General features: G+C 40.9%; 3 protein-coding genes across 3 annotated transcripts; 2 read left to right on the top strand and 1 right to left on the bottom strand.

Moving 5' to 3' along the window:
* Positions 1–682: 682 nt before the first annotated feature.
* Positions 683–5,646, top strand: tbl2 (transducin beta like 2). The gene is made up of 7 exons (XM_085364040.1): positions 683–856; positions 2,932–3,053; positions 3,306–3,490; positions 3,772–3,923; positions 4,339–4,465; positions 4,806–4,958; positions 5,097–5,646. The coding sequence occupies exons 1-7, from the start codon at positions 730–732 to the stop codon at positions 5,554–5,556; spliced, it is 1,326 nt and encodes a 441-aa protein (XP_085220166.1). The 5' UTR covers positions 683–729; the 3' UTR covers positions 5,557–5,646.
* A 1,813-nt stretch (positions 5,647–7,459) lies between these two features.
* Positions 7,460–34,404, top strand: mybbp1a (MYB binding protein (P160) 1a). Its single transcript, XM_085364039.1, has 27 exons — positions 7,460–7,663; positions 8,248–8,343; positions 11,619–11,702; positions 11,785–11,859; positions 12,119–12,226; positions 12,322–12,512; positions 12,693–12,860; positions 13,358–13,475; positions 13,913–14,202; positions 14,314–14,424; positions 14,509–14,634; positions 14,764–14,970; positions 15,058–15,166; positions 15,265–15,358; positions 15,971–16,128; positions 17,013–17,135; positions 17,328–17,501; positions 18,260–18,433; positions 18,552–18,709; positions 20,418–20,552; positions 20,668–20,737; positions 23,896–24,027; positions 24,108–24,176; positions 27,084–27,197; positions 30,806–30,907; positions 30,989–31,113; positions 33,586–34,404. The coding sequence occupies exons 1-27, from the start codon at positions 7,487–7,489 to the stop codon at positions 33,926–33,928; spliced, it is 3,831 nt and encodes a 1,276-aa protein (XP_085220165.1). The 5' UTR covers positions 7,460–7,486; the 3' UTR covers positions 33,929–34,404.
* Positions 34,405–42,930: 8,526 nt separating this feature from the next.
* Positions 42,931–43,362, bottom strand: LOC146624604 (uncharacterized protein C11orf87 homolog). The gene has a single exon (XM_085364038.1). It carries the CDS (start codon positions 43,360–43,362, stop codon positions 42,931–42,933), a length of 432 nt encoding a protein of 143 aa, XP_085220164.1.
* Positions 43,363–55,984: the final 12,622 nt, after the last annotated feature.

The raw sequence follows: 55,984 nt of genomic DNA, 5'->3' as shown, positions 1-55,984 counted from the left end.
TACTTATTACAAACACAGGAATGCAGAGGAGCATCTCTGAATGCACAGCATGTTAAACCTTGAAGTAGGTGAGCTAAAGCAGCAGACACCCCACAATCAGTGCCACTCCTGTCAGCTCAGAAAAGGACACAGAGGATACTCTTCACGCGGGATCGCAGAAAACGGACAGTAAAAAACTGGAAAAAAATTTGCCTGGTCTGGTGAGTCTTGATTTTTACAGAAATACTCAGATGGTAGGATATAAATTTTGGTGTAAACATCGTGGAAGCATGGCTCCAACCTTTTTCCTGAAAAGTTTTCAAACATTCCACACACGCCAGTCCGCTAGGTGGCATTAGAGACGATTTGATACCCGGATTGTGCTGCATTCATGACTACACGCAGAACAGGAAATGTGAAAATTGTGGCAGTTACGATAGGTAACGCCATTAAAACTAAGAAAAAAACGAAAACGAATAATCTAAGAGATTAAGTTGTCTTTTAACGTCATGTTAAAATCATGCAAGCCAAACTGAATGGAAACGGAATGTTTATACATTTAAAATAAACTGTATATGTTTCACGGAAATGTTTGGGGACGGGGGATTCTCGTATTTACTATTTGCAGTCGTAAACTGAACGCAGCCTTAGATGAAGCGTGCTATTAGGACGCATGCGCGGTGCCCCAGTCGTGCGGGGTTAGTTTAGGAGACGTTAGCGTTGCAAAATACGTGGCAGAAGGGTGTCAACATGGAGATAGCTGCTCTGGCTGCGTTAACTTTGTTACTGGGTGCACTGGTTATTCTGGTTGCGTTAGCGGTGGGCAGACGGAAAGAAGAAATAAGAGAGGAAACGGAGCAGGCAGCGGAGTTTGCCGGTAAGAGCCACTCAGGCTAACGTAACTCTAGCTAGCTGGAGAAGGGGGAGACTGTGGAGAAGGCGGCAAGTCAGTCATACTGCATTCATTCATTCATTCATTCATTCACTCACTCACTCACTTACTCAGTAATCGATTCATTCAACAAAAGAGCTCCGTGCCAACGATATTAACACGAACTCAGAGCTAGAAGTACAAGCTACGGTAACTTTTGAGTGGCTGTCACTGTCACATTAACAGACCAATGGGTGCACTGCTTTCTGTCGAGTCACTGCCTGTTTTTTAACGCTTCATTGATGACAAAGGTTCAAATCGGTATCTGTAGCACGTAACATTAGTTAATGACAACACTCCTGTACATGTAAATGGTAAATGGCTTGTATTTGTATAGCGCTTTACTTAGTCCCTAAGGACCCCAAAGCGCTTTACAGCGTAAAGTAGAATAGCTCACTGTATAAAGATAGTACTTAAAAGTTATAAAACAGAGGAAGGTTAGCACATTCATCTGATGTTGAGTCTGTTTAACTATGTTTGAAGAAGAATTTACATTAAATTAAATTTTGGACTAATAAAGACGTAGTTAGACTATTATTTTTTCTCCAGGTAATAGGATTTATAATTGAATAATAATACAGTAATAATCCTGGGCATAATTTTTATAACCTTGGAGTTAATCACTTTAATAGTAACTTATTATAGTTTTGTGTTGTCTAAATAGGTTTTGTTTGTGTTTCATTTTGAATTTTGTTTTTCTTTTGAGGATAGTTTGAGTTATTTTGGATGTTTTAGTTTAGATTTTTATCCATCACATCCATCCATTTTCTTCCACTTATCCCAGACAGGTTGCCACTCTGTTGCTGGGTTAATTTAGAGACCGACAACTGCCCATACTCACATTTACACCTATGGCCAATTAAGAGTCACCAGTTAACCTAATGTGTATGTCTTTATACTAAAGGAGGAAGTTAAGTAATTCGTTTTTAAAAAAAAATTATTTTGGTTACTTTTTCATTTTCTTAGTTTTCAATCGTATAGCTTATTTCCACAATTTTCTTGGCTTTTAATTTAATTTTAGTTCACTATAATAATCATGCTGAGAGTGTTTTTCCACATTCTGTTAACATTGCATGCAGTGAATAGAAAACCTCCCAGAGCTAATTCCCTGATTTCCAGAGTTTTGTTTTTTTTTTTTTTTTGGGGGGGGGGGGTTGTCATGATACCAAGGATTGGAAAATTACACATCAATTATCTTTTAGCTGTTTGTTAATGCTTCATAACACCCAGATCATGTTCAGAAATAGCATAACCAATGGTTTATTCTAAAATGAAATGTGTGGAAATAAAACTTTTTTTTATGTTCTTAGCCTTTTCCTTATGACTGGGCTTTGACATACATGCTAATGTGCAGGCTTGTTGAAGAAGATCCATAAACAAGAGCTTTCCATCAATGATTTTTCCCCAGAGATAACGGATTCATAGCAGCTCACAAGAGTACATTGTTATTGTTAGACTGCTTATAAAAGTTAGATACACTCATATTGTTAGTAAAATTACAGAAGACCAACCACACAAACCACACAACTTAATTAAATAATGATAATAGAAAAACTTATAATAAAAAGTAAAGAAATAAAATGGAAACCTAAAAAACAAAATGAGTACGTGTATTTTGTTTATATTTATGTTAGAAATTGTGCAAAATTACAAATTCTATATGATATGTTATTATCTATATAATGCTAAACATATAGCATTATAAATGGACTGGTTCTGTTTTGTAAGTGCTTTGTACTACAAGAGTTATTAACACAAGCACTTTTTTCCTGTGCCTAACTACTTACTACCTAATATTTATGCTCTATGAGCCCATTGGAGAGCAACTTGGGGTTCACTATCTTCCCCAAGGATACTTTGGCATGCAGACTGAGGCAGCCAGTGATCAAAGCAGCAAAGCTCCAATTAGTAGAACTGCTTATTCTCCTGATATACAGCCATCTGAGTAATAGTTTGTATATATCCTTTTAAAATAGTCTTAGTGGGCATCAATGGTCATGTTTTTCCTGTGTGTCTTCCAGCTGAAGCCAGTGCTGTGAAGGGTTCCCAATCCAAGAAGCAGAAGCAGGAGAAGCAGCGTGGCCGCAAGGATAAACCTACACAACACACTTTCAGCCATCCGCTGCTGGCAGCCTCTCTGAAGGTAAACTGAAACAATCATCAAACACACACATTGTAAAAGCCTCAGAGGACAAGGAAGAGTTTTCATAAGAGACCGGAGTTTGGTTTGTTTTAAGTCACTGTAGGTTATGCGAGTTAAAAGCCTTGCTTTTGTTTTGGTCTAGATGCCGCTCAGCTCAGTGAGCTGTTCTGAAATAATTTAACAAGGTTTCACTTGCACCCTCTCCATAGCCATTTTTCAGCATGTGTGTACTTGTTTCCATGTGCCTTTTAGGGCCACAGTGGAAATGTGACGTGCCTCGATTTTAGCAGTAACGGGAAGTACCTGGCGTCCTGTGCTGACGACCGCACTGTTCGGATCTGGAGCACCAAGGACTTCCTGGACCGCGAGCACAAGTGTCTGAGAGCCAATGTGGAGCTGGATCACGCTACGCTGGTCCGGTTTAGCCCTGACTCCAGGTCTTTAACTACACTTACTGACATAAAGCATTTCTTCTCTTTCCTAAGGAAAGTGAATTGTACACAAGAGCTAGTGTAAGTTTAACATAAACCAGGTCAAAGAGGTTTAGAAAAGACTTGTGAAGTAACTTGTTTGATGATCTGAAACATGTAAGCATGTAAAATATGAAGAAAAGTAATCAGTAAGTGGACCAATACCTTTTCAAAGTATTATACACAACCAGAGTTATGGTGAGGTAATCTTCAGAAAATCTTCACTGATTTTCTCCTTTTCTCTACAGGGCGTTTATCACCTGGTTGGCCAACGGAGACTGCATACGAATCTTCAAAATGACAAAGAAGGATGACGGCTCCATGAGCTTCAAAGCTGCTCCCGAGGACTTCCCACAGAAGCACAAGGCCACCATCCTCAACATTGGCATCGCAGAGACAGGTACAGAATGCCGAAATAACTTAAAAGTTTTTACTTATAGTATCGGCTAGTAACGCAGTTAACACAGCTGGGTTTGTTTTTATCACCAGCTGGGTTTTTGAAAGTGTGTGAAACCATTTGTGGTTTAGTATTTAACAATCAGTAAATTCATTTCAATGTTTCTTTTATTCATCTGCTCCATCTCTCTGATTATTTGTCCAGTCTTTGGGTTAGTCAGCCTCTTGACAGCCTAACTGTTTTAAGAAAAAAATCGACCCACCAACAAGCAACAAAAGTTGACTCTAGTTTCACATGAGAAGAAAGCTGTCAAAAAAGGGAATATCTGTTAAAACCTTATTTATTGATTTATTGATTTATTGATTTTTCAGTATTTGTCACCAGTTTATGGGGCTGATATTGTGTTTCTCACCCACAGGCAAGTTTATCATGAGTGCCTCCACCGACACCTGTATCAACATCTGGGACCTGAAAGGAGAGGTGCTGGCCTCTATCAACACGAACCAGATAACCAATTCTTATGCTGCCATCTCCCCGTGTGGCAGGTCAGTCCCACTCCTTATTTACTGCACAGCTTACACTTGAAAGCTTAGAAATGATATACATCTACTCTGTAAATTTATTGTTTTACTGTTTCATGACATTAAAACAGAAAAAGTGTCTATAAGCGATGTTTTACAGTAAGAGCTGTAGGTTCTTCTGCTTTAAACTGTTGTTGAGAAAAGTAAAGGTCTGAAAAGTAATTTTCCCACATGTAAGATGATTTCTTCATATTGTTTTTACTTTTAAATTCCATTCAGTAAAATAAAAATCGAAATAAAAATAAGTGTTTGAATTGCGTGTCACTCTTTGGGAGCTCTGATCCTGCTTCATCTATTCGCTCAGGTTTGTCGCGTCCTGCGGCTTCACTCCTGATGTGAAGGTGTGGGAGGTTTGCTTCGGCAAAGGAGGAGACTTCAGAGAGGTGGTGCGAGCCTTTGACCTGAAGGGCCACTCTGCTGGAGTCCACGCATTTGCCTTTTCCAACGACTCTCGCAGGTAATACGCTGCAATATTTGAGATGGAAAATAAATGGTTGTTTATAAGCTGAGACAACATAAAATGGCATATAAACGTTAAGGTGAGAGTAAAGAAGCCTGCTGTGTTAAGCAGTAATACTTTCTTTTCATTTTTCAGGATGGTGAGCGTCTCCAAAGACGGCACGTGGAAGCTATGGAACACGGACGTGGAGTACAAAAAGCAGCAGGATCCCTACCTCCTGAAAACCGTTCCCTGCAGCTCGTCTGAAGGCAGCCGGGTGGCCTTGTCTCCAGACGGCCGGGTGGTGGCCGTCAGCGATGGCTGCAACGTGGCCATGTACGATGCTGCCAGCGGAAAGCTGGAGGAGGAGATGCACGGCGTCCACAGCATGGAGATCACGGACCTTAGGTTTGACATTAACGGACGCTTCTTGGTGTGCAGTGGCGACAAGGCTATCCGAGTGTTTCACAATGCTCCGGGCTACCGGGCTGCCATCAAAGACATGCAGGACATGCTGAGGAAGGCTCAGAACGAGGCCATGAAGCAGAGACTGCAGCAGCAGATCAAAGAGGCTCAGAGTGCCCTGGACGCTGTGCTCGCTGCCCCCTCCAACTAAACAGAAATAACAGGAAATCACACTCTGAATGTGACAGTGTCAGACTCTGCTAATCATTTGTTTGCATAGTCACCTCTGCCTCTTAATGATCTGGACTGTGAAGATGAGATTTGCATGCAGTTTAATAAAAGGTATCTTTTTATGGAAGTGCTTCGTTTGATTTGAGACATTTGGACTTCTGAGTGTGATGTGCTGTGATTGTGTTTGATTTGTCATAGTTTGTGAAATTGGTCTCATAGTTCTTCAGAGTCACTATGTGGAAAAAGGAACAGATTAACAGTCCCTTTAACATCTAATGGCCACTGTCGGTTTGGGTGCTTCATTTCCAAGTCCAGGTGTTGTCTGTGCTGACTCACTGTGAAACTTTGAACACAAACTAATGTTAATGTCCACCTTTGCTTTTCCTACTGTGGTAGGTCAAAATTTCTGCTGTGAAAAAAGTTAAAAGTGTAATATTTTCCCAGAGGGTGGCGCTGCAGTAAAATTCCTTTTCTGCTTATTACAGCCAAAGTAAATCTTTGGAAATCTCCTCTTTGAAATCCTTAAAGCTTTATCTAATGGCATTGCTATTGAGAGTTAAAAATTAGGCCTCAGTTGACACCTGTGCACTCTCACATGGGTGTACAATTCAGTGCAAATACCATAAGAGGATTTGACTTCAGAGCAGAACGTAAATTGTGAGGTGCCTTTTAAGTACAACTAACTGAAAGAAGTGTGAGCAAGATGTCCGGCATCTTGAAAACACAGGTGAAACCACCTCTTCGGATCTGTCAGAGTGATAAAAATAACCTTCAAAGTCACTGAAACTGGGGAAGAAAAACTAGCTTATTCCTCAGTCCATCCTAGCAGCCCACTGAAGGTGTATTTGATCCTCACAAACAGAGTTGTAGCGGGGAAGTCTGGAGCGTCCTATAATCCCCAGAAAGTTAAAGCATATCAAAATAATCCTCAGGATTTGCAGAATTTGTAACTTGTTTTGAATAAAGGCATATATTTGATTACAGTGTGCTTGTGTATGAGGATTTGGGTATAAAATAAGGCCTTAAGTATCTTAATTCAATTGTGCAGTCTGGATTAATTTTTGTAGCTTTAATAGAAGACATTCTGAATCTCTGTGCCCTTTTTGGTATTTTTTTAAGACTGTCAGAATGAATATTTTGTAAAACAACACCAAAAAAATAAATAATATTCCCTTAAACAACATTAATCAGTTATTTTCCAGTCTTTCAGACCAAGACATGGGCCTGTTATATTAATCAGAAAAACGGGGTGATCCAGTGTAATGCGTGGCTTGAGTAGTTTATATAAAAAATTATAAGTCATTTATAGGGTGGAGAACAGATTCAGAATACTTTATTGATCCCAGAGGGAAATTGTTTTGTTACTCACACTGAAAATATAAATATGAAAGATTGAAAATATAAAGTGAATTTTTTATATTCAAACAAAGGCACACAAAGTGCAATGTTAAATTAAAATAAAATGTTCCAATTCTAGTGAAAATGTAATGGATGGACAAATCAAGGAAAATCAAATGAAAAAAGTCACCATTTATTTTAACCATTTGGATGAAATAAATCTTAAAACAAGGCTCATGGTAACAAAAACATGTTTTATGATATTAATTAAATGTAATTCAATAAATAAATGCATTGATACATTTTTATTATTTATTATTATTATTATTTGAATATGTGGCTATATATGCTCATTTTCTAACAACTCTTTTAACTATATTATATTATATTATATTATATTATATTATATTATATTATATTATATATTCCCTTCTGTGACTCGCTCAATAAAGTTTTTTCTTCTTAAAAAAAAAAACATGGCTGGTGAGTTGACCCGGATGTAGTTTCCGTGAGTGAGGCACGTGTTCCCCCTGCAGCAGCATGAGTTGAGGTGGTGGTGGCATTTGGAACAGATGTCTGTAGAGATGGTGGAGCTCTCAGTGAAGGCGGCGGAACCGCTCCGGCCCGCCGGTAACCTGCAGCAGAACCGGGTCTTCCTCGACTTCTTCTGGGACCTGGCCAAACCGGATCAAGAGGTCCGACTGAAGGCGGTGGAAAACCTGATACAGTACCTAAAAACCAACAACAAGGTGAGGCAGACTGCGATCGGTGTCACTGAGAGACGGAGCGTGGTCCCGCTGCACATGTACTCCTCAGAAGTTTTCCACTAGTAGTTTTAGAAGTAGTAGTTGTACACATAGTGTCGTATGGAGAGGTGGAGATGTTTTCATATGTAACTGATTATATGACTGGATATCATACAGGATGTCATTGGCACACTGAAGTATTTCAAGTATCAAGAATTTAAATACTCATATAACAGTTTCAGGCCTATATTATTAACATAAGGCACTATTACCGTAACTACCTACTTTATCAAAACTTGTTAAAATACCTTGTATACAGTATAAGAATCAAAACATTAAATAAAATTACTTAAAAATATAGTAAACCTTTTCTTACCGTACTGCAAGCAGAAATACTGTAAAGCACAGTAAAGTATTTTACTGTCAAGGGTCAAGGATGAAGCATAAAGAGTGCACTTATAAAAATGTCTGAGGTTTAGTATGTAGTATTTCTTGTATAAGTATATTCCAGCATATATATGATTCCACACAGTGTTAAAGTGTCTGTAGTTTCAAAGTTTTAAATCATCTTTCTTCATGTTTTGCAGGAGGATGAGTTGGAATACACCTTTAAAAGGCTGGTGGATGGACTGGCTCACACACGGGAGACTGCGAGACCTGGGTTCAGCCTCGCTCTGGGGCAGGTGAGTGGAGTTTATCCCCATCTATCTTTGTCTGCAGCCCTGCCTCTGCGCACACATCCACAGCTTCAGCCACATCTCTTTGTTTCAGGGTTGGGGGTAATAAACACAGTGCAGGAGTTCAACACTACTTTTAATAACAAAAATCCTCTTTATTTATCTTCATAAGTGATAAAAATTCCTGGATGTGGCTTTTATGTGCTAAGAGATGGTTGTGAGACCTGCTATGATGTATAGTTTGGAGACTTTGACTGACAAAACAATAGGAAGCTGAGTTGGAGGTGGCAGAACCAAAGATCAGAATCAGAATCGTGTTTATTGGCCAAGTATATGTGCAGACACATACAGGGAATTTGGTTTCGGTAGATGGTGGCTCTCAAGCACAGCAATGTAAATCTCACACACACACCCACACACACACACACACAAGTGTCTATATATACACATTACACATACATACACAAAGCTGTGTAAACCAACTATAAATAACGAATCTAAACTTATATACATAAAATACAGAAATGAATGAGGTGGAATGAATACTACAAAATGTACATAAGGTGCAGCTGCAGTGGGAGCAGTGTGACAGGTCAACTGTTAAGAAGGGAGATGGCGAGGGGAAAGAAACTGTTCCTGTGTCGGGTGGTCCTGGTCTGCAGGCTTCTGTACCGTCTGCCAGAGGGCAGCAGATCAGAAAGTCTGTGTGCAGGGTGTGATGGGTCTGCGATGATTTTCCCTGCCCGTTTCCTGGTTCTTGAGAGGTACAGATCCTGGATGGAGGGCAGGGGGGTGCCGATGATCCTTTCTGCTGCCCGTACAGTCCGCTGCAGTCTGCTCCTGTCCTGTTTAGTGGCTGCTCCATACCAGACTGTGATGGAGGAGCACAGGACAGACTCAATGACCGCAGTGTAGAACTGGATCAGCAGCTCCTGTGGAAGACTGTACTTCCCCAGTTGTCTCAGGAAGTACATCCTCTGCTGGGTCTTTTTGAGGATGGAGTTGATGTTGGTCTCCCACTTCAGGTCCTGGGAGATGGTTGTACCCAGGAACTTGAAGGTCTTCACAGTTGACACAGGGCTGTCTGATATGGTGAGGGGGAGCAGAGTTGAGGGATGTCTCCTGAAGTCCACTGTCATCTCTACAGTCTTAAGAGTGTTCAGCTCCAGATTGTGCTGACTGCACCAGAGTACCAGCCGCTCAACTTCCTGCCGGTATGCAGACTCATCACCATCTTGAATGAGGCCAATGACAGTGGTGTCATCTGCAAACTTTAGGAGTTTGACAGCCGAGTTCTTGGAGGTGCAGTCGTTAGTGTAGAGGGAGAACAGTAGTGGTGAGAGGACACATCCTTGAGGGGCACCAATACTGAGGGACCGGGTTTCAGAGGTGATCTCCCCCAGCCTCACTTGTTGCTTTCTGTCTGTCAGGAAGCTGGTGATCCACTGACAGGTAGCTGGTGACACGCTGAGCTGGGAGAGTTTGGAGGAAAGAAGTTCAGGCACAATGGTGTTAAAAGCCGAACTAAAGTCCACAAACAGGACCCTGGCATAAGTTCCCGGGCGGTCAAGGTGTTGCAGGATGTAATGCAGCCCCATGTTCACTGCATCATCCACCGACCTGTTTGCCCGGTAGGCAAACTGCAGAGGGTCCAGCTGGTGGCCTGTAATGTCTTTCAGATGGGCTAACACCAGTCGTTCGAAGGATTTCATGACCACAGACGTCAAGGCGACAGGTCTGTAGTCATTCAGTCCTGTGATGGTGGGTTTCTTGGGAACAGGGATGATGGTGGAGCGTTTGAAGCAGGAGGGAACTTCACACAGCTCCAGGGATCTGTTGAAGATGCGAGTAAAGATGGGAGCCAGCTGTTCAGCACAGGTTTTGAGGCAGGAGGGAGAGACGCCGTCTGGTCCGGGGGCTTTCCTGGGCTTCTGTTTCTGGAATAGTCGGCTCACATCCTGAGTGTGTATTCTGAGTTTCCTGGAGGAGGAAAGGGGGGTGAAAGGTGTGGTGGAGGTCGTTGAGTCTGGATTGGAGAGGGTGGTGGTGGTCGTTGAGTCTGGATTGGGGAGGGTGGGGGTGGTAGTTGAGTCTTGATTGGGGAGGGGCAGGGTGAAGGGGGGAGAGGTGGAAGGTGTGTTGGGGGTCAATGTCTGAAGCAATGTCCCTGGGGAGGGGAGGGTGGGGGGTGGGAGTCTGTCCGTCTCAAACCTGCAATAGAAAGTGTTTAACTCGTTGGCCAGGTCTTTGTTTGCTTCAATAGTGGGTGGGGGGCGTCTGTAGCTGGTGATTTCCTGCAGGCCCCTCCACACTGACGCAGGGTCGTTGGCTGAGAGCCGTTCTTCCAGCTTCTGGGAGTAGATGCTTTTAGCTGCTTTGATCTCAAAGATGTTAAAGAGTTAGAGGGGTGACGCTGAGGTTGGTTTAGAGATGTAGAGAGGAAGGATAACAGATGTTTAATACGGAGCTGCCAGCCAGGAGGAAAAGAGGAAGACCAGAGAGCAGGTTTATGATGATGTGTAGATAAGGAAGACATTGCAGAGCGTTGGCACGACAGAGGAAGATGCTGGGGGGATGTTCAGATGATCTGCCGTGATGACCTTTAGATGTCAAAGATGAAGATGAGGAGAAAGAGGCAAATGTCACAGAAGTCACAGAAGCAGATGAAGAAGACAAAGAAGATAGAGACAAAGAGAGAGAAGCGATGATTTGTGTGTAAAAGACTTATACACACCTTTTTTTTGGCACATTTTTGTACGTACAAAAGTGTCACTATAAGCTTTGTATAGCAATAGGTTATGACATCAGCATGTACACATATACCTAATAAAGTGGTCAAGATGTGTTGCTGTTACTCTTCATTAAAGAGCAAATTCAAAAGTCTAAGGAGTAGATGTGATCATGTTAAAAGCTAACCAGTCAGCTGTAAAGCCCCGCTTTATATTCATCTTAAATTAGGGTGGTAGCCAGAAGTTTCCAGGGTGTCATTACGTACACTGGAATTTGTTTTTCCCCCTTGTCAAACATGGACATACCTCCTGAATGAATCATCCTTTGCTTTCTGTCTAGCATGGACAGTCTCCCTTTATTTGTGTATCACCTTCTGTACAGCGTCATGCAATTTAAAGTGCTAGTTTTGCCTTATTTTAAGATGAGTATTGAACTGAATATATTGGTCCTAATGTGGGTTTTGAAGTGTGTACAAATGCTGTTTTGCTGCTAGTGTTAGGAAAGTGCTCTATAATAACTGAGCTAAGCAGTAAAGTTTCCCTTATTTTTAGGTTTTGAGTGCCTTTGAAGATGTCTCCCTGCAGAGTATACTCAACAGAATCAAAGAAAAGCACAACTTGCAAGGAGCTAAAAAGGTGAGTTTTGGGTGTTTGGTCTCTTTTAGCACCAAAATCGATGAATGCAATCTTTGAACTTGTTTCATCTTTTGTCTTTCAGAAATTTTCCAGAAATGCTATGTTTGGAAACGTGTTTGGTGTTCTTGCCCTTCATCAGTCCAACCGCCTCTCTAAGGTAAGTTTTCTCACATTTTTAGCATACTTGGAAAAAATTTTGCTGCATTAAAGAGGAGAATGTGCCTGAGACAATATACTGAGGATGCCTGCAAATATTTAAGGGATACCAATCGTGTCATCATCATCACTTTCAGATCTTTGTGCGGTTGTAAATTTCACGAGAGATTTAAGATCCAGGTGACAGAGGAGATCCAGGACAGCTGATGCTCTGTCAAATACGTTGTGGTCTCTGAGCTCTCTGTCTTGTTTCTGTGCAGGAGCCGCAGGTGGTGTTGGGATGTGTGCAGCTCCTGCAGAGCCTCAGTCAGCACAAACAACACCTGAAGGACCTACCCACCAAGACCATGATGGACATCCTCGCTGAGGTGACAGCTGCAGCCTAGTTACTGCTACAAAAATAGTGTTTTTCAACTATTTTCAGGGGTTTTCTGACTCTAGTGTATGTCATCCTGTCCATCAGGTCCCTGAGGAGGTGTTTGAGGAGGTCCTCATGGGAGCCCTGCAGACTGACCTGGAATCTGCTTTCAGGACTCCGGAGCAGCTGCAGCTGCTGCTGGTAGCTCTGCAGCGCTTCCCACAAACCCTCAAACCCAAGAAACTGAAGAAGTTGCTGGGCTCCTCCACCATCATCAACGCTGACAACATACCCAAGTAAGAAGCTTTCACAAACACGCACATCTTCTGCTGCTGATCTGAATGTTCATTTTAGCTTGCACTGCTCTGTGCTGGCTACACTACTGTAAGTGCATCCTATAATTATGCACCACTTTCCCCTTCTGGGTCTGCTAATCAGCAGCTTCTGACTGAACTGTCTAATCTGATGTCTGGCAGAATAACAGAAGTGTTGAAGACGGCAGCCCACGCTGTGAAGAAGGAGCGCATCCTCCCAGCAGTGGTCCTGGACCTCCTGAAGCTCTCTCTGAAGGAAGACAGCTTTGAGCTCTTCTGGAATAAAGCCATCACCGATGGCATGTTAAAGGAACAGCCGGGGCCAACTCAGTGAGTCCTGTCAGCTTTAGAGGGAGCCTGCAGCCCGTTGAACAGTTAGCCCTTTAAAATGAAGTAATTAAATATTGTTATGCTCACTGGAAATGGTTTTATCAGATGTGAACTAACTGTGGTAGACAACTGAGTGCTGCACTAGATGAAACAGCACTTTTTTAATACCACTGACTTCGTTATCCTGTATCAGACGTAAGTGCAGACATCTTCATGTCAGGAATTTAGCATGAAAATTAATAACTCAGCAGTTTGTGTTGATTTTAAAGTCAAACTTGGAGCAGGAGGGTGTAGGATTTAATCTGCAACAGCAAATCTGACACTATATTGTCGCTGTGTTTAGTGCTCACTTTGCTGCTTTGCTTTAGTAACACTTGACAGAGGTGGAGAGAGAGCACACCTGTTTCTGCAGGATTTACTCTTCTTTTTTCTTTGATTTGTCCTGTTTATTATGTCATTGTGCTCAGCCCTTCTGCTGCTTTCCCATCTGTGTCCAGTTACATGAGCTTCCGTCTGCTGGGCAGCACCCTCCCTCTGCTGTCCACAGCCCAGCTGAAGGACGTCTTGTCTGGAGAGGTGATGATGAACTATGGGGAACACGTAGTGTCTGCTCAGGTCAGTGCCACCGTCTAGACTTGACTATAAAGAACAGCTTCCACTCTTCAATGTCATCTAATGGGACGAGCTAATAAAATCTGCACACTAGAGGAGATTGCTTGCAATGCTTTCTGCTACAAGACCTGCTAAAATGAGCCTAGTGTTACTGTACTTGTAGTAATTTGTGTAGTAAAATGTGCCATGCCTATAATTCATAAAGTGAAAATTTCCCAGCAAATGACCTACAGTCTTTCACCAAACACAGAGGTCATGTGATCATTTTACTTTAGTTGACACCAAGCAGCAATATCACTGGTTTGTAAAGCACTGTATCACTTCCAGCTTGTTGATGAGGGTTTCTTTCCTGCAGAATCAGTGCCAAGTCACCATGTTAAAGCCGTGCTCACACATATTAAAGCTAATGTAGGTCCGCTTCCATCTTTTCTCACTCTTAGAAACCGGACCGCTTCAAGCTGGCCCCTGAGATGGACGTCTTTGTGTCGGACTTCTTGGAAGGCTGTCGGGACTCAGACAAACAGCTGGCAGTGATGGTGGGTTTCTCCTCCCTCACTAACAGAGGCTACCCCGTGGTGCCGTCGGTGTGGAAGGTGGTGCAGCACCTTCAGCCTGCAGCTCTGCAGGGCTATGTGGAATGGCTTAAGGACATATTCCTGCAGCCTCAGCTGGACAAGCTGCTGGACATCAGTACTCACAAGAAGAAGGACAGCAAGGGAGGACAAGATCAGTGAGTGCATCTGCTGTTGTTTTTGCTAGATCGTGCAGAGAATGTGTGCTGAACAGGGCAAAAGAGGCACGGAAAGTGGATGAATGCAACTTGTTGATTATCTTTCCTCAGGAAGGAGGAATCTGTATTCCGCCTGAGGAAGTGGATTGTTTCCCGGCTCGCCTCCATCATTGACAACCACCAGGTGAAGAAGCAAGAGGATCTCATCATGGATGTGGCCAGGTAAGACTTGTTTGAGCGCTGTGAAGTTCTTTGTTTGATGAAGAGGAGGTTATTCACTAGTGTTTCTTTGTTTTTTTTCCCCAGGTTTGTCTTTTTCCATGCTTTCTTCAGCGCCAAGAAAGCCTCGGCCGACATCTCGGAGACAAAGACGAAGCTTTCTGTCCCAATCGACGATAAAACCAGAGCCGTGCTCATTAATTCTTTCTTCGGGTGAGAATTGACATTTTCTCTGCAGCTTTTAAATATCACCCGCTGATGGCTGTACTTTATTTCTCTGATCTTTTTCTTCAAGAAAAATTGAGCTGTCATTCAGCTGTCTTCTGTTTTTCCGCTACCCAGACTTCTCCTGTCCATGCACCACATGCCGCTCACTGAGGACGCAACCGAAGGTGCAGCTGTCAGCCAAAAGCGGGTTCTGGGTGTGACGGCTGACGGCACCATGTGGATCTACCACCTGGTTCAGTACGCGCAAGCCCTGCTTAACCAGCCAAAACACGTCCAGAGCAGCCAGCCCTTCAGCCCTGAGCAGAGACAAGCCTGGGACAGGTAGGGAAGCTGGAATATGATGTAATCTTTACATTTAAAGGAGTTTTGCTTATTCACCTGTGCCATTTTTGATTTGTTTTCTTCCAGCATGCTGGAGTCTGTGGCAAACCTGAAGAAGAAGGCAAAGAAAAGCCAAACAGCAGAGAGCAGCGCGTTCCAGCAGCTCTTCCTATTGGTTGGCATGCACCTCTTCAAGGTACAGCATCCATCAGCTTGTTTACAGTTGGTTATTTGTACACATTAAACCTAAATTAGCTGAATAAGAGCAGCGTAGTAACACTTTTCTTCCCAAAGGCCCCTGAGGAGCTGCTGGACATCATGAAAGACCTGCAGAGCTGTATGGAGAAGGCTCAGGAGAAGAAGGCCAAAAAGAAAAAGAAAAAAGAAGGTCAGGCCTTGTGATAAAAAGCAGCAGCATCACGAAGCACATCTCTTTTCATATATATAAAGAAATGCTTGAGCATTTTTGGCAATGCCAGGAGTTATGAGAAGGTCAACATTGTTTTCATGTCTGTGCTTACCTTCCCACTGCTTCCTACACTCGAAGCAGCAGGACACAGACAACCTCGCTATGCCCAAACTTTTGAAATATGCCTCACAGAAAATGAAAGTGAGCAGAACAACCTAGAAATCCAAACATATTTTAGCGTCATATTTGACGGTCTGTAAGCTGTACCTTTTTTTTAAGGTAAGACTGAACTTCCGTATTTAAGTATCAGTAATTACTCCCGTTTTTGATCAAATTAATCAACTAAATTAATTCATACTCCCTGTAGAAATGTCCATGCAGTTGGTGGAGACCAAAAGCGAAGCTAAAAGCAGATTATTCTGCATAATTTTGTTCACCTTCTGCAGAATTTCTTAATAATCGGCTTATTCCAATTAAAATTAAAAGAATTTTGTGTTCTTAGCTTATTGTGCTTTCTCTTAGGAAGCCAGAGAATGAATAAGCGAGTGCTGCTTTTAAGTGTATGAATGTGTTGGATGTTTTGAAATGCAGCCACAGAACAGGAGGAGCCCGAGTGGGTGGAGGTGATGGTGGACATCTTGTTGTCGCTGCTCTCCCAGCAGAGCAGACATATCAGACAGGTGTGCAAGACGGTCTTCTCCTCCATCTGCCCCCACGTTACTGCAGCCGCCCTCACCGCCATCTTAGATGTAAGTAACACATACGGGGTCATTATCGGGATTCCCTGTAGACACTCATGAAATTAACATAAGTCAGGTTATCAGTGTAATGTAACTTTAACCAGAGCCTTTTATTAGTTAAGTTTTTTTTCTGTTCTTCTTTCATCACATGACCTAAATATGGCCACTTCTTTGTCATGTGACAAAGATACACCAAGAGTGCTGTGGGGTTTCTGCGTTTTTCAGGGTTTCCTGATGACACTTTTGGTTCATTCCACATTAACTGAGCAAATGCTTCCAATCTGACCATCTCCAATTCCCCTGAAAAAAAATTTCCAGGGTGGTGATACACATCTTAATAGGAAAACTGCCAGATTGCAGCTTTCTACTGTTATTAGTTTGCTCATAAAACCCCCAAATCAAAACATGTGTTTGCGATGAAGTTAGTGTGTTTTCACGCCTTTTCTGTGGAACCATTTTCAAACAGCTATTTAACTGTAGCTATTTATTTATGTAATAGCTACGTAGAGAACTAGATAAGCAATGTTATTCTAATTTTAGGCCAGATATCTATTTTCGGCTTTGATTACACAGACCTGAAGAAGTAAAGCCATGGAGCAAATTTATTTTATGCCTTTATCTATAAACACAACAGATTTCTGGTATTGGACGCTTTTTGTTTACGATTGTTTTGCACCTGTGCTATTGACCTGTGGAGGCTTTGGTTGCAGGTAAACAGCCTGTGTGAAGAGTAATGTGTTGGTTAGCCACGGCAATTTTTTATTTTTATTTTTTGTAAAATCTGCCTAAAATAATGAGTTTCCTGCTTAATTTTGCCAAACAGCCAAAAAAGGAATGCATCAGCGATTTCCGCACAAAGTCGGTGTTATTTGTAACAACAACATTTTGTGTAGGTTTTAGACCCAGAGAAGGATGACGAAGAGGACGCCGCTGTGGTTGTCGAAGATGACTCAAACGCAACACAAAAGAAGAAAACAAACGAGGAGGATGACGAGGAAGATGATGAGGAGATGGAGGTCAGTTGTTGTCAAACGCATTTTCTGTTATCAACCTTTTTCTGTCTTATGCACTGAATTCTACTCAAACATAAATTATTTATCTTTCACATGCCGATTGTTTCTATCTTTACGGTTACAGTTTATTCTTTTAGACACAAAACGTTGTTTATTTTAGTTATTCAGTTGGTTTTTTTTTGTTTTTTTTTTCAGGATGACAAATCTGATGAATCTGATGATGATAATGATGACGACGACGAGGATGACGACTCTGAAGATGAAGCAATGGAGGAGGAGGAAGGGGAAGATGAGAAGATGGACGAGGAACCAGTGGACCAGAACTTCCGCATGGAGCTCATGAAGGTCCTCCAGCAGAAGAATGCTCTGGTGGGTGGTCAGGCTTTTCAGCTTGTCCGCTCCGATTTCAAATGAACTTTTAATACAAAGAGCCCACTAAGGCCGAGCAGAGGCTCATCACAGCAGCAGTGTTCATTAGGATTCACCAAAGTGTTCTGTGTAAAGACACCGTGGTCATTAAGTGCATTAATCTTTGTCATCCTGGGAGCAAATTTTATGTGCGTAAATAGAAAACGTGACCAAAATTAAAATTTCACAGCCGTTAAGTCAGCATCGTCCACAGTGCCGGCATGAAATCTACAAAAAAGCAAAATCCTGCAAATTAATATTCATCATACATCTTGTCATTAGTCCACCTCTCTCTTCATTAGAGATTAGGATGACGAGATTGTATTCCTCAGCACCACATTTTGGGCTGTATTTTGTAATGCCATTGTCATCCTTTAGCCTAAAGCAGGAAGATAAAATTGCAACAGAACGTCACCAGTAACTTGTTTAACAGCTAATTTTTAGAAAGATGCAATAAAAACTGAGCAAGTATTCTGTATTTTGTCTGCTGTTTAAGCTCTTTTAGCCCGACTTCAGTTGCAGCATAACTGCAAGCCTCTTTGCAACCCACCTCCCTCCCAGTTCCATTTATTAATTTTACTACATGTGTTTGAAGCTCAGCTAGAATAATTTAAGTTTAGGTGGAGCCTAACAGAAGATGTTTCACCTCAGAGACCTCAGGCTAGAGCTATAATTCAGTGCTTCAATGTCAAAGTAACACAGTTGTACTTCATATTCAGGCCACAGTGGAGGATGCCAGCAGTGATGAAGATCTGGATGATGAAGCCATGATGGAGCTGGATAAGAGTCTGTCAGCGCTGTTCTCAGAGCAGAAGAAAAAGCTCCAGGCCAAGAAGGATGAAAAGACAAAACTACAAAAGGAGAAGACGCTGGTCAGAGAGTTTAAGATCAAGGTAGCTTAAGCTCAGTCCTGTCAAACACATCTTTAACCCAGCACAGCATGACACTAAGAGGAGAGACGGCGAGAAGTAAAATACAGACCTTTCTCATCCCATTGTTTTGCTCTTGTAGGTGTTGGACCTGATTGAAGTGTTTGTGGCACGGCAGGCTGGCAGCCCTCTCGTCCTCGGCTTGGTTGAGCCTCTGCTCGCCATTATCGAGCGAGGAATGAGCTCCGGCAGTGACCAGCAGGAGCAGGACTTCCTGCGCCGGACAGCAGACATATTCAGGTAAACACATGTGAGCTGTGGACTGAGCTGACTGTTAGTGTCATAATTAATTTTAAATCTTTGGTGTTGCGATTTATGTCTCATGTTTAATTTGAAATGTTCACGTCAGCGTTTTTATCCACTGGAGATCAACTACAAAACACTTTTGCTTGTATTACTTCATTTTATTTATTGCAATTTGTAAAATTTCAAGTTCAAAGCTGGTGATTTGAGTGTATTTGGAGAAACTGAGACAATTTATAAATTCATAGATGGCAGGAATTTCAGAGGATAATGGCTTATGTTCTTTCAACAGTGGCTATTGCTGCTTTTGAACGTTTAGTTTCTCTAACTGTATTAGATCTCTGACGTGGGCAGAGCAAATCAGTTTGGAGGAACAATTTTACAATAACAGACTTTATGAACATCAGTGGGGTAAATTTCAATTTAATCTGCTGAATTAGACAAAACAGATTTTCTCAAATTAATAAAATTTACTTTATTGCTCTGGGGTTTCAGATGGCTTCCAAACCCACCACCACACACAGAATTAATAGGGTGTGCATACATCCACTTCTTACCCTACCCTGCTAAGCAGTAGGTTGAAGGTTTCAGGTACCCAGCTTGTATCTAAAAGACAAGGTGATAGATTTTAACATGGCCCAAGCTCATGTCTTTGAATCTAAGTACTAAGTTCAGATCAGTCAGGGTTTCAGCCCTCTGTGTGTTTGTCTTTGAACCCTGTTCTGAACTGACATGGCTGCTCGAGCCCTCCTGCAAAACTGCAGTTACAGCACTCATTGGATTGACCAATACTCAGATGGGAAAGTGATCTAAGGAGATATGTGGATTTACAGAAGTTGGGTAGGTCTTCTGGAGCCTTTTTTTTAAACTGTAGATTAAGTACAAGTTATTCTTATGTTTCACCAATTTGCCAACGTATGGAAGAAGATCCAAACTGCATCATCCTCAGATGAGAGGAAATTGGTTAGGATGTTCAGGAACGACCCAGGAAATGTTTTATGGTCAGATGAGATAAAGATCGAGCTGTTTGGCCAAAATGACAAGAGATATCTTTGGAGGAGTAAAGGTGAGGCTTTAGAAATCTACCACTGTACCAAGCATGGTGTAGGTCTGCTCTGTGGCTGTTTTGCTGCCAGTGTTACTGGAATGTTGGAGTAATGAAGGAGGACTAGCGGTACCTTAAAATTCAGTTTCACCTCAAATGAACAGCTGGGTTGAAACTCGAACACATTTGTGTGTTCCAACAAGGCAGTGCACCCAAAAACACATTAAAACTGGTTTTGGAATAAATAAAGCAGGCCAACATTAAGTTTCTCGAACAGCCTTCACTGGTTTTGTCAACTCGGCCACAAAGCCAGGAAACCGACAAAGGTGCATCTGGTTGATGCGCACCTCTCATCAAAGGGACATTGAACCACATATTTCTGGGTGTATGTATAAGTTTGACCAAATTAATCATATTAAATTCAAATTCCCTGTTGTTTTCGAAGTCATTAAAGATGTAGGCTGCACAATCATCTGAATAAAAAATAAAAACAGTTCAAAGGGGAAAAAATTGCCATGACGTTCATGCCCATGACGAGTACGTGTAAACTTCTGACCACAACTGTAAGTCAGATAAGCTGTTAAGAAAGTGGATGAATGGATGAGTAATGACAGCTTCCCCTGAGGTCCTCCTGAGTGTTTGATGTCTCTGTTTTTATAGGAACCACCTGTGCAGGTCCAAGGTTTACTGCAGGACTGCCGGTGACAGACAGGGGGAGCTCCATGACCTGCTGGAGAAGCTGGTCACCAAATCCCAGAAGCTGTCTGACTCCTCAGTCTCCCTTTACTACTTCAGGTACAGCAGTGATGTTTTTTTACGGAGCTGAAGAGAAGATGATGTGACACTACCGTATTTCTAAATGTGTGAGAAGAGTTATTTTTGCCTTAAGTGTGTTGTTTTCTCCCTGCAGTGCTTCTCTGTATGTGGTGAAAGTGCTGCGAGGAGCCCCTCCTGCTGAGACCACAGAGGAGCAGGCCGACGTATGTTCACACACAAGTACACAGACACACACACTAATTTCAGCCATCATGTTTACCTGCTTGCAGGGGGTTGCCTGTCTAGATCAGAATGTGTACGTTTTGTTTTTTTGTGTTTTTTCTTCCAGTTTTACCCAAAACAAGTCACATAAAGGACAGGACAGGCTTTTTTTTTTTTTTTTTTTTTTTTTTGCTTGTAGGTCACACAGTTGGTCAGTAGACAGATGGTAATTAAACATTTACACAACAGGCAGGTACTGTTCTTATGTTTTCTCTCATGTTGTGCTCAGCTGTGCACCAGATTCCAGGTCTGTTTCTGGACTTTACTGGGTTAGAGGAGTGTCCTGGATAACTCGGCCCCCTTTTGACCAGATTATTCTCTCGTCCTTGAACGAACTTTTGTCCTTACTCACTTCTGAGTATTTTCTGTTTTTCTCAACTTTTAAGATAAGAAGATAAGAATAAACTTTATTTTCCCACGTGGGAAAATTTTTTTTGGACAAACAGTGCTAAACATAGCAGCATTCCCACAATAAATCCCATAATATGACACCAGCAAACATTCGATTACACGATGATGTGGCTCCAGAGCTTTTAAATTGGGCTAAGTCCTATTTAAAAGTGCAATAGATGCTGGGAGGAAAGAGAGCTTATAGCGGTTTGTTTTATAGCTGCTTGCTTTGTACTGTTTCCCTGAGGGTAATAGCTCGTGCCGTGAAAAAGGATACAGGAGGGATCATTAACCATTTTATGCGCCTGATGAATGACAATTTTTGTTCCTATGTTGTCTGGAAACATTTGTTTCCTGTGATTTTCATGGCAGTTTTTACCAGTTCAGTTTTAATTTTACTGTAAATAAGCCATACCAGCCATTACTATTTAGGATGTACTAAAGTTAGCATTAATGTAGAAAGTTTTCTTCTTCTACTTGTTTGCCCGTCTGTGGTCCAGTTTTGAGTTACTTTCAGTTTCCTCGATTCTCCATTTTTTACTTGCTTTCTCGGCCAGTGGGGCACTCTTTCCTCTTGCCACTTCCACAGTTACTGCTTTTATTCTACCATCCATTATTTCAGCTACCTTAGGGAATCTACTGATAGCTACAGAGAAGACGAAAGCACTTTTCTTCTTCCTGTTTTGGTTGTGCAGTCAAGCCTTAATTATCCCAAGAGAGCTAATACCCAGCAGGAGAAAAGCACGAACATGAGCCCTACAGAAAGCCAATATTAATGCCAGCGCTGTCTGTGCTAACTGTAGCGATGACATCATGAAATCAGTGACTGCTTGATAACAATAAGTTAAATCCAAACAACTTGTCTATATTGATTTTAATTAAGAAAATGATCTGTTAATAATGAAATGAGTCCTGTGAATCCTCAGTTTAATGACAGGCTGATTGGTGGTGGTGTGGTGGTGGGGGGCATTCACCAGATGTTCCATGCACGTCGCCAGCGTTGCGTGATGCTGCTGCTGTCAGATGTTTTCATAAGACTTGTTATTAAAAGTGTATTGACAAAGATTCCTTAAATAAGCTTCTGTTCCAGCAGACAGTTTGGGATTTGTTTGTCCCAGTTTTGACATATCTGTCTCTTCACGCCTCCACACCAGTGAGTGGATGTTCTTTTTCCACAAATAGTGTTACCGTTAATCTGTTTGGGGTTTTTTTGCCTTTTATTTTAAATAATGGCTCTTCTCTCTTCAAATATTCAAGCAGACACGACAGTAGTCAAGTTTCAATCTAAATGATGTGCAAATATCTGTTAAAACATGCAAATGAAAGTGTGTTTCTGTTTGTTTGTGCCTGTACACTGAAATACTGCTGGTCCTAATTCTAACATCCTCAGCGCTCAGAACTCGGGGGGCACCTCTGTTCTCTGTTCTCTGTGTTTTGATTTTTTTTTTTTTCTGACATCATTTTATACACCACATTTTTCACCTCACAACTTTTTCCTCACATTTATACCCAAAGTGAAAATTATAGTTGTTCTTAGCAACTAATTAAGAAAAGAAATTAATTACCTACTAACTAACTAACTACTAACTAATCACCTTTTCTAAAGCACTCAGAAAATAGTCTTAATTGAAGCCATTAATCACATTTTTTATTAAACAAATATTATTTTGCTGAGTGTGGCTAATGTTAGCCGCGGTAGCACTGGCAGATTTCTTTTCTTGCAGATTTCCCTCCACAGACCTGTGCACAATGTAGTTACTCATATTCAAGTAGGCAGCCTACGCACAGCTGCTCATAATCAAGATCAAAGTACTGCAAAGCTGCTTCAGTTAGTTGTGCTGTCATGTCTTTAAGTCTTGCTTGCATACAAATTCCTGTAATGAAGAGAGGTGTCTGGCGGCAAGTGGCTACATGAAACAGTTGACTGCTTTTCATTAGATGCACCTGGACAACTGCTAGGATCAGAGTGGGGGGGGAGAAAGGCAGTTTAAGTGACTTTGAATGTGGCATCATTGTGGGTATGAGTATTCCACAAACTGCTGATCTGCTGGGATTTTCCCACATACCCATCTTATTGATTGCCTTATTTATGTCAATAGATCAGGGGGAAATGGCCAGAGTACTTCAAGCTGATAGTAAGGCAGCTGTAACTCAAATAACCACTCGTTACAACCTAGATATGCAGAAGAGCATCTCTGATACTGCAGCAGAAGACCACACCAGGAGCTTCTCTCTTCAGCTGCTAACTGAGGCTAATATTCGCACTGCCTTACCTAAATTAGGCAATCAAAGATTAGAAAAAAGTTGCCTGGTCTGATGAGTCTGGATTTCTGATGCAGCATTAATTTCAAACTTGTTTCTTGAACTCAGTGAGTTCACTGTACTCGGCTGACAAATATTGAACAACTGTGTGATGCTCTCATATCAAAACGACTAAAATGTAATGTTTCCAGCACCTTGTTTGATCTACGCCATGAAGAATTAAAGCAGTGCTCAAAGCAAAAGGAGCTCCAACCCTGTACTAGAAAGTGTTTGTAGTAGCAAGAGTAGCAGCGATCGTCTACTTGAATAATCGCATGCTTTCCCAGTAAAAACACAAATGGCTAACTGGAATCCAGCCATGACTAATTTTATTATTTAGGCTTGTTCTTTTTGCTTTAAATTAGCATCTGAACCCCAATGTCTGCTGTTTGCTATTTGATGTGTGCAGCTGAAGTTCATGGGTAATGTCGACGTGGATCGGGTCTCCACTATCTTCAGAGATGCTCTGTGCTCCTTCATGAGCCGGAGGAAGAGCCCACTCACTGCTCAGATGTTCATCGACTTATTCGTCAGATTCCCCGTGAGTAAAAACGCACACCTCCGTCCGAGTGCAGCCGCTCGCCTCTGAAGCAGTAACTGACACCTGTGTGTTATTTGCAGGTTTTATGCGTGAAACTGTTGGACACAGCAGTGCAGAACATCACATCTGGAGTCAGAGAACATCAGCAGGTAAAAAGTTTTAAACCCCCCCAATTTTGTTTGTTTTGTTTTTTGTTTTTGTTGTTTACTATAGGAACAGTTAAGCAGCCTAATCCTAAATGACAAACATGAAAGAGTTCTCTTCTCCCATCATGCCATGGGAATAAAACTGAAAGATGATATCATTTACTAACTGATTGAGAACTTAAGATCATCTTCACTTTGGGAAAACTCCCACATGAGCAAGTTAAACAATTAGAGCACATATGGCTCATATGGTGCTGTCTGCTAGAGTAAAGTTTCAAATAAAGCTGTGATGCCCAGTCCTCGGTTGGTGTGTCACTCTGAATAAGTAGACCTGTTCATGAGTTTGGATCCTTGACTTATTGTACCATATGGTGTTTCAATATTAAAACATAGCACTGGTGATATTCTGTATTTATTATATTGTCAACAGATTCCATAAAAGCAATAAAGTCAACTGTTTTTAGTAGCTCCCTGCTTTTCCTCCTTTAATGAGATATAAAACTAAAAAATAGCTCACAAATATTTATAATAAATAAAGACTGAAACAGCTGGGAGCAAACTGCACTTTTTTGGCAAGCATTAATTTACATTTATCGCTCTACTAAGTATTTACAGCAGCAGGACAGCATGTCCATGCACATTAACAAGCATGTGACATCACAAATCATTTTAATACACCGACAGACTCTATACCATATAGGGTTTACTTGCTTTATAATAAATGTATTGCTGGTTTTGCTCCTAGAGTATCACCAGAGTTATCCTTTAAAGAGTTTCCTTTAAGGATAAGAGAAGTATAGTGACAATGTAGCTGTAAAACAGTGATTTAACTAGAAAATGACATAAGCGTAACCTTACTTTTATATAGGAATATATCCAGAATACAATCAGCTGGCAACCAGTTGAGTCAGGCCCCTATTGCAAACGGACTCACTGCAGACAAGTTGCACTCATCAGTGGAGACTGCCAACATGCTGCCATCAATCAGTCAATCTGTCTGCATTTATATGAGACGCCAGCAGTTATGTGAGAAATTAGCTGCATGTTTTTTTGTTTTTTTTGTCCCGTGTTCTGTCTTTTACCCCCAACCGATCACGGCAGATGGCCGCCCGTCCCTGAGCCCGCTTCTGACGGAGGTTTCTTCCTGTTAAAAGGGACTTTTTCCTTCCCACTGTCGACAAGTTGTTGCTCCAAGGGGGGTCTCTCAGTATGATTTTTAGGGTCTCTACCTTGCAATATAAAGCCCCTTGAGGCAACTGTTGATCTGATTTGGCACTATTTAAAAACAGTTGAACTGAATTGAAAGTTATTTTGTTAAACTTCACCAGTCTGTCTGCATCAGACTGCAATTGTTTGGAGACAGATTATCTCCCACCAAGCAACCAGCGCAGTCGCCCTGCAATCCAAATTTGTCCCCCAGAAGTTGACGGTGTTGCACGCTTGACCTTTGATGACCAGTTGGTTGCCGCAAAGTACTTGCAGTCATTTTCCAACAGGAAAAAAATTCAAGCAACTGAGCCATCATCCAAATTTATGCATTTTACTTATTTGTCATGTCAAAATGTTTTTTTTTTCCATTAACACATTTTTTTTAGAACAACAATAACAAAGTAATCGAAAGAGAAACACAACAGCAATCTGCTTTTGTTCATCAACTTACTGTCTGCATCCTAAGAGATTAAAAAAACAAACAAACCAAAAAACAACAACCTCAGACTTAATGTTATTTGCTGGCAATTTTTCCCATTTACACACCTTTGTCCACTCCTGTTTTCATTTCATTCATTCGTTTATTTGTTCATTTTCAGGCACAACAAATACCTATATTGAACATAAAATACAAAAAACAAAAATTGCCTGAAAAAGGAGTGGGACGAAGAAAACTTATTAAATCCCACCCCTATACTCACTCATCAACAAAAAAAACAATAAACTTCCCGCAGCTACGCCCATCATTGCATACAGACCCATCAACAGCCCCGGGCACATACAAGCATCTAAGCGGCAGCTCGCAAACAACAATTAGAGCCTTCATAACTGAATACAGAATATATAAATTATAAATTGCATTACCACAGGTAACAGGCAATAATAACTACAAGTAACAAACACACATACATATACATACATATATATCTACACACACAAGTACATATATGTACATACATACGCACACTTTTTTATTTTTTATTTTATTTTGGAATCCATACCAGCAATGGTAAGAGGACAGACATTATAGAGCACACTAAAAACCATCATTGAGTATACTGTGACCAGACCAACTGTTTGTAGAGAAATTTAAATCTATGAATATTTTTGCATTGTTTCAGTTGTAAACTCAGACTGTTCCAGATTTTCACACCACATACAGACACACAAAAGCCTTTACGGGTTGTTTGAGTTCTGGGTAATTTGAATTCTCCAAAGCCTCTCACATTATAAACCTTTTTTCGAATTTCAAATCTAGTTTGTAAATTTGCCGGTAAAAGTTTAGTAAAAGCTTTATACAAAATTATGGATGTATTGTAATTAACCAGATCCTGGAATTTAAGTAACTTTGCCCGAAGAAAGAGTTTGTGAGTATGATCTAGATAACCAGCCTTGTGAATAATACATTTCTCAGAAATGTGTTTCTGTGGCGTCTGACACATTTAAAATAAACTAAAAAACATTTCAGCATGTTTATTCTTATCTCGAAATGAGATGAGGTGAGATTTTTCTGTTAGCATTGTGTCTGAGCTGCCTTTTATTCCATGGACACATTATAAAAAATCATAAATGCTAATTTTTGATTAAAGTGCTCAATTTAACTTTAAATTCTTTGTCTTACTTGCTTCATTGTGTGTGTGTGTGTGTGTGTGTGTGTGTGTGTGTGTGTGTGTGTGTGTGTGTGTGTGTGTGTGTGTTCAGGGTCAAGCGTGTGTGTTGGTGTTGCGGGCGATGCAAAGCAGGGAGGTTCAGCAGCAGCTGAGCGGCCCTCAGTGGACCGAGCTCTGCGAGAAGGTCAAAGGTCAGCTGGCAGCGGTGAGTCAACACACCTCTGCATTATAGCCAGTGCTCAGGTGGTAGAGCGAGTTATCCACTAATCACACAGATAGCGATTTGATCTTCTGCCCCTCACATGACAAAGCCTCCCCAGGCAAGACACTGAACCCGATGGCAGGCCTTTTCCCTCATTTAAATTCTGTAAACCTCTGCTTGTGGAACTGATTGAAAGTCATTTTTCCTTGAGTATAGCAGCATGAGGCCATGGCTGCACATCATGTCCTCACTGTAAGTAGAGGCATTCATACACCAGCATGCTTCAGGCTTGTTCGCATTTTTATTATATTATTCCAGAAGGTTTATGAGATTGCATCGTCCTGTGATAAATGATGATTAGAGCCGCTGCTCTTCTCGCTGTCCTCTGTGTGTCCTCCAGAGAGTGGAGGGTGAAGACATGCCTAATTGCATGCTTCTGCAGGTCTTCTGCAAATAACCCCACCTCCTGTCTTTTTCCTCCCAGACCAAACGACACGACCAGCTGTACTACTTTAGAAACTTAGTCGTGAAAAAAAGTGTTTTCAAAGAAATTGCACATAAATCCTAGCTTTTCTCTTCCATCAAGAATTATTTATCATATAATAACAATATTTCAAAAATGCAGGTGTAGGCTTTCATTTATCCAACTCAGCTGTTCCTCTGTTTTAATATTTATAAGTAATGTTTAAACATTTATGGTAATATGTAATGGAACATGATATAGTTGTACTCAAATATAAGTGTCTATTAAATTAAAAACCTCTGCAATCTGTTCTTGGAGGCTTTTATTTTGATAGATAGTAAAGTACTGGAGCAAACATTAAAATGTCCTTTTAGCTGTTTACATTTACATTATAATGTGTTTTAAATAGGGGTGGGCGGTATAAACGGTATACGGTAGAAACGATATAAATTTGGCCAACGGTAGAGATTTTGACTATACCGCTCTACCGCGATAGAGCATGTTGATGGTGTCATCATCAAGCTGCGCCTGTTTTGGTCGAAAGCATTGCAGCGGCTACAAACAACATCGTCTGCAAATTATGCCGGGCGGCAGTAATAGCAAAGAGACGAAGCACTTTTGGAATATGGGGAAAGCCGAAACCTGAGCTTCCTCCACTTCCCTACCATTGATTCATTAATGCTGAATTCTCTCGCAGCTGCTCTATTCCTGTGTTGGTGCAGTATATTAATGACTAACCTCGTATTGTGGATGGATTATCTCAGTTGTTTTCCTAACTGAAGTTTGGTCCGTTTGTAGCATCCTGACATGTGATTGCATTTGTCCCTAACCACCAGAAACTCTCACGTTAACTTTCATCGAGTGGAAAAATATTAGCGCTCATCCTCCAGCTTCACTGTGCTAATGTTATGCTAACATAGCTGTGTCGCTAGCGATCACGTAGCACATCATTATAAACCAGCTAGCCCAACTTCACTAACCTTACAAACGTCACTGCTGTTTAGTTTCCTGTCTTCATTTATGTTGGAAGTGATAGCAGAGCTGTATGTTTGAATTTTTTCAGAAATCTCTCAGTCAGAACATGCTATATCATACTTAGGTAACTAGCGAAATTAGCGAGCTAACTTCCTGCTAGCTTCTAACTCCTTTAAGTGTAATAAATTCTGTTTTTATGGATGCCTGGATGTTAAACTTCATAGTTACACCTGGTAAAGCAGCAATGCTGATCGTTTTATTAAAGATGAAAGAATTTAGACAATTTTTTTTAACTGTCAGTGATGCTGCAGTGTTCGTTTGACTTTGGGAGTTTAGGACCCAGATTACTCCGAGATTTATGAGCGCCTTAGTCCGACAAATACGGCAATAATGACGGCCCCCTTGCATGTTCTACAAAAAAATGTGTCTGACGGACAAATTCCAATTTCACATCACTGAAGTGGCACCATTTTTACAAACTAATTCTGGTTCATCAGTTTCACTCAATGATCCGCTTTCTCCCTTCTCATTCTCCGTTGCCGTCATGCTTTTTCGGCCGTGTGCGTATGAAAACGAAGGCACTGGCACTCGCCTTTTACCCACATTCTATCGCGATATTCCATTTTCTTATCGTTGCCTAACATTGTACCGGTATTACCATGTTATAATATGTGTTAATATACCCTAACTGGTAGCATGAGAAGGTCCCCGCTCACCTTCCAGTTCCACCTCCATCTGTATGAAGGGATAGGCAGTGACATGTAGCCAGACTGAGTGTAGCAGAAGTGTTCAGTGCCACAGAAAGCAGCTGTCCAGATGAAGTCAGGTCAAAATGTTTTCGAGTTGTTTCATCTAATTCAGATTGATTCCCTTTATGTCCTCAGATGTCAGTTATAGATCTGATTTTTAAAGGCCAGATGGACTCAAAGAAAATCTTGAGCAGAATGTATCGTTTATTCAATGCACAGCTCACCAGTGTAGTATCTTTAAATTAAATAGGAAACTGGGGAAAACATCCCAGATTCAATTTGGCAAAAAAAAAAAAAAGTCATAAAGAGGATATATACGTCTTCAGCATGCCTTTGACACGCAGTAATGGAGTTTAAGGTTGCACATGGTCTTTATTGGTCAGGTTATCAGAAATGCAGATAGACCTGGATGCTACGTGTGATGAATGCAGATGGGCCAGAGCTGCACTGTTACATATGTTGGCTATGTACAAAGCTACATAGATCCCATTAGATATCTCTCTTACTGTGAGCGTGTTATGAATGTGATGTCTTCTCTGTTTTCTTTCTAGATGAAAAGGACTCTTTGTCTCTAACATTTGGCCATTAGAGACGTTATGTGTCATATTCATTTAGAAAAGATCAGATTCACCATTAGACGATCTGCTGGAAAATTATATCCTACCATTTATATCCTTTGTTGGAGGTATTGCAGCGGCTATTATTAACACGCAACCATAATGTCGTTATTGTACGTGAGGTTTGCAACAAAATGACCACTTATTTTTATATATTACTCGATGACGTCTGATTATGTTTATATCCTTCATCTGGTACTCTAAGGGGGAGGTGGGGGGAGGTTTGAGATGCAGTTGGTTTCTATAGTCTGTACTGTGTTTTGTTGTGGCAGAAATGGAATAAAAAGACAGTTTAGAGTTGAGAAACTAAAGAGAGAACTTAAAGTGGAGCTATTATGTTTTCCCCTCTATTTCTGCCCTATATAATGGTAGATACTCCTATTAATCATGGCTGGAGTTCAAATACTGAAGCCATGTGCAAGTGAGCCAAATACTCACTTTCAGACTGGGGTTTTTTTTCCCACTATTGGATCCAAGAGAGTGGATCTAATATAAAATGGTCCTCTCAGGTACACCGCTCTGATTGTGAGCAGCCCCTTCATTCATCATTATCTGAAAGGAAAAAGGTCCCAGAGTATAGTGTATATATGTGATTAGCTCATGTTTTAAATAAACACAGGAGACATGGTTAAGATAATGCTGACTGATTAGGTTCATCTTCACCTACCAAGAGGTTTAAATCAGCGGCCATAAACAGTAGTTACATAATGGGCCAAGCTGTCAAATCAGAAGCAAATGAAAACAGCAGGATCAGGCGTTAAGGCCAACATGGACATGAGTCTAATCCCATTATCATCATCTTTCTAGAGTCTTCGACAAGTTGGTCATGCTGAGAGCAAGGTGGTGAAGGAGAAGGCGGTGAAAACTCTGGAGCTCTGCCAGTTTATAGTCAAGCACGTTCACCAGCAGGTAGGTTTGCATGGAGTGTTGAGATGAGAAGAAGCAGGTAAAGTGTTTCCAGTTTCTGACTCTGTTGCATGCTATGTGTAGAAGCTGTCTGTGGATTTGGAGCCCCTCCAGCAGGTCCTGCAGTCCCTGACCAGCGTGATTGCTTTCAAGAAGACCGGCAAGCTGGAAGACACCTACTGGGCTGTGATGAAACACTTTGGAGTAACGTGAGTTATTTCGGCATCTCTGAAATGAAGAGCTATAGAGGTGATTCTTGTGCAGAAATCAGATTAAAGGAAGAAATCAGGTTTGTGCAAAGTCCTTGTGTCCGTGCAGCAAGTGAGTAATCAGATTTCCTCGCCCACACACACCAGTTTGGTGCCAGGGGTCGCTTATTTTAACTCGTATTAATGAAGCTCAATGTAAGGGTATGTTCTCGATCCTCGTTTCTTCTGTTAAATGCTACGCATGGGTGCCAGGAGCTCACAAGTATAAATCACACCATGCTTGGGTGCATATTGTAATCCTCAGGCTTTTACTTAATAGCTGCCAACGCCCAAGAAGGACTCAGTGGGAAAGATCGGTGCACTAAGTCGTATTTCTGGAGTTTTTTAATGTTTGCAGACTTTCTCAACCTGTAATACTGACACGTATTAAACAGCACAGATTCATTCAGTGGCAGAGATTTTTTTTTTAATGATGGACATCCTTGCGATGATTTTGCTTCTGCACTGATTATAGGAGTTCTGATTTATGGGTCGTCTTGTTGATAAATGGCAAAAATCTTCCCTTGTTTAAGATGAACTGATAACATTTTGGTGTTTGAAGGTCTAGCTGACTGTAACCTCACAAAACCTTTCTGCAAACCATCGTTTCCTTTCATATGCTGATTACTTTAAAGTTTCGGGGATCCAACTTTTTCAATTTGGATCCTCATATTGATAGCTCAGCTTATCTACCGATGACCGAGTACTGATCTGGTATCAAATAAAGGCTCAAATAACAGTTGCTTTCCTGACTTTAAAACAAAAGTCAAAGCGGCTTTCAGCTACTCCATTATTCACAAATGGTCGTCACAGCGGGTAGCTCTGCATGTTTGATTTGACACTGAATTTGCACCAGATGCTCTTCCTGATGTGACCCCCCCACCTACTATCTCTGTTGGGAGATAAATGCATGAAAGTGTAAAAATAATGCATGCATGCATGTATGCATTATTATTCACCAAATGTATCTTGACTCCTGAGTATCTCCTGCATTCTGCTCTTAATCATGGTTGCAGTAGTTCTCTTCCTTATTGTGTGGAGTGGAGCAGACATGAAACAAGTCGCTTTACACTTAAGACAGCAGGATAAGGAAAGCAGTGTGGTATGCTTCCTCCAAGCTATGTTAGCTCTCCTTCTATCAGCCAGCAGCCACTGCTGCTGAATAGTAAGCACAGCAAATAACACTGAAATAAATGGATCATGTTGCTAGCCATCCACAATCTAAATTTCTGAGTCTGTATAAGATTGATATTCAGTTCAAATGCCCAGATTGGAAAAGATGGTAAAGTAAAAACTCATATTCATTTATTAATATACCCCAGTATCGTTTGATGTGATTTAAAGCTCTATTTTCAAATGTCTTTAAAGGCATTTGAAGGTACAAATGTTTTATTTGATAGCATACAAAATGAGAATGACCAGCATTATTGGAAAAAAAAGGAAAGAACAAAACACTTTTACACAGAGACGGGGAGAGAGAAATCACTTTTCCACTTTCAGATGATGAGCATACGCATTTCTCTCTGCCATTATGAAACCCTTTGACTGAGTAATAGAAACACTATTTCCTGTCTGAGCGATAAGACACTATTCTTTTCTACACCTTGAGCCAAGTATCCACTTTTTTTCTTTTTTTTCTTTTTGCTCAAAGGGAATATCCAGTATTGATTAAATAAACCTCCATCTGTTCTATATCTCCTCGGGTTTTTCTGGATGTAAAAAAGCCAGCCTGTGATGGTATTTAATATCCAAAGATCCAATCTAGGACAAAGAAGTTGAGCCTTTCTTTTGTGTGCTGCAGGTATAAATGACTTGCTGTAATTTCTGCTAGAATAAAATGTAAAAATAAATGGGAAGTCATAACTAGGAAGGATTTTGAAGTGTTAGTAGTAGCAGCATTTTATCAAGGACGAATGTTAAGTGTCTTCTCGTTCTTTGGATTAGATTGTTCTGAATTTTGTTCATGTCCATTAGAAGTTCCTGCCTCAGTTCCATAATCCTCACATACTGAGTAAAGGACATTTAAAGGACAAACTGTTCTGAAGTTTTAGGTTTGGGGTAGTTAATCTGTGTTTTAATAGAGTTTCAAATTGATTGATGATTCAGTTTTCGGTGCTTTGATTACGATGCTCAGGAGGTAGAGCAGTTTGACTGCAAATCGGAGGATCAGTGGTTCGATCCCTGGGTACTCCAGCCCACACCTCAAGGTGTCTTAAAGAAAGATGCCGAATGTTGCACTCCATAAATTCATTAGCATACTTAATGTGTGTTTATGTAGTGCTTTTCTAGTCCTGCTGACGACAGTTTAAACAACGAGTCACATTTAACCGTAGATTCATACAGCACTTTATTTACATAAACAAATTATTTCTTGACCACAGCAGTTGTTTTTTAAAAATAAAATCTGTCATGTTGACCTTGTGTGTGTTGCAGGAAACCTAAAGCTGAAAAAACGAAGCCTGAGAAGGAGACAGAACAAGAGTCGGGCCCCGCAAAGAAGAAGGGTTTTCTGCCAGAAACCAAAAAACGTAAGAAGCGCAATAAGCCTGTTTTGGAGCCGGCAGCAGGCAACACGGCCTCCACAGATAAACCAGGGACGGAGAAAGGACAAGGCAAAAAGAAGCAAGACAAGAAAAATAAACAGAAACGACCCAATGGTGGCGCGACAGCATCACAGCCCAACCCAGCCAAAAAGAGTAAAACGGAGTCTGAGAGCAAAGCAGCCAAGAAGAAGAAGAAGCCCAAACAGAAGAAAGAGGGAGGAGGGCAGATGTAATGTGGAGACTCCTATTTAAATGGACACAGAAACGTTTTTGTAATTTCCTTTGAAGACGCTTTGTTTTCGTCTTTCTCTGGTTCTCACATCTTTCTATGTCAAATTACGAGGCTTTTAATGTGTGGGAAGTGAATTAAGAAAGACTATATTTTTCCCAGTATATGACTGCTGTTATGAGAAAAATAAATGTGATGTTTCCTCCTGGAAGTTAATCAACTTGGCCTCCACTTCAGAACAGTTATGTAGTTTTGTTATTCAGGTATGTAAAATGTTAAAAAGAAACAGCAAGGACTTGTGTGAAAAACATGAAAGCATGGATCCATCATGCATTGGATCAAAAGTTCAGGCTTGAGGTGTTGGTGTAATGTTTTTGGAGCTCCTGATTACTGGCTGAGCTACAAACCAATTGTATACTGGAAAGTCATGGGCTTATGAAATAATCTTAAACCTGTAAAATTTTTATAAAAGTATGTTGAGAATGCAATTTTGACATCTCATTGCCTTTTTTTCATTAATATGATGAGGTTGTTGGCAAATGGTTAACTCATCCTACTCTTATGGACCCCCACTGTCATTACTTTGGACACACTTTTGTGGCCAGCTCGTCTCTTTTAGCTCTGTTTTGGGTTTGCTGTTCCACAAAGTTGGGCTCTTTTGCTGCATTTCTGTTTGGTGCAGAGCAGGTAGTGTGCAGCAGATTTTCAGGCTTAAACAAAAAAAAAAAAAAAGACTTTGAGAACAAAAACTAAACAGCAGGATACTAATAAATCTTGAGGCTTATCACTACAATTTAGCCCTTTCACAGAGTAATGTAATGTAGAGATAAAGAATCAGCATTATGGTAATGTTCTGATTTTCTTCTGGCATCAAAATATGTTCGTTTCTTTCTTGGTGCACTGAGATTTCCCCATTATGTCTGTACTCCAGGCTTATTAGGTTCAATAATTTTCCTAAAACAGCTGCGCTCTGGAGTTTTGGAAAACATTACTCCAGCAGGACTAAATGGTGCATTTGTTGGGGACTGTTTGTAGCTGGGGGATTAATACAGCAGTGTGATTCAATAAGACAGTATGCTGTTTTTGTATTCATGGCAATATAAGACCTTACTTTAAAAAAAAAAACAACGTTTAAATCTTTAAAGAATTTACTGCTTTTGTAGTGAAGAAAGTGTGTTGAGGGTTAAAGTGACAGACCAGGAGAAAGGGGGGGGGGGAAAGGAGGCAGTTAGTTGACCTCATTTTGGGACACATAGAGTTCCAGATAATTTATTTATTCATTTATTTATTTATTTATTGGTCAGGTAGTGTAGTTCCCTGCTGCTGCTTGTACAGCTGGAAAAAATGGGTCTTTGTGGCTCAAAATGGGCCTTTGTGGTAGTAGCTTTGCACTTAAGCTTGATTGGGTTGCATAGAGTTAAGTTTGGGACTCAACAGAGATTTGTGAATTTTTTGGGGGGTGAACAAAATATATTTTTAAGCTTAAGTAAATGATATCCATTTATAAAAACCAAACAAACAAAACAATGACAACAACAAAAAAATCCCTTAAGGTTATAAATCACAGCCCTGGGGATTTTCTTTCAGGGGAAGACCAAAGCCTCTTTTGTAGGAGCCAAATTATATTTGGGAGAAAAAAAAGTAGCTGTAGGCTCATTCTCAGAAGCTAGAACCAGATCCAGATGTGCAGTGTGCCAGTGGAGAAGAGGTATTTGTGTCTGACAGCACAGAGTGCACATATTTATAAATGAACATTTTTAACATTATTTAATGCCCTAATTAAAAAAACAAAACAAAAAACAGCACATCCATTTTGACTTAAGAAAACCATCAAAATGTTCAGCATAATGTTAGCGTTGGAACCAGTTCACTGCTGGTTGTAGTCCAGTCATGAAAATCATCAAAGACTCCTGCTTTGAGCGATAATCTGTGTTTTCTTTAAGGATAGTTTAATTTCGTCTGTGAAATGGAGAACCTCTGACAATTCACTTCACCGTGTGTAGACTGAAATGTGTATCCATTACATAACAGTCTTATAAGGAAAAATGTCACTGTCCTTTTCACAGGATATGATGTTCCAAGCCTTTGTGCTATAAACTAAGGTGAGCAATCACGCAGAACCCTAATTCAGCTGTCAGAAAATGATGCAGTGTCCCACAAATGGATTACTATACAGGACATGAAGCCATGCAGCCATTAATCTCCAGAAGTGTGAACAGGCAGCAGCCCCATCCATCAGTAATCTCATCTTAAAGCCCCTCTCCACCGCGAGAAAATTCAGTGGAGGGTATCAACTGGAGCCGTTTTACATTCGAGAAACATATTTGCTGTTCGGGCCTATACTCACATTCTGGTGTCCTGTGGGGCCTCGATGGCTGTAAAATGCACCCACTGTAATACCCAAGCAGGGTGAACACACAGTAAATCAATACACATGAGTTTTATTTAGGTGAAGGTAAGAGGAACACAGCCATACACAACATCAGGAGAAACAAAAAAAAATCTCACAATGGATCAATAACATGTTGTTATTGAATTATTTACTAACTATAGATCTTGTGACTGCCTGTATCAGTCATAGTAACAAATCCCACAGCTCTGCAGAACTTTTGTCTCTTTTAGGCCATTGTTTTGGGGTTTGTTTATTTGTTTTTCCCTACAATCTTTTGATAGAAGCTAACTGGACTGGTTGAGTTTTTCTCAAAAATACAAAAATTTTTCGATTCCCACTAAAGAGGCTTTGGTTTTCCACCGAATGTGATTTTTAACTTGAAGTTATTTTTATAAGATGGATATAATTTACTTGAGCGAAAAATATATTTTAATCATTAAAAAAAATCACAGACCTCTCTTAAGGAACTTAACTAGATGCAGACCATAAGGATTATTTTTGCCCTTTTCCCTGCATGATATTTTGATAACCACATGAGCGTTCCTGTCATTTTGTGATCAGCAGAGATAATTTGCATGAGACAATGTAGACATTTGGAGTCATCATCTGGTCGCTACAATTGTAGCCAGTAGTTTATATAGTTTAGATCAAATTATGGACCAAGCATCTTACATACTATCATGATCAGAAAACACTGTGTTGTAGTTCACACACATACATGCGACTACTCCACTCTTTCAATGACTCTAAGGCTTCCATTTAAAACACCCATTTTCTTAGAGACCACTGCATCTCTGTTAGTAATGTTCTAGTTAAACTGAGGCCTATATGAATTACAGGAGAATGAGGGCAGAACAGTACAGCACATCAAAAATGATACACACTTTGAACAAATCTTATTTTCGATTCCTTCTTTCTTGCCCACAGAGCCATGAAGGTACTTGCCTGAGTTCTTGGTAATGTACCCTCACAGTCACAGCTTGAACCCGCAGTAATGAAGCATATACACAGACACTGGTGGTGACAAATCATCCTCCTCAAACCCTGACAGCAGGGGTGAGAACGGGAGCAGTGGTTCCCTCTCTTCCTGACAGTGAACTGACACTTGTCATCACTCTGAGCCGAGATATGGAGCCCAGAACCAATCTGCTAATGCAGCTCAGTGGAATAATCGGAGCGAGCTGTAAAGTCGCAGGCAAAGCCTTATCAGCATGAGAAAGCTGTAACCGGACGCGCGTCTAATTCATCCCTTCACCTTGAGAAATGTTTTAATTCCAGTGAATTCCTGCTGCATATCAAAGACTGAGAAATCTTCCAATCTCTGACGCAGTGGACTGTGAAGTGTTTATCACTCAATTTTTTTTTTTTTTTTAATCCCCCACTCATGCTGCTTCTGTTAATGTGTAGCCCTTTAAAGTCCGATGCTCCACAGCAGGCAGGTTGGCAGAAGCGTTGGTTTTATATTGAGTGCAACCGGAAGCCCATTAATTGGCACGCCCAGTAGTTTACTTGCCAGGCCTTGTAGGAACAACCTGAGCTGAGTTCTTTCACCGCTTGGAGAAGGTCCAAATCTTCACACTGTCTCGATGTAATGTTACACCTGCACTGCAGAAACATTTCTGTTTTTCGCATGACAATTCAGAGGTAATATTCCTTATGTTCTGGGTTTTCTTTTCAAACATCAAGCTACACAGTTTGCAACAATGTCTCAGTGTGGAACAGAGAAACAAGCCAAACCAGCGACTGCATCTTTCTATACCATAAATCCTTGCACACACACACCCTCGTCTGAATAGAGCTCTTTTTCTTTCTCTCCCCTCTCCCGCCATGCATCTTCGAGTTATGCCATTAAGTGCTACATCCTACACCACAAAGTTCACTCATCCACAAGCGCACACTCTGTGCAACGATTATGCCAACTGCCACACCCCTTTTGCTGACCTACGTAGAGTCACTTTAATGTTTTAAAAGAAGTGAAACTAGCAGCTGTTTTACTGTATTATTTTCACTTCATTTACTTCACAACTGAGAATTGAATTTATAAATCATCATTTGGATGATGTCGCTCTCTATCCGCTTAGCCTTAAATTATGTTTAGTTACTAATTATGCTGGGACATCATCCCACAAGACAAAAAAGAAAGAAAAAAAATGCAGTCATTTCCTTTGAGAAGGTGGTGCAAGCTAATATAGATAGTTTTACTTTGATGTGTAGACCTATATGAAGGCATGTTGCCTTAGGTGACATACACAGTACTCACAACCATAATGGCACCATCATTGAGACATTAAACAATGTCTAGAGCCCCTATTTCCACTTACTGGCCAACCAGCGCACCTTGCAGAGTCTATTTGGAGCGGTGATGAGCATGCCTCCTGAGACAACAAAACCGTGAAAACTGGCCCCATTAATTTTAAATTAGGTTATACACGATAAGTAGGCTATTCCCAAAGTGAACTTATGTCACAAAAGTCTCTGTCTGCCCTCTGTCTCTGCCTTTCTAATGCAGCTATATGTCTGATAATAGATAATAGCTGTCATAATTCATTACTGATTATTGACCTCTTATCGCCATCCATTCCCAATTACTGACTACTGATCACAATCCATTCCCGGCTACTGGCTTCTGACCTCCATTTCAAAGCTATTGACTTTCAGCTTACATTCGTCAACTGATCTCTATCCATTTCAACTCACTGATTAAATAATTCCTCGAAACAGACCTCATAATTCCTTAAATCTTTCCAGACTGGCAACCCTCAGTGACTCTGAGGCACTGACAATGACTTTACTTAAATCACAGCTACTGCCCTTTTTCCATTTCCTTTTGTACGCTGTTGACTTCCATCCTAGCCACCAACCGTTTTCCATCTTTACCTAGTGTCCCCTTCCACTCCTCTGTAAATTCCTAGCCACTGACCTCCATCAATTCTTAGCTGCTGATCCCTCACCATTTGTCTGTCCATTACTATCCAGTTACTTCAACCCATTCCTGTCTACTAACCTCCCACCATTCCTTTGTCCATTACTAGATACTCAACTGATTCTCAGTCACTGATTTCCATCCATTCCTAGCTACTGCCATCCTACCATTGCAGTGTCAACTCCTAGACTCTGACTTTTAATAGATTCTTAACTTCCAACTATTTCTAGCCACAGAACTGTGACAGCTCTATCCAAACCTAGCTGTTGAGCTCTTCCATTACCATGTACATTTTGAGCCAGACACTTCTATTAACTTGTATCCATGGACTTTCACTATTCTTTCACTATAACCGATATCTTTCCATGTATCTGTCCATTTCTATCTAGTAACCTCCATCCATTTATGGTTACTAGCTTCCCACCATTCATTTGTCCATTCCTAGACACTCAAATGATTCCTAGCCATTGATTTCCATCCATCCCCAGCTACCATTCCACTGTCAGTTCCTAGACTCAGATTTTTAAAAGATTCAAAGCTTCCAACCATTTCTAGTCACTGAACTTTGACAACCCTAGCCAAGTCTAGCTGATAAGCTCTTCCAGTACTTCATACAGTTTGAGCCATGCATTTCTGTTCAATCTTATTTACATACTTCGTCATTTTATAGCAGCTGACCTCCTTCCATTTCTCTGTCCATTCATAGCCAGAGCCTTCTATCCATTCTTAGATACTGAACTCCCTACCATTAGTCAATCACCTTTATCCACCCTTTGCTACTTCTTTCCACCTGGGTACTTAGCCTAGTCACCCTATTCTTTTTGTAGTAGCACCCCACAAGTAATCTACACCAACTGCAACACACACACTCCCACGAATTGCCCACAACTGACAGCCACAGACTTCCCCTTCTTAGGGACTAATCATCATAAAAGACTTAGCCACAGACCTCCACTAATTTGTAGTCATTGGGCACAATAGAGTCCTGGCTGGTGAACCCACTTCCCTCCCCAGCTACTGTGTTCCACTTCCCTCCACCTCTTCTGAGACACTGACCTTCAATCATTTAAACTATCTAGTTATCATTGATCTCCATCCGCCCATGCCCACTCACATTCATTCTTTCACTGCTACTGACACCAAGTCAGTGTACTTCCTCATCCTGCCTTGTTGGCAAGAGATGCCTGCACGTCCAAATAAATAAAATTTAGATCCACATTTATCAGAGGCAAGAGTTGCACAAGGTAATTATGAGTATGATTGCTGCAGGTTGTGGCCAGATCTAGCTACGTAGAATTGCAACATTTAATGCACCGTATCCTTCTAATTATTACGTATTTATTTTAAATGTCAATAATTTGTTTGACCTTCTGGTTTCAAATCTATAAATTGCTGTGAAGTAAACATATGTTTAAATGTAGGATGCATCAGTCATCTTTCACTGACTTTTTCCAATTTTCCTGTGAGGATAAATGGCTTCATTTTGTTGCACTTATGCCAATGAGATAAGATAGATGGGCGGGCTGTCAGTGCATGTTCCAGAGGGGGCATCTTGCCAAAGATTGCTTCTTATTCCCAAGCATTTTTGCTGGGGACAATTAGGAACATGGTGTCCTGGTACCCAGCCAACGTGCTGTCTGATGCCGACTCATGGCCACCAATGTCCAATAAGATGTGATGGGGCTTGCAGAAAGAAGTTGAGCTCAAGGATGGTGTGTCTGTGGGCAAGACTGATAGGGTCTGTATGGACGATATTGCCTATATGCAGTGAATGTGATTTTGTATTCAGTAGACACAGCTTTCAGCACCAGTAGTTCACGGCTCATGGGTTCTTAGAGACCCTTGGGAAGGTCATTTGTTCACTCCAAGAGGATTGGGCAATGGTAAGAATGTAAATGTAAACATTTTCATAATGTCACCTGTCATGGTCCTGGGTCGAGCGACCCAGTGTTTGAGTTTATGTATCTTTTGTATTTATTTGTGCCTTAGCTTAGTTCACCTAGTTAATTTCTAGATTACTGTGTAGTCCTGTTTCTTAGTTATGTCATCTCCCCTGTACTAAGTCTCCCTGGTTCATACGTCATGTCTGTGTGGTTATGTTTGGTTCCTTGTCTAGTCTGTCATGTGTGTTAGGCCTGTTAAGTTGTGTTGTCGTGTCTAAGTCTGCATGTTTCCTGTTTTATTTTGAAAAGGGTCTTGTGTTCTGTGTTCATGTGGTTAGTTTTACTCTTCCCTGTGCATCATTATGTTTATCCTAGTCAGCTGTTTCCTCATGTGTCTCCACTTCCCCTATTTAAGTCCTCTGTTTTCTGAATGTCATTGTCGGGTTGTCTGTTATCCCCACCATAGTCATAGTCATAGTCCTTGTCCTTCATAGTATTTGTTTCTTAGTGTGTTTTTAGTTTGCTTAGGGTTCCTTGTTTAACCCCTGCAATCATCCAAATAAAGGATCACTTTCTGTTTAAACCTGCAACACCTCGTCCACATCTGCTTTTGGGTCCTGTTTCAAAAAACACACCGGCGCACCCCGCCGTGACAGTCACCTATACAGTACTGCAATCATGATGATAAATTGTACCTGTCAATTCAGTTTCCAGTGTAGTTGTACATTTCCTTCAGTAGTAAAGGTGGTCCTGACACATTCAAGGGATTAACATAAAGTATTTATATATATCATGTATTTATTTAGAAACTTTGAATATTACACATTTTCCTTTGATAAGGCAGGTTAAATGAACTCCAGAAAGATGGTGTTACTGCAAACATTCCAGCTCTCATAATGGCATACATTTACAGTGAATTCATATAATAAATGACACAGAATTTCTAGTAGGCCCACTATTATACAATATTAAGGATCAGGAGAGACAAAGAGAGAGAGAGAAAAGACTGGCTTCAACTGAAAGCCTCTCTTGGAAGATTTCTCAATTTATTACATCTCAGAGAATACATTATAAATACTCAAAAATTAAAATACTGTATTAGCGCCAAAGAGTTACGTTAAAGACACTTGAAAGGAAAAAAGAAAAAATCTTATGTGCATAACTACAGCAAAAAGGTTTTGCATCCTGTCAGGCTAACTAGAGCTACCTACAGATGTCTATCAGACATTGGAGGACAGTACTTTATGCAAATATGCTAAGTCACTTGATTGAAGGAAAAATACTACAGCAAACAAATAAGCCGTTGTCTATAGCCTATGTGCAGCTTTGCACTGCCTAACAGCACCACAACATCCATTATAGACTAACTACATACTGGTAGTGTGTCAGAGGACATGCCAAGGAAGATCAGCGAGCCATTATGGTCTGTGTTATCTCACCAGCTCTCAATAATTTAAGCACAACGATGTGCACATCCCTGGGAGGATTTAAAGTTTCAACATATTTGAGGTTTAAACAACATTTTAGGGCTGGGGGGGAAAGGGGAAAGAGGGAGGCCCAAAAGTCAAAGCAGGCAAATACTTTACATAGTCCCAAAAGGAGTTGGCTAAATAGTGGTGTTTTAGGGAGGAGTGTGGCATCACAGCTAATCTATGTGTCCGTGAAATGTTACCTCTAGGCCTATTCTGCTCAGTATTCTGCATTTTTTCCCTAATTCATCTACAAGCAGCAGAGGGGTGTGGGAGTTCTTTGTGCCTTATTGCTTTTCCTGTTTATTCCACAGTCTCGTTCCCTGAAGTTGCACTAAGTTAACAGTCAAGAGAAACTGTCTCGTGCAGCGCCTGTTTGTCCTCCGCCTCCACGTCCCCGCTCTCCGCGCTCTCCGCGCTCTGACACGAGAGCTTCTCCTCACATCTCACTGGTCGGACGATGACGCACGGCCTCACGGGCTCCCCGCTCGCCCCGGCGCGCGCGGGGTTGCGACTGTCGCGCTCGTACTCCTCCTGCGCGCGTTGGATCTTCCTATTCCGAAGCTTCCTCTTGTGGAAGTGGAAGGTTGCCAGGGAAACGAGGACGATCCCCACGAGCACGGCCACCAGCACGAGAAGCGCGAGGGTGGAGGAGAACGGCGGAAATAGGCTGAGCTGCTCCGCGCAGGTGCCGTTACTGGCCTGGAACCCCCCGTGACAGCGGTGCAGCGGCACCGACAGCCCCGAGGCCTCGGCGGTTCTTGCTGTCATCCCGGCCACTCCAAGTCTCACTGACCCCTGTACCCTTCGTGCTCTCCGGGCTCAGCGCGGTGACACCGGCCCGCGCATGTGGTTACCTGCACCGAAAAGAAGACACACGAGACCCGCTTGATCAGCTCCAGTGGAGGCAGAACATTAGAAACCCGCCCTCCAGTTTCCCCATTAGCTGATCCATTCTACATTAACAAAACCAAACCGAGACAATTAAGATGGCAAGTGGCACTGTGATGGCACTGTGATGGCACTGAATCCCAGTGTTAGATGAAATGTGCCAACTCCTAACAGATAATACGCCCAGGTCAGGTTGAAAATAAATGAATGAATTAAATTCGGACGTTGCTTTGAATGTAAGACACAGCAGAAGTCGGGACAATACATCAGCTATTGTAATGTGTAGGCCTTCGAGATTTAGACCCAACAGAAGCCCTTTTCTGCGCTCCACGCAGCAGCGTTTTAAGATAAGAATGTCATCTTTACGCAGAGTATAATAATCTGCATCAGCTCAGGCAGGTAGGCTATATTTAAACAGGAGGAGGAAAAAAGCTGGAGTCTTACCTGATAAAACAGTCAGTGCGGGAAGCGGTCCGTGAGTGGCGAGCCGATGTGTGTAAATGGGAAAACTGGATCGCGGTGACGCATTTCATACAATGTGATGCTGTTGCTGCTGCTGCTGCTGCCGAGCTCCGATCATTCAGGACGCTTTGATTGCCGCAATCCGCTCAGTCTGCATCTAGGACGGCGCTTTCCCCCAGCTAAATATCTCAGGTAGAGAGGGAAACTCCCTCACTATGCATCAAAGTGGGCTTTTCAAAAATGCGATTAGAATAGAGCTGTGTCTGGTTTTCCTGGAAAAGCGTCCCTCCTCCTCCAGCCGTCCGCTGCTCCACTCAGCATCTGAATGAAGAGCTGCAGCTGCATTAAAGGTCTCCTATACCAGTCAGCTGGCAGGGTTGTTTGTTCCCCCCCCTCTTCACCCTGAGATGTAATTTATGTATTAACATGACCCCGGTGCGTGCGCTTCATTCCAATCAGCAAACTAATAAACACTAATCATCCTGGTGACTAAATAAGGAGGAAAATTAGCTATCAGTGGCATTCCTGAGGGTGTGGTCAGTCAAATGCTGCAAACCTACATGCTATGAAGATTTTAAGCTTCTTTATAATAACAGAAATTGCATTCATTTGTAGGTCTGTGCATGCTGTGAGGATTTCATTTGCTTCTAAAGTTGCTAGAAAGCTCCACACCTACACTTGTTACCATGAGACTTTATGGGATTTGTGCTCGGAGAACATCTCTGTGCATTTATCACAGATCTACAGCTGAAAATCAGTTTAACTCTTCATTAAATCAAGCTGTCGCAGGTGTAACTCTGCTAAGTAAACACTTTGGAAATCAATATCTGCTTCAGTGTGTGGGTTCTGGGGGCAAATACATGATCTTCACACTGCTGAAGTTTTATATCAGCCTAGAACAGCCAGATACAGTTAGCCCTCTAAATATGGATTGCAGGTTTTGGTGGCGATGGACCAAAATTCCACTGAACTGTTTTTTTTGTTTAAATCTGTGGCATGAAAAGTAAAGGTAGAAGGGAGTCTGACTGGTCCTAGCAAGGCGTAAGTAATACAATTTTTGTAAGTTTTCTTTGCAAGTTTTTCACCATAAAAGTGACTACCGAGTGTATTTCTTTGTGGATTTTTTTTTAGTGCAATTAGGATCATAATTATCCTGATGAAAGTTCACTTTCTGGTTCAGCTTTAATTTGATACAGATATAATCTCATTATGCTCAAGCAGAATTTGTAGTTCAATCAGAGACTGACACTTTTCCAGTTCAGGTTTTGTCCAGCTCTCATAATGGGCTTCTTAATGGCTCGCCTCCCACGACAATAAAATCTGTGCACAGTCTTTCTGATTGAGATACCTGCCCAACCTATGAAGACATTTAGGATTGCTCATCACTTCTGGTAGATTCTTCTTGCCGTTTACGTGCTATTAGACAATCATTTGAAATATACCTCACTTGGTAGAATGATTTATCCACGAAGACACCCACAGCTCATTTTCTCTGGAGGTTGTTGATAAAAAACGTTTAGCAGACTCTTGAACCTTTGATTCAGACTTTCTGCATTTGAATTTGTGATAAACGTCAAGCTTTTTGTTCACTCTTATCTATGTAATAACTCTTTTACATTATGACTAAAAAAAACTAACATTTTGTTGATTTTTGACACCTTCTACTACTGTTTCAAAGAAATTCAGGTGTTTATTAGTTCAAATATATTTTTATTTTTTTCACATGACTGTAGAAACAGTTTACAAAAAAAGCCTCTAATTGAAATCACGACCGAGATAAGCTCAACTCCCTGACTGGAAGATTACTGCAGGCATTGTGACACAAACTCCAAATATAGAAGTGTGGGTGAAGGAGAAGTGAGGAGACGCTTCTACAACGAGGACACCTCGACCTACTGAGACTTTAAAGCATTGTGAGAATATGCCGTATGCCACTAATACTGCTTTCTCATGCAAACAGTGGGCTTCTGTTTTATTTCATGATGAGCGTAGTCCCATTTTTCTTTTGTTTCGTAACGCTGATAATCTGCAGCCTTGTATCTCAGCTTGAGGGTTTGAGTTCGTAGTGTGAAAAGTGGTAATTTATGCACAGTAAACATTATGCTGTCTATTTGTGAGGTTTAACAGGCAATAAACTTCACACCCTCCCTGTGTTGCTAGACTGTTGTCATTCAAATGAATGAGAGGGCTTCACTTTTTCGCACTGTTCTCAAATTGGTGTGAACACAGCTTTAAAAGTCACTCAGCCTTTGATACAATATCATTGCCAGGCTGGTACATTATTTTGCAATGTAATCACCATATGTCTGCTGTTCAACTCAAAGGCAGGGAGAGGAACGATGAAATGATTGCTGGAATGATTAAAAAAAATATTAAGAAGCAGGAGCTGCTGTGCAGCCCTTTGGTGTTCATTAACCTTTGAAATGCTGGATCAGTTACTCAAACTGGATTCGAGGCCTCAGATTACATCTGTGCCATCAGAGTGTTGCAGACTGCTTTATTAAGGATGCTAATAACGTCAACAGGATGCCCCATAGGGGAAATGAAATGTTTTATTATTTATAAAGGCAACCTTTATTAATATTTTCCAGCGCCATGTTTATACCTGAATTCTACTGGAGTAGCTGTGCATGATTCCATGATTGACACAATTTTTTTTATAATCTTTATTTATATAATTCAAGGCCTTCATCCAACTCATCATTGTCCCCTCTGTTAGAGGAGTTGTTGTTACTTCTTTTTAGCCAGCTTTCTTCTGATTGGCTGCTTCTTGCAAAGAGAAGGTTTGAACTGCAGGTGGGTGGGGCTTCTGTGCTCACAGCTGGAGCTTTGAGTGAAGTAACCATATTAGGTATGTTTTTTTAAAAACATTTTTTGCCTTTATTAGTGAAGATTAGTCAGGGAAGTGGAGGTCAAAGCAGAGAAGACGAACAGCAAAGGGCAGCAGGTCAGACTTGAACCTGGGCCTTAAGTGATGCCCCATATTAACTATATTTCTTCTCATGAACATGATACAGAGCCAAGTGTAGCAAATTCTGCCTGAAACTGAGCAATTAGAGTGCAAAGGTTACTTTTACATACGCTGAACTCATTATTTGAATCTTCAGTGATGTTTCACAAGCATCCACCATTTTAGCCGTATATAGGTATATGACAAAAGATAAGGAAAAGCGTAAAAGGAGCTTCTGTGGAGTTCATGTATTCTAGTTTATAGCGCCTACATTCATCGAAGGGTTGAGAGCCATTGTTCATGATACCTCAAGCAGACTGGAAGATCCAGTGCTGCCTGCCCCTCCCACTGCCTGGACAGAGCCAGAGTTCCTCATGTTGAGTCTTGTTGATTGTGATGGTGTCAGCTGCTGCTGGTTCAGCACGTCGTAGAGCAACACAGTAACCAGGTGATCGATTCTGTCAATAGACAGGATCGGCAACATCTGGCAGGTCTGTAAAACTATGGGTTGCCACAAATTAGTGTTGTTGTAGTTTTGGAATTTCTAATTAGATTTTACTTTTATTCCACTTTGACTATATGTTTTTAATTCAGTTTAGTTTCCAGGGTGCATTTTCTTCTTTAAGTTAAGTTTTTATTGTTTGACAACATTTAATTTTTATTATTTTTATTTTTGGTCTTTTTATTTTTAATGTATGGAGGGCATATTTCATAGGAAAGATGAATGTTTTAGCACTGGAATTACAATAACTTACTAATTAGTAATTACTTAATTAGTTTGGTACAGTATGAATGGCCATGGGGGAGGTCTTTATTAACAGAAAAAGCTATAAAACCTATGACAATGCACTTAAATGTCTGAAATGTATGTCCTCCTTTAGACTTTACAAAGCTGACCAGTAGGCCAGATTTGAGTAATTTCAGCCTGCTCGGGCCTTATGTTTGACACCCCAGTTGTAAGTGAATCTAAGCAGCTAGTGAGGCCGCTGGGAAAAGCAAAACATAAGCTAGAAGTCTCTAAAAAGAAACTCCACAAATAAAGGACAGTTTTAATTCTGAGTCCATGTTCACTGGAGACTTGTTTGGTTTCTCTTAGTTTTAAAGTGCTGACCTCATTCGAGAGACATATGATTTAAAATCGCGTATTTAAAATTAAATTGTTCTGAATTGAATAGAGTTAATCTGTTTGGGTTCATTATCGTAGCCACAGGGTTTGCACACTGGAATTAAACTTCAGTACAAGAGATGCTGAATTGCCCAGTATGAATGTAAATCATTGTCATATTACACAGCCTATGAAACAATAAGAGCATCAACAGGAAATTGCTGTGCTTAGAGCCAACAAGTGGGTGGCCGAGACCCATGTGTTCGCTAATCGCAGAGTTGGCTGCATGTGCGTTCCTCCGAAACACTTTGAAGAACCTATTAAAGGTTAAATGATGCTCTACATGTGCAGAATACTTGCTATTTTAGTCCTATACAGCCTTGGGTAGAGGTGAGCTAGAGGTGTGAGTCTTCTCTCTTCTGATGTCCCCCACAGAGTTGGTTATTTTCAGACACTTTAGCCCACACCTCTCTGAAACGCAACCACAGCAGCTGTATTGAAAGCACTGGTCTCTGCATATCATAAGAGCAGAGTAATCTGAGATATTAAGTAGAAATTCATGTGTTATAGCTGCACAGCTGTCACTGCTTAATGTGACTTTTAATAATCTCCAAAGTTCTCAGAAACCTCTTGAAAGAAGGGAAAACATGTTAACATCATTTAACATCAATGTGATGGGGCTTCTGTATCCACTCACAGGTTGTGGCGGCTACCTGGATTAGAGGTGTGGCTTATTTAGAGTGATGTTTGTCACCTGGGTTAATTGTTCAACTGAGGACCTTTGCAATCGGTCTCCATTGCATTCATTCCAAGTCGTTTGGTTTACTTTATTCTTTGATTTTTTATTTATTTTTTTTGCACTGATCACAGATCCACACACATTACTGATGAGCTGAAATGAGCTGATCTTTCACATTTTCCTTTTTAAATAAATGTATTTTTCACAAGTCATAAGTCATTTTCTTTCGAGGGTTCTGACAACATTATACTTTTCTTTTTTTTAAAAGAAATACTCACTAAAGTTTGACAAGCATAAAAGCAAAAAGAGCTGGGTATGAATATGAGAACAAATGGGTTTCATATCCATGTCCCGATATTTTTTTTTTAATCATTAATCTCGTTGAAGCTTTGGGGTGTTTTTTTACACTGTAAAGGCTCATCAGCCATTTATTGGGGAGTTAGCACCTCATCAGAAATATAGGATTTGAAATGCTTCTGAAAAGCCATAAATCTTTTGTTCTGAAATTAAATTAACTTTCTGGATTTAACCCTCTCGAAGCAGGTGTTGCCGATTTGCAACAGTTAAAAACTAACAACCTGATTACCCCACATACATATTTTATGAGTTTTTTCTACTCAGAAGTATCACTGTAGGACTTGGTTGTGCATTAGCAACAAAAAGTTTAATTTGAGCCTGAGAGGGTTAATAAATAAAGCAGATGTTCCCGATGGTTTGGAAACTTGCTTACAGGCTTTAAGAGTCTTAAACAAGCAGCAGAGATGTGCAAGGGAAATACAGGGTTTAATGGTAGTGGCAGCACAGTGGCACAGTGGTTAGCACTGTTGCTGCATAGTTCAATTCCACCGTTAGACTGAGGTCTTTCTGTATGAAGTTTGCATGTTTTCCCTGTGTTTGTGTGGGTTTCCTCTGAGCACTCCCACTGTCCAACCACATGCAGTTTGTGTGGATAGGTCAATTGATTAATCTAAATTGCCCATAGGTGCAAATGGTTGTCTGTCTCTGTTTGTTAGACTGGTAACCTGTCCACGGTGTACCCCGCCTTTGGCCCTATGACACCTGGAATAGGCTCCAGTACCCTCAAAAGGAGAGACGGATGGATAATGGCAGTGATGTTTTGCACCTCAACTCAAGTAGTTCCCATGCAGCTTGGGATATAAAAGAGAGATGAGTGGCAACAACAAAAAATAAAAAAGCAGAAAGCAACATTTAGTTAGATTAAGGTCCATGTGATTTTCTTTTAATATGCGTTCGTACCACAAAGTGTTGAAGATTCTCACGGTAATTTCCCAGTTGCACTTGTGGACATGCTCCATCACCGTCGGGGCTCCATGAAAAATGAATGGCCTTGGAGGGAGTGAGGGTCCCTGGATGATGAACTCACAGTAGATGAGTGCATACTGAAAGATTAATGCAGCTATTCAGGCACAGTTTAAAGCATGGCATATGTTTGTGGGCTAGTAAATGGAGAGTGATTACAGCGCTTATTTTAATATTCATACAGGTCCTCTCCTCTCAGCTGTCTAGGTCAAGTTGGCCGAATCTAAAAAATGAATCCTGGAGTAGAAGAGTAGAGAGAGGGTCTCTTTTCAAATACAAAGTGTCATGTAGTCACATTCAAGGCAGAAACATTTACACCTGCTCACTCGGGCGTGGTGCAAATCACTCGGCATCGCCTTGGCTTTGTCTTTTGTGTGCCTTTGTTATCTCGTGATGAATCATAAGGGTGGAGATTACGGTGCACACATTCAGACCATCTCTCTTAGAAGCCTTTTGGTTTCCCTCAGTTGTACACACAAAAAGAGGTTGTGTGATGGATGAAAAGCGAGTTCCAGAGAGAAGTTTAAACCCTGTCCAATTTCACACCTCTGCACACTGTATGCTGTCAGCCCTTATGCCAAACCGCAGTCGGTTTAGCAGGGTTTTTTCACTGCCCGCTGAGGCTGGAAATGAGGCTGATGAGAGAATGAACTACAACAGCGAGCTTGTGAGCCATAAAACCACAACAATGGGATGATGGTGAGATGCTCCGTGCCACTGAGTAGAAGTGCAGAGTTGGTGACGGTTCTTTATGGCAGCTATTCTTTAAGGTAAAAATACTGAGTCACAATTTGAAGTCTGAAAATTAAGACTCCTCAAACCTTTAATCATGAGGTGAAGTATTTTGTGGTGCTTAAGACATCAGATAGCCACTAGAACATCTTATTTCCAAGTATTAATTTTTACATTTCCTGGTCAAAACCCCTTCAATAAAGGAAGACTAACGCCTAATTTAAACCCTGTGGCTTTGTTTTTTTACTCTTTAAAATTGTCAAAATTTAATTAAATATTGTACGGTAACTTGATTATCAAACTACAACAATGAAAAAGGTAGATTAGAAACTTTGGTGATCCACATGGAGCCCACCCAGGGGGCTCAGATTTTAGGAAACAGAGCTACAGATTTGTGATGAGCAACGCTGTTTGTTGCTCAGGGAGAGGCCACCTCCCTGAGCCTGGTTCTGTCTTCCCCCTCTCACGGTTTGGGAGTGAAGGGAGGAAGACAGGAAAAGACACTGTGGAGGAGAGCCAGAGATTAATAATAACTAATTATCCAATACAGAGTGATATCTAATCATCATTCTGCATTTAGATGGGTACACTGTGGTCATTAAGGCATGGACAGGAAGGTCAGCAGCAATACTCAGGCAGGCTGTGGAGTTTAAATGATGCCATGTTGATACTAAGGGGCCCAAAAGTGTACCAAGAAAATATCCCCCGCACCATTACACCAGCAGCAGCAGCCTGAACCACTGATACAAGGCAGCATGGATCCATGCTTTCTTTCAAAGGCTTACATAGATACTTACCGTACCACCTGAATGTCACAGCAGAAATCAGGACTCATCAGACCAGGCAATTTTTCCAAACTTCTGTTGTCCAATATTGGTGAGACTGAGCAAATAGTTGCCTCAATTTCCTGTTCTTAGCTGGCTGAAGTGTGGACTTAAGGAAAATCAAATAACAAGGGGTTATTTGATTTTCTGTTGGTGTCCTATCAACTGAAAGCAGTCTGGCCACTCTTCTCTGACATCATCAAGGCATTTTTACTCAGAGATCTACTGCCCACTGGATATTGTCTCTATTTCGGGGCATTCTCTGTAGTCCTGGAGTTACACTCAGACGTCAATCATTTTTCTTCCCGATTCTGATGTTCACTTTGAACTTCAGCAGGTCGTCCTGACCTTGTCTAATTGCTCAGTTGCACCCAGTTACAGCTATGTGATTGGCTGATTAGACAGACGTACCTAAAAAATGTCAGGTGAGTGTACATTCACCTTTCTTTCCAGCTACCTGTGTGGCCGCTCTCTTCTGCAGGTATTGGGAAAGGAGATGTGATTTGCCCACAACCAGCACTGGCAACCCTGGACCCAGTGTACTGGTGTTCTATGAAAGCCCTTAGATTTCAGTTGTGGGTGATTCTAATCCTTGAGACACCCTTTTGGAGTTTTGCTGCTCTCTGGTTTGTTTTCTTATACAACACTGCACTCATACACTCACTCACAGCAATAACCACACCGACCACACACATCATTGTTAGCTTAAATTCCTCATTAACTATTAACTGTCATTTTGTGTGTGCAGCTCGCTTCTTCTCACGGCCATGTCACTTGTTTTGTGACACTCTCTCTATACTTTTATCTCCGGTGTCTATCAATACAAACTTGTGTCCCTGTAGCTGCCAAATGCTCTTAAGTTCAGATGCTTGCTGTGTTTATCTGGGAGTTTATAGCCCTTTTATTTTAAATGCCAGGCTAAGTAACCTGAAACAAAGGTTGACAGGAGAAGAGGCAGTGAATCAAAAGAGAAAAGATGAGGACTGATTGAAACAATTGTCTCATTCTCAGTGGGTTTGATGCAGCAAGCAACAATATATATTGTGACTGACTTTTAATGTAAAAATTATTACAGTTTTAAATATTTAATATTGAGCTCAGTTCTTTAAAAAATTAAATAAAATACCAGCAATAACTAGAGGACATCATCATCTAAAGACTCAGAAAGATTTGATTCTGCAAATGAAATAAATGAATTTATCTTGGACGTGATAAAAATTCTAGATTCTTGTTAATTTAATTATATCATGACACTTAGGTTTAAAATTTATTGTAAAACACCTTTTTGTTGGTTTTATTTCTTTTATTTACTTCAACTAGTCTGCATTAACCTTACAGAAGTTCCTCTGTGAATTTACCATGCACCTGTGCAACTCGCAATAAAATGCTTTTACAGCCAGAAAACCCAAACACTGGCTCAAACTACATTTTTCTGTTTCTTAATGACACTGTACCTCATTTTCCTGCCTATTATTCAGCCACATTATTCTCTTTCACTGCAGCCCGTGTTAATCAGAAATACCAGCTGTAATGAGAAAAGTTTGTGGGCCCGAATACTAACCACACATCGATGTCCAGTCAGTGTTTGTGCGTTTGTGTTTGTGTGTGTGTGTGTGTGTGTGTGTGTGTGTGTGTGAGACGTTATAAGTCTTTATATGAGGGAGCTGATATCTTTAAAGCTGCAGGCCATCTCTGGGCAGGAGTGGTCCTCTTGTTATTCCCTTCACGCGCGCACAACTGCTTTCTCTGCAAGTCTCTGTCAGCAGAATTTCTAATGAATTGCACAAAAGCCAGTTTACTATGCCTGCACTCATGCATGCGTGCACACAAACACAAACAGACACAGGCCAACTTTCTTTTTGTGCACAACAGAAATGGCTTTGGGAAAGAATGAATGAGGCTCTCATGCACACAGAAGGGAAATATCATGCATAAGTAGTTTTTTTGCCCCTTGGAAAAAAAAAAAGATCCTGTCACTACACATTAGCATGTAGCAAAGAAGAACTTCACATCTTTTTGGAACTGTCCTGGTTTATTGCATGCAGCCTTTATTGGATAGTATTGGTAGTGGTGGAGACAGGAAGCATCTTCTTTTCCTGGAAAATGAAGATGCATATAGACTTTTTACATGCTATGTGAATCATGGCTAGCTAAAACAAAATGAATCATTACTATGGTGGCTGCTTGGGCACAATACCATGAACACTTGCACAATCTGTTTCTTTTTACAGCTGGTGTGGAGACGATATGCAGTATAACCACTAACTGTTTTCTTAAAGTAATGAACATATGTGAGGATGTCAAAAATACATCTATGCAGGTGTGCTTCAGAAATCTTTTTACCCATATTTGTCAATCCTGAGTTTCTGTTCTTAACAGTGTGTTCCTATAAGTTTGTACATTTAACTGCCTTCCAGTGTTTCCTAAATGCCATGAATCGACTTTCATCTCAGGCAAATTCACCTATCGTCTTTGAGTTGGTTCATTTCTTCAGGAAGTGCTCACCTGCCAACACACCCTCCTCCAACCTCCATTACTGCTTCAGAGCAAACCAGTGGCACCTCAAAGTAAGCTGCTGCTCGCAGTTAAAAACCTTTTACCTTCAGGAATTGTAGGTAGGGCTTGCTAAAATCTCCATGTACAAACTCACCTGGATTAACCTGCCTGTCCTCTCTCCCGGTGAAGTCTCGCTCAGTCTCCTGGAACCCTCCTCGCTGGCATCCACTCCTGTGAAACTTTTTCCTGTGAAAATAAACCTTTTGAACTGTGAAATTGCTTTTGTTGGGCCTTGTTTAAGAGTCTGCTTTTCATTACTACCATTTTAGCATTTGGCAGTATGATCAGTAACACCTTTTTCCCCCCAACATAATGTATTGTACATATGTATTTTTGAACTCCATAAACCCCAACACCTTGATTCTGTTGCTTTTCATCCATTCTGTTGTAGATTTGCTGTGCTGGAGTTATCGTCCTGTCACATGACCCCAAATTGGGGATCCCGTGTCTGGCTATAGCAACCAAGCCCATCATATCAGCAAAGGAACTGCACATTATGGCCAAACATCTTCACTCCACATCTTTCCAGAGGGGATTCATTCAGAAAGCTTGTGGTTTGTTCAAATGCAAAAAACTGTCCAAAACTTATTGAGGTGCTCACACCTGCTGATGATCAGTTAATCAGCTGCATTTGATTAGCAGCACCTGGCTGCTGCTTACCCTCTTATTTCCTATGGAAGCAATAAGCATTTGTTTTTTTTCCTCAGGACTGCATTAAAACTTTCCTTTTACAAGGCTGTAGTTCTACATAAACTTATACTACCAGTGTTGAAATCCAGCTTCCTGCCCAACACCAATACAGCTCCACCTGGACCAGTTGGAGCCCAACACTGGCCTCAGTCTGATTCTTTGCTGTCAGTGTCAGTTAGTCTGCCTGTATTTGATGCCGACTGCATTTGGGATATGTGATTCAAATAAGTGATTCATTTGTGTATAGTTATTGTTGTTACTTCAAAACAACAATAAATTAGTTCCCTAATTGGATTTGCATATTTGCTGCTTTGATTTAATACTGTAGACTATCTATATTAGATCCACTGCATTGCTAGTCACCCCACTCTTCATCCTGCCAAAAGCTCTTCTGTCCCCTCTTGCAATTCACCATCTCTGACAGTTCTCTCCAAATATGCCCAGTCATCCAGCGCTCAAATGACAAATCTAGTAATTGTTTTGAGGATCCAAAAGCACGACGCATTTAGGCAGAGCAGGTGAAGTGAGGTCGTCCTGAGGCAAAGACAACTCAGACAGCAAGTGACGCCAAAAAAGAGAGCAGACAATCAAGCTACAATGATTTCTTATATCAACTTAGTTTATTTTTCTTTGCAAACAAAAGCTGGTAAGAAGGAAGTTTTACCCATTTAAATTCAAAGTAAATACCCTACAGAGAACTCCGACAATCAAACGATCCCTGCCAGCAGGACTTGGTGATGGTTGGGAGGAAGAACTCCCTTTTAATAGGAACAAGTCTCCTGCGGAACCAAGCCCAGGATAGGTTGGTTATCTGGCCTGATGGTTTGGGGGATCCTTTCTCAAAAACTTTGAATTATACTTAAGACTAACATTTTTGTTAAAGGGAGTCTGACTTGCTGATCTTTGTTTTTGGAGACCTTCAGATTTGCTGAGTTTAGTTCAGGGCTGGACTAGTGAGCACTATTACTGTGTTATTACCGACAAACACAGATAAGAATTAGAATCGATCTTTACTGTTACTGTTGCAAAATCAATGAAACACATTTTAGCAAATCTCCGTTAGCAGCATGTAGATTTTTACATTGAAATTCCTTTAGAATAAAAGAAAAAAAGAAAAGAAAAAA

This window comes from Diplotaxodon limnothrissa, linkage group LG10 (genome assembly GCF_057381915.1).
Source record: "Diplotaxodon limnothrissa isolate DT_005_m linkage group LG10, D_limnothrissa_male_GT1.1, whole genome shotgun sequence".
NCBI classification, from domain to species: Eukaryota; Metazoa; Chordata; class Actinopteri; order Cichliformes; family Cichlidae; genus Diplotaxodon; species Diplotaxodon limnothrissa.
This window is presented reverse-complemented; position numbering and strand designations above follow the sequence as displayed.

What these genes read in the sequence shown, in the direction of transcription:
- tbl2 (XM_085364040.1), top strand. Translation starts at nt 730, where the DNA reads ATGGAGATAGCTGCTCTGGCTGCGTTAACTTTGTTACTGGGTGCACTG. An exon ending in TGCTGGCAGCCTCTCTGAAG is followed by an intron (nt 3,054 to 3,305) that starts GTAAACTGAAAC and finishes TGTGCCTTTTAG; the next exon opens with GGCCACAGTGGAAATGTGAC. An exon ending in CATTGGCATCGCAGAGACAG is followed by an intron (nt 3,924 to 4,338) that starts GTACAGAATGCC and finishes TCTCACCCACAG; the next exon opens with GCAAGTTTATCATGAGTGCC.
- mybbp1a (XM_085364039.1), top strand. Translation starts at nt 7,487, where the DNA reads ATGTCTGTAGAGATGGTGGAGCTCTCAGTGAAGGCGGCGGAACCGCTC. An exon ending in CCACAGAGGAGCAGGCCGAC is followed by an intron (nt 20,738 to 23,895) that starts GTATGTTCACAC and finishes TGATGTGTGCAG; the next exon opens with CTGAAGTTCATGGGTAATGT. An exon ending in TCAAAGGTCAGCTGGCAGCG is followed by an intron (nt 27,198 to 30,805) that starts GTGAGTCAACAC and finishes TCATCTTTCTAG; the next exon opens with AGTCTTCGACAAGTTGGTCA.
- LOC146624604 (XM_085364038.1), bottom strand. Translation starts at nt 43,362, where the DNA reads ATGACAGCAAGAACCGCCGAGGCCTCGGGGCTGTCGGTGCCGCTGCAC.